Genomic DNA, 72,089 nt, shown 5'->3' on the forward strand with positions numbered 1-72,089 from the left:
ATAAAAGGGTATAATAGTAGAGTGAAGGGGTTTTCTAATATAACTTGTTGATATATTCTTTTTGCTAAGAAAAAGGTAGTTGAAAAGTGTAAACCCCGTTAAATTAGTAAGTAAGATAAATTAGTTTTTAATAAAGAAAATTAGAAATGTGAATATTATATTAAATTAGGATAGAACTCATCGAAACGAGAATTTTGACACTAATTTAAAAAAAAACGGTCCAAGAATAGACCGAACGGGCCGAACTGATTGAACCGAAGCCAAACCGGGCCCGCGATCCCAACCGGCCCAGCAATTAAAGAGAGCCACAGGCTCTTCTTTCTCCCCACTTTCACAACGAAGCAGGGAGCTTTTCAGGGGAGGAAAGGAGAGAAACCCAAACGTTGATGGTAAATCCAATTTGTCGTAACTTCTCCGTCTGAGCTCTGATCGCTGTACCGTTTGCGGCCACGCGTCCACCGTGTTGAGCTCTACATTTCTACCAGAATAATTTCATAGGTAAGTCATTAAATACTCCCAGCCACTCCTTTCCCCCAATTTTTGAAAGTATGGTACGGATATTGAATTTCTTTACTTTTTGATGTTTTAGGATCCAATTAGCTTGAGAAAAACATTCACTCTTGCTTATGTGAAGCTTGGGTAAGGTGAAGAAACCATAATTTCATTTTAATTTCATTGAATTTGAACTTTGAGTATTAAATTGGGTATATATGTGTTATAAATGTGTTTTAGGTTGTGAATAAATAATTGGAGTTTGAAATTGTGAATACTGGAACTTGGAGGAAGCTGAGCCTAGTGTTTATTGAATTTTGAGTGGCTGTGTCTGTGTTGGGTAAATTGCTTTGGTCGCTACGTAAAAATCGGCCAAGGTATGATTTAGGTTTCTTGCATTTAATATGTAAGGTTCTGTAAAAACTTAGGCTAGATGACCATAGGATAAGCTGAAACGTATGGAAATGTACAATGCTTAGTGTTCTTGATATTTATGATGTGATTTGGTTATGTGATGGAGGTTGTTATTATATTGAGGTAACAATGAAGCATGAGTAAGTTGGTGGTTATGAGATTGCAAATATATCGAATAAAGCCATGATGAATTTGTTAGAATGTACAATGTTGATGAATGGTGATTGAAAGCATGGTGTAGAATTGTGTTGAGTCTTGTTACTGGTATATAATGTTGGAATGGTAAGTTTAGTAAGGAAGGGAATGGAAATTTTGGATGTAAATAAGGTTTAAAGGGGTTTTGCAAAAAGTTGGTTTTCGACCGAACTTCGGTGAGGCATAACCTGACTTCCGGATCCTCAATTTCCTTCCAATTTATTTTAAAATGAAAATTGGGTTTATAAAGTTTATGTCATTCGAAGAACGGGTGAAAAGTATTTCAAATTGAAGAAGTTATGAGTGTTGGAAGATTGGAGTTTAAAACTGGTTTTTGGTTGCAATTCTACAGCTTTGCTACTTATTCTGTTTTTTTAAAGAACGCACGCCCACGCGTACGCGTGGTCCACGCGTACGCATGGCATGGGATTTTGGCGATGCGTACACGACTGATGCCATGCGCACGCATAAGGGGTAGTAAGTATGTCCACGCATATGCATGACAAGGGACGCGCGCGCGAGCTGCACTTTTATATTCCCACGCGTACGCGTGGCCCCTATTTCAGCAAATATGGTTTTCAACATTTTTAAACTGTAGTTCAAACCTCTAAAGTTGAAAAGTGATGAATTGATTATGAAATATTACGGATGATCATGTATGATGTTTGACTTGATAATCAAATGAATGATCATGTATGAAACTTGGCATGAATGATTAAATGATCTGAGATACGAGATTTCCTAGATAAAGTGTCGTGGCTTGCCACCACGTGTACCAGGTTGAAAACTCGATACTTTGTTGACCCTACGACGTAAGGGTGACTGGACACTTATAAATTACCGGGAATGTTAACCCCATTGAGCAATATTGATTATTTGAGAAAAAGCTATGCATAGACTCTTGGGGATGCACGTCGAGGGACAGTCTAAGGTTTTTGGTCTTGTCGAGTTGGCTGGATAACCAACAGATGAGCCTCATCAGCCATAGGACAGGCATGCATCATATGCATATTACTTGAATTACTTGCTTGTGCATTAACTGGGTGTGCCTAAGTATACTTGCCATGCTAAATGTATATTTGTTACCTACAGTATTTGAAACCTTCTTGTGCTTGCCTTTATTTCTTTATCTATCTGTGAAATGCTGACGGAGATGGAGGTATGGAGGAATGGCAGTATGGGACTTAGAATTAAGGATAAGTTAAGTTAGGCTTAGATACTCTTATAAAACCACCTTTTATGGCTTCTATTTAATACTTTAAGCTCTATAATATGAATTTCGGCGTTCTAGGATTGCCTCTAGCATTCCCAGGACCTTATATATTATGTGTGTGGCACCTTTACCATACTGAGAACCTCCAGTTCTCATTCCATACTATGTTGTTGTTTTTCAGATGCAGGTCGAGAGGCATCTCGTTAGTTGTCTGGACCCCTGAGGCGAAGTGGTTACTGGGTTATTTTGTTGTACAGTGATGTATATATATGTACTTAGCTTTCTCTTCGCATAACTTATTCTTTTGATCCTCTTAGTGGTTTATGGAGAGGCAGGATTTTGTTTATATACATTTGGGTTTTGGATATGTATATATATATAGGGTTAAGTATTGAAATCGTCCCTAAGGTCTAGAGTGAAAATCAAAATCGTCCCTGACCTTTTTTTGTTATTAAAATCATCCTCAACGTTACAAAACGTTATAAAATCGTCTTTTTCCACTTCAATTTTATTTTTTTACCATATTACCCTTCATTATTAATAAAAATAATAATAAAAATATTAAAAAACTAAAACAAAACCCACCCCCCAACACCCCTCCCCTCCCCTCGCGTAACTCTCTCACCCCCTCACCTCACCCCACTCCCTCACTCACCCTCCTGTAACCCCCTCACCCACTCACCCCCTCACACCTACGCATCATGTTCTGCATTATCTTCGTCATCCTTATCACCTTTTGTCCATAACTTCTGCATCATCTTCATCATCCTTAGGCAACTCTCTTCCTCTCCCTCTTCTTTTTCTCATGGCCATCACCACTGCCTCCATAACTATCACACTTTCCTTCTCTCTAAATCACTATCACCCACCCACAAACTAAATTCAGCAACAGCAACAACAAAGTAACCAATAAATTAACCAACAAATTCAGCAACATTAACACACATTTAGCAACAGCAACAACAAAATGAACAACATCAACAACAATTCAGATTCAGATCCAAATTCAACAGCAATCAACAAAAATTTTAAATTTAACAACAATTCAGCAATCATCAACTGCAAGTTTAGATCCAAATTCAACAGCAACAGAAATTAAAAAAATTAAAAAAATTGATATTTATCACTTTATGTTCTTCAGAAAAAGAAAGGGAAGAATCAGAGAAACATCGATCCCCATGGAAAGTGGTGAGCTCCAGGAAGCAAAACAGAGAATCAGAAAAGCAGAACAGGAAGAAGAATAAATCTGAATCTAGAAGGAGGAGCGATACGGCAAGAAGGCAGAACGGAGGCACAACACTGCAGGAGGCAGAACGGAGGCGTGGCGCTGTGAGAGGAAGAACGCATGCCTGCACTGCGAGAGAAAGAGTGCGACGGAGAAGGAGTCGGCGCCGAAGAAGAGTCAGAGGACATGGTTGTCATTGAGGGGTAAGGAGAGGCCGAGATCACTGAGAAAGTGGTCGTCGTGGGAGATGAGGAAGGTGAGGCCAACGTTAATGGAGGAAGGGTTGAGGTTGGTGATGGAAAGGGAGAAGAAGGTGGAGAAGGAGGTGGGGGCGGAGATGATACAGTGGCGGAAAGAGAGAGAGAGAGAGAGAGGAAGAATTAGGGTTGTGGTTGGGAGGGAGGGTTCTGAAGAGGGGTAGGAAGAAGGAGATGAAAGGGAAGAGAAGGAGAGATACGGAGACAGGATGGGGATTTGGGGGGGGTGTTGGGGTTTTTTTTTTTAATTTTTATTTTTATTAATTTTAAGGGTAATTTGGTCAAGAAAATGAAATTAAAGTAAAAAATGACGATTTAATAACGTTTTGTAACATTAGGGATGATTTTAATAACAAAAAAAGGTCGGGGACGATTTTGATTTTCACCTCAGACTTTAGGGACGATTTCAGTACTTAACCCATATATATATGTGTGTCTGTGTGTAAATATTCTCCGGCCAGTCTTGACTTCGCAGGCTGAGTTAGGAGCTTGTTATCTTGTATGTTTGGCACTCTATTCCTACTTTTATAATCTTATGTTTGATGGTTAAAGCTCTCTTAGCACGCAAGTTAACTCGTTTCTTGAGCGTTTCGCTTTTATTTCGCGATTTTTATTTCCCCTATCCTTCAAGGCTCCTAGTATATCACATTCTTTCTGCTATTACATGTACAAATTTTATTTTAGAGGTCGTAATACCGCACCACCTCTGTTTTATGACTTAAGCATAAAGCTCAGTATGGTAGAGTGTTACAAAAAGCATACATTTCCCTTACAAATTTTTGCTTTAGAAGTCTTATAGTTTATAGTCATTTTTTCATTTTCTACTTTAACAATAGTTTTAGTTATTTTTTCATAGTATTTGATTTGTATTAATCCTTCTTGGATACAATTTACATCCGCCCCTGAGTCTATCATAGCCATAAACTCAAATTTCTCTTTTTTGAGCGATTATTATGAGTATAGGGGTATACTATTTTTGGTTAATTAATTGGATTTATAATTTCTTCTTCTTCTATTGATTCTAATTTTTCTTTTCCTTTTTTATAATTTTACTATGTTTTCGTCTTCTAATTTTAGTATTCTATAATCAAGAGACATATTTTGTTGTTTCAATTCAGAAATTTCGAATTTTAACACTTTTATCTCTTCTTGTAAATGTTTTAAAGAAGTTTCTTCTTTAGGTGTTCTAAACCTATTATATATTTTCTTAATTTCTACGAGCCTTATTTTTTCTTTAAATTTTTCTTCTTTCCTGATCAGATCATTTAATTGAAATAAGAATTCATCTTTTAAGGGAGAATCTCCTAATTTATCTATTATAAAAATTAAAGTGTTTGTTTGTTCTCTGGTTAAGGTATTGATTGACTTTTGAGTTCTCGTAATTACATTTAAAGATTTTATACAACTATCACAATTACATATTCTTGGTCCTAGACACGAATCTTCCTCTATTTCAGAAGACTCTCAAGAAGATAGTATATCTAATTGTTGTATAAAATTTTCTGAATCATCAGAAGAATATTCTTTTTCCGTTTCACTTTCTGATTCATTGTCAATTAGTATAGCCGCTAAAGCTTTTCTTACTTCTTCATTACTAATTTTGTTTATTTTTTCCTTCTGTTTTGCAGTTATTGGCATAATGACCTGGTTTTTTACACTTCCAACAAACTATTTGTTTCTTGTTGCTTTTCTTTTGATTATTCCACTTTTGTTTTTTCCTGTAATTTTTTTTTGGCTTATTTTCTGTTGTATAAGGTTCTTTCGATTGATACATATACATATTCCCAAAAGTTTTTGTATTTCTTCTCTTAATGACTCTATTTTGATTGTTAGGTGCTTTTTCAGTTGTAATACCATATTGTTGACAAAAGTTTTCTAATTCTCGTTTATTGCTCATATTTTTTTTTGCATTTTCTCTTGTAATCTAGTGTCAGTGCATATTTCTACTCCAGTTTATACTACTATATTATGTATTTGGCCAAAAATTAGGCCTTCATATGGTATTTGAGTACCGAATAAAGATTGTAATTTTTGTAAAACCTTTTCTGAAAAGAGTTTAGGTAGGGTAGCTATGGATCTTTCTTTCCAAAAAGGGGCTGCTGCATCATCTCTCATCATAACTTTAGAAATAAAAACATCTTTATACCATCAATAGTTAGACATTGTAGGGCATCATAAGTTCATTAGTTGGGTTCCTATTTCTATCTTTAAAAATATTTGGGTTTCCTAGAAAATTTTTTATAATTGTAAAAATTAAGGTTGCTGTGGCGTCTTGTGATTGGTCTTCTGGTTTTATACTACTTAGGATTAATTCTCTTTCTGGTATAGTTAAAAAGTTATCCCACCATCTTTTTAATTGTCCTGTGAACCCTTGTATGATCATGACTGCTGCTTCTCTATCAGTAGCTCGTTTTGTCTTATAAGCAGTTGCTGCCATAGTTATACTACACAATAGATTTAAAATGGCTTGTTCACTTAAACCATCTAAATTCTATTCTACTAATTCGGATCTGGTAAAACTATTTTGTACTAGCTGTGTTCTTTCTTCAAGGCTTACGTCAGCCGGGGTTGGTCTCGGATAATAATTTCTTAGTTTTGGATAATACTGATTCTTATGTGTCATTTTGTTAATTTCTATTGTATTAACAGCTATTTTTTTTAGACTTATGGACTTAAGTTTTTCTTTTAACTCATCAATGTCTGCTTCCACATTTGTTCTAAGTTTGATTACATAAGGATTTTGAAACTTATATATAGGTTTTTCTATGAGCTTAAGTTGTTCATGTTTATGTTCAATTCTTTCTAACTGGTTTTTCATAATATCTAGGACTGTGTTGGTGTAGTTAAGTTGTTGATGTACCTTTTTAATGTCTCTTTTATCTACACTTCCTTCTATTCCACTATTTTTATACGGGGTGGTTTCTAGTTTTAAATTGTGTGCTACCTGTAGTTTTATGGTTTCTTTTGGTGGATATTGGGAATCTACGGTTTACCCTATACTCGTTTTTTAAGTAGTGGTTGTCTTAGTTAAAGGACAAAATTCTTTTTTAAAATTATGAAAGTAATTTTTTAACCAGTAGAAAAAGTATAAATTGATTTTATTTTTTATTAAGTAATCATAATTTTTTTTATTTCTATAGTTTTTTTTTTCAGAATATGTAGCACAATACCATTTTCTTAATCCTGTATCATATTCTGCATAAAAATCTTTACTAATCTAATTTTTATCAATCTCAAAAAGTTCTTCTTTCATTATAACTCCTAGGATTTGAGAGGTAGTTGGCGAATAATTATTTTCTGTTCCATATAAAAGAGTTGCTATATGTGGTCTATTATTATTTATTCCTATAACTCCATCGTTTATGACGGAATTATCTATAGAATGTCTTGGTGAAATTTCTTCTTTATTCTGATAATTTGGTATTGTAACTGAATGAGACCTATTCATTCTTAGTCTAATATTTGGACCTTTTTTTAATAATATTCCTAATTTCTGTATTTTCTATTTTTTCTTCTTCTACTATGGCTGGGTTTGGTAAACCTTTTTGAAGAAGTGCTTGTGCTTTTTAAAAGCACAAATACCTCATTTTGCATTTGGTAAATTAAAAAGTCCAAGTGCTTGTACTTGCAACTTTTCAAAGTTAGCTTGTTTATCAAAATTAAAAAAATCTAATATAATAAATATTCAAAATTACCATTAATAATTACTAACACCAGATTTCATTTATTTTCCCACACATATTTTTCGCCATTATATTGCCATTGAAATACTCATATATTTCTAATTTCTCAACCTAACCTTCACAAATTCTAACACAATCTTCATATATTTTTTATTTTTCAACCTAATCTTCACAATTTCAACACAAATACATCTCTATCACGTATTAGGTATGAACTTCTATCTATTTATATTATTTTTTGTGCGTTATTTTTGTATTTTTTAGTAGATATTTGTTTTTCTCTGTTCTTTAAAACGTGAAGAAGGAGACCTGATTTATGGAAACCAATCATAAAATTTTCGTACACCAACTTTATGAACATTAGTCAAAATTATAATAACAACATATATATACATATGTAAATATAGATATATAATTTTTCTTGAGATATGTGTCCCATTTTCTGTGATTTGTAAAAGTGAGTCAATATATATAGATGGTTAATTGACGTATCAGTACTAACATTGGATTACATATAAGTTTTATTATTGACTAACGATAACTCTATTTATATTAATATAGAGAGTAAATCAAATAAATATTTAAATTATTGGTCTCTAAAATTTGAAAAAAAAATTATTATTCGTTATAAATATGTTTATTATAATTTTTTTAATTTTTAAAAGCTGTTTTATCAAATACAATTGTAGTGCTTGTGCTTATTAAAAGCTATTTTTAACGTGATTTTACCAAATGCAAGTGCTGCCGCTTTCAAAAAGCTGTCTTTTAAAATATAGTTTTCATAAGCTACTCTCGAAAAGTAAAAGTTTTACCAAATCAATTCTATATCTTCTAAAATCCATTCTTGAGGGATATTCTCCATTAGTTCTTCATGTTGAAATTTTTTAGGTGTTTGAACAAAAGATCTTCGTAAATTAGCATGAATAATAATAGTTTTGTCTTTTGATGATTTTCTTTTAACCCTAAAGTTATAATTTATCCTTGTAATTTTATAATATATTCTATAAATTACTTCAAAAGGATAATATTTTTCATCAATGATGTCTTTAGGTGTTTTAATATATAATTTGAGAGCTTTAAAGGTGTATTCATTTTGAAGGCTTATGAAACAATTTGGATAACAATTAAAAAATATTGGGCCATCATGACAATTACTTTTTAATATAGCTATTAGTGAGTCTCTAAATTTTTTAAACTTTGTGTCTCGTAATACCATTAAGATAGGTATGTTAATTCCTAGTCTAAAGTTAGGTTTGGTTGCTACTTGGATAAGTCCTATATGAATAAAATTATAACCTTTTTGTTGATGCACTTGTAGTTTTTCTTCCTCTAGTATGTTTATGATGTGATTATTACTAGTTCCTAGGTAACTGTTCTCTAACATGTGTATTTCATTATCTTTTTGTTCCCAAAATACTTGTCTTTTATAAACTTTATTTTTGCTTATAAGAGATACAAACCAGTTTATGAAATTTTTCTTCTAATTTTACTACTTATAATTTTGAGGATGAACTTGAGACTTCAGTATCATTATTCTTTATTATTATTGAATTGTTCTTTTCTTTATTTAATTCAGCTAAAGATCTTAAAATTCCAGCATTATCTGTTTAAAGATTTATGCTACAGGACCACCCTAACTTGCCAATGGTTTTATTATTGCCTTCAAAGAGGACTTATCACCAGGTATGCTCACTGGGTTGACCAACGTATAGACGGCTCTCACCGCTACACTTATCTTTAATAGATTATGGAATGGAGTTCTACAAGGTCTTTAGTTGTCTAACAAAGTTCAGAATAATAATAAAGGTATAAGGATACGAATATAATAAAGAAGTAAGATATAACGAATTTTAGAAATTGTAATAAAGCCTAGTATAATAACGTAAAAATTTAATCGCAAGTAATTGATTATAAAGGATCTCCTCATCTCGGATAATATAGTTTGTTTCATATGGATAACAATAAGGACAGAATTTAATTGATCTTCTCAAGATATTATGTTTATATGGTGGTCTCATGAGAAGATACCATCACCTGATTCTGATACCAATTATTGAGATTATCATATTAATAATAAAAATATTTAAATTAATAAGAAACAGAGTACTAAAAAGTACTGTCAATAGGATAATAAAATCTAATAAAACAATAATGAACTAAATATTAATACTCACTTGATGATGGAGTAATATGAACTTGTATTATAATTCAGAGGCTTGAACCAAAATACAAATGATGAAACTTTTTAATACAAAGATTGCAATAAAAGCTTAAAAGTGTTTCAGAGTATGAGAGAATGTGTGTAAAATTGCGGATGATCCATATACACTTTATTTTTTGGTTTCTCATGACATACCTAATCTAGCATGTTAATGATTAATTTGTCCCCTTTTAACACTTATTTAGGTTAACTAGTAAGACCAACTCAGATTGATATAGTTATAATAATGTATATTTTTTTTTTGTTTTTCATGGTATATCCCAACTTGGTAGATCAAAGACTAATTTGCTGTGGTACTGAATTTCATTGAATGATTTGTTGTTAGCTAATGGGTTGCTGCATCTGCCTGCATGCATAAGGCGAGATTTCAACCTCCGACATTTACTTAAGTGAACTAGAAAGCTAATCATTAGATCAACCCAACTTGATTAGTTATAATAATGTATATACTATTGCAAAGGACACAATTGAGAAGGGGAGAACATTTTTTGGGGTCATGACTCATGAGTACTTATAAAACACACCACATCTCGCACACACTCTAGAGTGTAAACTAAAGTGTTTCTTTTGGTCATGTAGACTATGGGTTTTCCATTACCTCAATTGAAATACCAACCAAGAGATATATAACAAAGGAACAATTAACGAGGGATCAAAACCCAGACCCACTACTAGACTTCCAATAATTCTACCTTATTAAATAGGCTTTCTGTTTACCCAAAAGGAGAAGAGGGCTTCTTTGCCACAAAAGAAAAGAGACATACCTGTGGCGCTTCAATCTATCCCTCTCTTCTCAAGGAGGAGATTGAGGTCCACCCCCCCAAAAAAAAAAAAAAAAAAAACGGAGAAGAGGTTGGGATGTTGAGTAAGTTACATAAAAAAAATAATTTTTTAAAAGCTAATCTACATTTTTTAAAAATTCAGTTATTAAGAATATATTTGATGCAAAGATTTTTTTAATAAAATTAAAATAAAATAATATTTAAATTTTTTTTCATAAACTTCAGGAGTAAAAAGATACTTTACCCAAAAAATAAACAAATTAAAATGGTTTTTTTTAAAGGATTAAAATAATTAATCTTGTATTCTTGTTGACAACGTCTCTAAAGATATTTTTATCTAAATGACATCAGACTTGAGCAATTATAATATAATTTTTCGTATTGTATACTTCATGCAAAATAACATAGAAATGATGTGTTGTGTTCTGAATTGAGTTGTAATTATGTAATTAGTAAGTACATGAATCTATATTTTATTACTGTTATGGTTCTTCGGTTGTTTTTATATGACGGTCACGATATGATGATTTGATGACATTTATGTGGTTTACATAGTAAGACTTTCGTTTTCTCTTAATTAAAGTATTGGATTTAGATATGCTTCAGGAAAAAGAAAGTTTAGAGCTTAACAAGATTTTTCTTATGTTACGAAAAAACTTGATTTGTATTTGTATTTTTTATTTTTAATATTTTATATTTTTAAAATTTTGAGAAAAATAATAAGTGAATAAATAAATTTATTATTTTAAAATTAAAATTTATATATAAAAATAAAGTATTAAATTAATTATATGTATAAAATATATACTAAATACAAAATATACATTTAAATATATAAAATAATACATATATAAATAATAATTAATAGTTTTTTTTTATAGTACACATGATATTTTTCATAAGCTAATTAAAAAATCAAAAGATCTTTGACATTTTATTTTTTCTACCAAGAAAAAATCCTTATGTTTTATTTCCGGACAAACAATAAATGTTATTTTTAAGACAAAAAATCTTAAATAGTTATTGACAATTATGATAAAATTTTTAATAAAAAAATATTTTTAGTCTCTAATTTTTATTTTTATGAGATTAATTAATTTATTTATTAATATTTTTTTTATATTAATGGAATAAACCTACATATTTTTTTTAACAAAAAATAGGAGACTCGAACCCGCAATCTTTTAGATGAACTATAACTCATTGGCATAAACTAGGGGTGTGCATGGCCCGGTCCGGCCCGAAGACCCGGCCCGACCTCGAACACTTTAGGGGCTATTTTGGTGTGATTTCATCGAGTCTAGGGCCGGGTAAGGGTCTCAAAAATAGACCCGGTCATTATTTCGGGTCGGGTTCGGGCCATGGCTCGGGTCACCCGAAGTCGGCCCGGTGGCCCGGTCATCATACACAATTAATATTTTGTGTTATTAGTGATAGATGATGGCTATTCTTATGAGGAATTTAAGTATTGTAAACCTTAATATTTTGTTATTAGTTATTATAAGACTATAAGTTAATATTTTATGTTTAAAATGCATAAGAATGCATAATATTGTGTTATTTATATTGATTTAAATATTTAGTGTTATTAGACAATATTAGTATTGATTATGGTTATGCTTTAATTTTAGAGAAGAGTTGGTTCTTATTATATTTTTCTAAGTGAATTTTACCATGCCAAATAATGGTTGGAGTTTTGGAAATTTGGATATTTTCACATGCTAGCTTATAAGAAGGTATTAAGGTAATGTAATGTTAACGGCCCGGTTTTCACCAAGTTTTTATGCGGTATAATCGTGACCCGAAAGTGTATAGGTTTCATCGGGTTTAGGGCCGGATTCGGGTCTAATAAATAGGCCCGGTATATATTTCGAGTCGGGTCTGGGTCACATCAAACCCGGTTTCACTCGACCCATGCACACCCCTAGCATAAACCTACATAATTTATTCATTAAAAATTAATTAAAATTAATAAATTTTTTTTATTAAGAATTTTGTTATCTTTAATAAAAATTATTAAAACTGTTTAATTTTTATTTTTATTACATTTTTTAAATATATTAACTAAATTTACTCTATAAAACAAAAAAATTTAATATTTTTTTTGTTCGAGACCTCATTTGGTTCGAAAAATTTAGGCCGGCCGGATATTCACTCTATCTTTAATTAATTACAGTCAGTGAATTAAAAGAAAAGGACAATAAAAGATTAAAAGTGAGAAAATTAATTAGAAAAAGGGAGAAAAAATGAAAATGGTGAAACGAAAAAGCTGTTAAGTGAGTGGGATCGAGCAGCGAAGGAAGAAAAAGAATAGCAGAGACAGAAAGAGAGAGAGAGAGCAAGAAGCCAAGAACGCACGCACCTCTTTTCTTGTTCTCAGTTACTCTTCTCTATCATCATCGTCGTCGTCAACCCTCTCTATCGGAGCGTGCACACACGCGCACACACACGATACCTCTCACTCTGTATCCATGCATCCATCTTCTTAATCGTCGCCCCAATCCAGGTTCTCTATCCATTCTTCTTATTTTCATTTCCTTTGTGCAAATTCGAATTTCACTGCTGCTCTTCAATTCTCATGTTCAGTTCTCTCTGATTATACTTTATTTATATTTTCTTTTGGATTTTTTAAAGATTATAATCGTTTAGTTTCAATTGATTGAATCCTGACTGGTTTCGAGGTTCCGCATGTACCAGATTGCACTGCTCGATTCAACTTGCGATTTTGGTTATTTGCATGAATAAATTAAATAAAATTGAAAACAGACTTAGATAGTTAAGTCTTAACACCATCTTGCGTGTTATAGAGAATTGGAAAAAAATAACTTAATTTACGCTTATCGAAGTTTCTTGGCGTTGCAAGTCTTGTTAGATCATTATGATGGTCTTAGGAATACTGATGTTGACCGTGAAAACTGTTTGCAGTTTTATTTAAGTGTAGTTATCAGTTATCGTTACTTCTTAACTTTTGTTTTTGTTTAATTGTGATTCTTTTCCCCTTTTATTGAATCGTGTTTGGTTGAATCAGGAGCAGAATGGGTATGCCCATGGGCAGTGATGATCCTGCTATACTTAAGTTACATAAGTGGGAACCTTCCGATATTCCACTTGCGCTTTCGGAATTTCGTGAGGCTTTTCTTTCTCCCACAAGAGAGATACTGCTTTTGCATTCTTATGAAAAAGAAGCTCTTTTGCTTCCGCTGATAAAAGGTGATTGCTATTTTCGTTTTTGTTGATTTAAGTTCTGTAGTGGTCACACAGATGTTTCTGATTTGTGTTGTTAAGCTGTTGCGGTATATGCATTTGCTTTCCTTTTTATGCAGGAGAATTACATTCTAGTGCTCCGGAAAGTGGCCATGACAATGATAATCACAGTCCAGGTTCATCGACTCTTTCCTCCCAGGCATTCACTAGGCCTAGTATATCAGATTTGGTGAATGATTTACCTTGCACTTCAGGATCAGAAATCAACATTGATACTGATCCTGCTCAATTTAAGTGTCCAAGGTCCAAAAGTTACCCATTTATTAGTGATGTGAGCTCGTTGGCATGGGCACGTTGTGGAGACAGCTATGATCAGCACAGTGATGCTTCATTTAGAGAATTTCTATTTGTGTCCGGAAGACGTGGGGTGTCCATCCATGCTTTTCCCAAACTGAACAAAACCAGAGGAATTGCTCAAGCTGCAGTAGAGGGGAACTTTAGCCAAGGCAGGTGGGTGGAATGGGGGCCTGTTGCTACATTAGCTCAAAACATAGAAGTAGGAGAGTCTTCCAGACTGAGTGATGAAGGTCAGACTATAAATGGTATTGTTGGAGATAGTGGAGTTGAACTACCGAGAGGTCCTGCTGCTAAGAGATACTTGGAGTCGTTTTTCACTAAAGTTGATACTACTGGATTAGATGGTAGTATCTGGAGCAAGTTCCCTAAGAATACAGAATTTCCTTGCTCTGCAGAAGTGGTTTCATTTAACATATTTGATGGAGGTGATGTGTCTAACCAGTCAAGCTTGAGCTTGTGTGGAGATGATTCTAATTCTGATTGTTTTTCTAGTGTATTTGGTATTGAGGTTAATGGTTTCTATGAATGCCCAAGAGTGTTCTCAAGTGCTTCATATTGCTTGGTTGGGCTCTTTTTTACGTTACCGCATGATTTGTCTGGAAACATTAATGATGCAATTCAAGGAGGCAGGATAAGAAATTTACTTCTTGTAGCTAGGTTAGACTATTGGGGTATTCAGTGGGTTTCAATAGTGAAGCTAGATGAAAGAATAAACATAAGTCTGGCAAATAAGTGGATGGATTTTCAGTTTTCTGATGATCTCCTTGTTTGTCTTAGTTCTTCTGGCTTGATTGCTCTCTATGGTGCATTGTCTGGTGAACTTGTGACACAATTAAATGTTTCACATGCTTGTGGACTTAACCCTCATTTTGATATGAAAGGGTCAGAAAAGTTTTCCTTGAGTGATGGTACAGATATTAAGCAAGAGTGTGACATTAAGGCTAAGTTGTCTGATCAGCATAGTGGTTCTTTTAGGAGGTCATTCAAAAGGTTCGTTGTTGCTTCACATACCTCCCTTTTAGCTGTGGTTGATGAATGCGGTGTGATCTATGTGATTTCCTTGGGTGATTATGTGCCTGACAAGAACTATTCATATGAGAAGTTGCTTCCATATGGTCAGCAATTTGGGCTTGGAATGTTGGTTGGTTGGGGAGTTGGTGGGTATGATATAAATCGCAAAGTGGTATACTCTAATTCTTCTGGCAATGCTCGTTCTAGTGATTTGAACATGAAAAGTGAAGTGGTTTCTTTCCCAGACAAAGCTGTGGCGGCCAATGTGCTTCAGCAAATTCATGACTGCACATTTAAAGAAAAGACAGACTTGTTTGGCTCCTATTCAAGTGGATTTTCTGCTGCTGCTAAAAATGATAACAAGTTTCATGGTTCTGATTTGAATTCACTTGTTATGAGAACAATATTCCTTCCTGGTTTTAGAGTCTCTGGGGATGATTCCATTTGTTTTTCTCCTCTGGGATTTACGATTCTCTCTAGAAATAATTATGCACAAAATCAAAGAGGTTCTCTGCTTGTCCATTTTAATCTGCAAGTGAAGTTAGATGTTCATGATGACAACTTCATAGGTAGTAAATATGATGTGTGCCACTTTAATGGAAAAGAAGAAGCTATTATTGGAGAAGCACTTGGATGCATTTTCCAAGGTTCTTTATATATAGTGAAGGAAGCTGGTCTATCAGTGTATCTTCCCTCCATTTCAATTTCAACAAATTTTCTTCCTACTGAGCACATTGGTTATTGCCCATCAAGTAAGGGTTTAGGGATTTCAGACATAATAAAGGACAATGTGGAAACAAAAGAAACAATGAATAGGTTTTCTCCTTGGAAAGTTGAAATTTTGGACAGAGTTCTTCTGTATGAAGGCACTGAAGAGGCACATCGATTGTGTTCAGAAAATGGTGAGTGTTACGAAAACCAAAAAGAAAAGGATAATTCATTTTAGCCTCCCATGATGCTTTGCATGTAAAAGAGAGAGAGAGAGAGTAAGGGGGGATGTATCTGTGTGTTCTTTTACTGTTGAAACCATATGGTTTTCTGTTAAATTAGAATAACCCTGATTAGAGTAAAATAAACTTTGGATGGGATATTTATTTCTTTTATTTTTCGAAGTTTGGATAAGGTTTGTATAATAGGGTGGTGGTTAGAATTTCTTAAACATAGTTTTAGCTTCATTATTATTTATTTCCTTCTTTTTCAGGATGGGATGTCAAAGTTTCTCGCATTCGTCAGTTACAAATAGCACTGGACTACTTGAAATTTGATGAAATAGAAAGGTAAGTAGGCGAAAGTTTAGACATTGATCTAATAGGCATAGTATATTTTGAATTTGTAGTTTTGAGTTATGATATGTTGCATGTGTTCATGGATGCTTTGCGCAGCACTATTTCAAGGTGGGATAGTGCTTTGCAGAAATGTAGGAAATATTCTAGGGTGGACATTTATGCTATTTCAGTGCCTGCATTATAATTTAGTATTTTATCTGTGGTGGCAATTCACATGGACAGATGATGGGTCAAAAGGTTGGTCAGGTGCGGGGCGGCACAGTGGATTAGATGTCATTTTGTTTTTCAGGTGGTTTGACGTTGACCAAAGGCATGAAGGTTGTGTTACTTGGGAATGTAGTGTGCATAAACTTGGTCTGGGAAGCTAAATGGCTATGGAGCTTTCCTCTAGAGAGGACTTAATTATAGCACTGGGTTTTTTCAGACTTTAGAATTAGTATGGATGGATAACCAAATGGGTGGGGTACAATGGTGTGACCACTGCTGTTTGAAAATATGATTTGTTTTTTTGTTTTAGGTACAATATAATATGTATTTTTAACTCGTACATAAACACGGAATATAAAGTCCTCTCTCGGTAAGGAGCTAGCTTACTTATAATAAATATCTACATGTTCTTGAAGCATTTTTCGAATCTTTCAACATCTTGATTCTCACCTTTTGTTACACTAAGAGGGTTTGGACTATAGACGAGGCTATCTGGAAATTTAGAAGTCGAAGGATGGTCAGGTCTGCTGCCTGGACAGAAGTACTGAGTAGGATGAATTATAAGTAATATGCTGGATATTTGTAGGCTTCTTGGTGCAGCTATTTCTTGTAATTGTGCTATATGCAGCTTGGGTTCAGAAATATAATGCTTTTTGGTGCAAAATACAATTTTCATTGACAAGCAAGGTTTGTAGGATAAGATTAGCTGTTTGACTTCTTTTGGTGTAAAGCACATGATCTTTACAAAGGAATTTTCTCCTCCAATATGTTGAGAGATTTAAAAGCTTTGCTTCATTGGTATACTCTTGTTTGGTCTCGTTTAGTCTCGTTTCTTATCGTTATGTATACTTCTTTTCATGTTGATAAAATTCCTCTTTATTATAAAAGAAAACTTTGTTGTTGGAGTACATTGGTTTACATTGAATTATATTGTCGTGCATTAAACTGTTTCAGTAATAGTGAAGTTCGAGTTGAGATGGATTACATCGCTGTGCTTATGTAATATTAGCGTTTTTTAACAGCAAAAATTATCTAATGAAATTCACTTTCCAGTTTTATTGATGAACAGATCTTTGGAAATGCTTGTGGATGTGAATCTAGCAGAAGAGGGGATTTTGAGGTTGCTCTTTGCTGCAGTTTTTCTCATTGTTAACAAAAATGGAAATGATAGCGAAACTTCTGCTGCTTCAAGGTAAATTTATTTGCATGTTGCAACTCTTAGCTTTGTTATGAATCATTCATAATTTATTATATAAACCTATTTGCTAATTGTAAGACATGATGTCATCTGTGTTAAATATATAGAGTAGAGGTCTATTCTGGCATTCTAATTATATATGTGACATCACATTGGTCTTTTAGCTTTTGTTTAGTTTCCTTCAGATGGCTATCTTTACGGATTTTTTGTATAAAAAAGTTGTAAGAGTGTTTCAGAATTTTGGAACTACTTGAATTTCCTTATGGCTAGTTTGTTTAGGACAGCTACATTGGATGAGAAAACTGAAATTAGGTGAGTTTTGAAGGTCCCTTTAGGAATTAACCAAGTTCTTTTTCTTATTCATATTCTTTCAGATTTGTTGTGCTTTCTCCTTTAGTACAGTACATTTGAAAGGAGAAAATAAATTGTTAGAAAAATTAGTGGATATTACTCAACCTTTTTGAGTTATAGGTTTTTTCATCTGATTTATGATATCTCGTTTCTTGTGGTGAACATTTAGGCTTCTTGCACTGGCTACTTCCTTTGCAACCAGGATGCTTCGTAAATATGGAATGATACAACATAAAAGAGATATGATCATTGCAGAGGGCTTTAACAAAACAGAATTACTCTCTCTTCCCCCTATTGAACCAGTTAAACTGCAAGCAGAAGTGGATTTTGCTCGAAAACTTCGTGAGATGGCTCATTTCTTGGAGATCATACGCAACCTGCAATGTAGGCTTAGATCGAAATTCCAAAGGGCCAGTCAAGGATTGGTATGGTTTTGAATGATTCTGTTTCTTGGATTACTATTTAAATTGATTGCATTGTTTCTCCTGAAAATTAGTACTATCTTGTTGCTAATTACAGGCTACTATCGGAGAAGAGTCATCTTTAATTTGTACTGATATGTTGCAGGAAGAATCCCAACTTTCAGTTCATGCTTCAGATTTAGTGTCATTGGACATGTTGAACCAAAATGAGCTTTCCTTACCTCTACCTGCTCCTGGTAGTGACAACAACGAAAACCTTGCACTAGTGCCTGTTGATTCAAAATCTCCTTTGGTCTCGGAAGAGTTTGGTGAAGTATCCCCTTTAGGAGGAAATTCTGAAAAGAAAGTTTTGCCTGTGGAAAATCCGAAAGAGATGATGGCACGCTGGAATGTAGATAATCTGGACCTTAAAAATGTGGTTAAAGATGCTCTGCTCTCTGGTCGTCTGCCTTTGGCAGTACTTAAACTGCATCTTCATCAATCGGAAAATTTTGTTGCTGGCAAAGAGCCTCATGATACTTTCACTGAAGTCCGTGATATTGGCAGAGCTGTTGCTTATGACTTATTTTTGAAGGTAGTTATTTTACTCTCGTTAGCTTTCATAAAAAAATAATGTGACTAATACTATGATTACACAGGGTGAAACTGAGCTTGCTGTTTCAACACTTCAAAGACTTGGAGAGAACATCGAATCCTGTCTCAAGCAACTTTTGTTTGGCACTGTAAGGAGATCTTTGCGGGCCCAGATTGCTGAGGAATTGAAAAGATATGGTTATCTAGGACCATATGAGTGGAAGATATTGGAAGATATGTCATTGATTGAGGTATGTGGAATTTATGCCTTATTTTGTGCTCAAGTGTAGTTAACTAATCGATAGAGGAATTTGCATTATCTAAGACTTGCAATCTTATTCGTTCCTTCCCGTGCATGTGTGTGAGAAGAGTCTTTATCCTAGCAGCAGTTTCTGGAAAACATATCATGGGCGGCTAAGAGAGAATGGTACTTCATCAGAGTCTGTTTTGCCGATGGAAAATAGACTACAGCTCTTGCATAACCATTCATTTGATAGCCTTGTCATTGAATGTGGGGAGATTGATGGAATTGTCTTGGACTCATGGATGAATATCAATGGAAGTACATCTTCTGTAGAAGTTGATGAAGATGAGGCTCATGTTGGATATTGGGCTGCTGCTGCTATCTGGTTTGATACCTGGGAGCAAAGAACCATTGATCGTGTAAGTTGATTCTGTGCGTTCATGTCTGTATTGATGATATATATTTTTACACTGAATTTTGATGACACCAAAGATGATGGTCACATGTTCCCCCTTGAATACACTTTTTTGTTGGGTTCTAAACCAATTTTCTTGTCAATTTACATTTACTTATTGAAAGAAAGACTGGGGTGAATGTCTCATACAAGTTCTTAGAAATTGGACTCTTATGCCTAGTTGGAAGTTTGCTATGATATACTGCATCACATAGAACTTCTCATTTGTCCATTTGTCTCTTCAAGTTTGAGTACTCAACTCCAACCTGTACATTGTAAGATTTCCTTTCGAATTCTTGAAAGTTGCTTTGGTTTGAACTTCTCATAAAAAATATTTCTTGATCCATTCACTAGCTTTGCCCTAGGTATTTTGGGTTATTAACCTAATGTTGGGGATATTGGCTTTGGTTTGTAGCTTAGCTAATGAGTGTTGAAGGGGATTGCTGTTACTGATTTACAGAGGGACTAGGCTGCTATTGCTCACTGCTTGCTGCTAGTCTTTCTTAATATTTTGTTTTTTCGTTAGAAGTGAAATAAATCTGTATACCTTCTAAACACGAAAACTCTTCCTTTTCAGTTACTCTTGCATTATTTATTCATCTTTGTGTTTACAGATGATATTGAATCAATCATCTCCTTCGGGAATATCTTTACTGTGGGAATCACAACTTGAATATCATGGGGGTCGCAATAATTGGAAAGAAGTATCTGAACTGTTGGACATGATACCGGCATATGCCATATCTGCTGGAAGCCTTCAACTCAATTTGGATGTTTTGCAAACTACTTCGTCTTTAGGATGCAATATGAAGGCTTCTAATTACGGAAGTTTCTTAGGCTCTCTTGAAGAATTGGATTCTGTATGCATGGAAGTGCCAGATATCCAAATATATCAGTTTTCACCTGATATTTGCTCTGGGTGGTTGAGAATGCTCATGCAGGAAAAGCTTGCAAAAAGATTTATATTTTTGAAAGAATATTGGGAAGGAACAATGGAGATGGTTGCTCTTTTGGCTCGGGCAGGTTTCGTATCTGATCAAGATAAGATTTTGTTGGACAATGATCTTATTGAGACCTTATCAGATAGAGATGGAACTGTACATGCTATGCATAAAATATTTGTGCATCACTGTGCACAATATAATTTGCCAAGTCTTTTGGACCTTTACCTTGATTGTCATAGTTTGGTCCTTGATCGTGATTCCCTTCTTGCATTACAGGAAACTGCAGTAAGTTTCGTAGTTTCCATTGAGTGTTATTGTAATTTGGTTTGATCAATTCTAATTGTTTGTTCTCTCATTCTTTCTTCAAATTACTACGCTAGTATGAGCTAGGTTCTGTTGTTTTACACTATAGTGAACTCATTCAGATGTGGTGTAAAATGTTTACAAGGAATATGGAGGATAAGGCATGCTTAGTAACAGAAAAGTAAAATAAAACCCAAGACAATAAGTCTCTATCTCAATTAATATCCTTACATTTAAGAGGCTTTATTATGGAGATTTCTGTGGAAGTTTTCTGCAATATCCCTTATTCACTATTATTTTCTTCATTAAGTTAAGCATCTTTAAAACTTCTAGAAGTATGTAATTCTGTTCCATGTTTACTCTTTTCTTCCTATTCATGAGAGGTAATCTCTAGTGTGTGCAATACCAAGAGATCTCTTGCTAGCACTACCTCTCAAATCCTTATACTTTTCTTCATTTGCCGAGCTGTTATTTGCATAGAGATTTGCATTTCAAGCCTTTTGTAGCGTCTGTTATTCTTTTTATCAATATGCCTTTCATGTAATTATGCTTCTTGTTTCCCCCTTGTGGCTACGATGCATACATTGTTCTTATACTTAAAGGTTTGTCCTTTGTGGTGAAGTGTCTTATAACGTTCTTTTATCTATTGCTTGTTGATGCTTAATACATTGCATCTAAAAACAGGTTGATTGTCAATGGGCAAAATGGCTGCTCTTATCAAGAGTTAAGGGGTGTGAGTACGAGGCTTCACTTGCTAATGCTCGCTCAATTATGTCACAAAATTTGGTTCCTGGAAGTGGCCTCAGTGTTATGGATTTAGATGAAATAATTCGAACTGTTGATGACATTGCTGAAGGAGGGGGAGAAATGGCAGCTCTAGCAACCCTGATGCATGCTGCTTTGCCAATTCAAAGCTGTTTGAATAGTGGTGGTGTAAATATGCATATCAATTCCTCTGCCCAGTGCACATTGGAGAATCTTAGGCCAACTTTGCTACGGTTCCCAACATTGTGGCGCACGCTTGTAGGAGCATGTCTTGGACAAGATACAATGAGCTTGTTGGTTCCTAAAGCAAAAACTGGTTAGCCATTAACCTCATTTGTTGGGTAACTCCTGCCCCAACCCCTTATCCTCAGTTTCATTGGCACTTAAGCTAACTTTTTTCTCTTTTGCATCAATTTGCCTATCACAATTTTGTAATACAGCTTTATCAGATTATCTTAGTTGGCGTGATGACAATTTTTTCTCTACTGGACGTGATACTTCACTTCTACAAATGCTTCCATGCTGGTTTCCTAAGCCCATTCGGAGATTAATACAACTTTATGTGCAGGTAAATTTTGCTTTCCTTTTTGAATGACTGAATTCCTTTGCAATCTTCTCTACAATATTTTGTCTTAATTCAATTCATGTTATACCTGTCTGGTGTTGTTTCCTTTAAGAATACCGTTTGTTTTACATGTCCTTTCAGTGATTGGCAGACAGCTTCATTACTGATCTTCTGTTCTCTCTTAGTTTGTTTATTCATGTGTCGTATGGTGAAAGAGAAAAACAGAGAACTATATTTATTTGAGGAGTAAATTTTCACTGTCGAACCATGTATAGACAGTCAATATTAGAAGTTATTAAATTAAAGGTCGCATGATGTGGCAAAAAATCTCATGGCTCTATATTTTAAATATTAATTTTGAACATTCATGTCAAGTCTAATAGTCAAGATTTACTCCTTTGACGGTCAGTTAACTCCTCTTCATGTAGTTTGAACTTTGAATGTTCTTGTATACAAACACAGTTATGGAACCCAAGTTATCTAGGTTTGGTTATATTACAGGGTCCTATTGGATGCCAATCCTTTTCAGGGTTTCCTACTGGGGAAACTTTGCTACACAGAGACATTGATTTATTCATAAATGCTGATGTACATGCTGAGATAAGTGCAATTTCTTGGGAGGCAACTATCCAAAGACACATTGAGGAAGAACTACATGGCCCTTTACTCGAGGTATGTACATTGATTGCTTCTTTTTCTACTTTGTATATCTTCTAGTTGTTCTTTTTTCTCGAATTACCTTTCCCAATATTATGTGCTATTATCCTCCTATATTTCTTGCTACAAGAATGTTAACAGCTTCCAACAACGCTCCTCTTCACCATTATCATTCAGTAATTGGATAATGTTGTTTTGTATATCAAGAATTCTGATCAAATTTTCAGGAAAATGGCCTTGGACTTGAGCACCATTTGCACCGTGGACGTGCTTTGGCAGCTTTCAACCAGATCCTTGGCCATAGAGTTCAAAATATGAAGTCTGAAGAGGAGGCCGGTGCTTCAGCTCATGGACAAGCAAGCATTCAATTAGATGTCCAGACTATTCTTTCACCACTTGAGCAAAGTGAAGAGACTCTGCTTTCATCTGTATGTTTTTCTCCTTGCTTTCTTCTTTTGAAAAAAACAAATTGGGTTATGTACTTTACCTGAGGCAAAATTGAAATAAATCAGTGCATTGAGCATTGTTGAAAAAAAAAAAATTAATACAAAAAACTTCACTTGATAAGTAGAAATTTGATTGACATCACTCCGAAGTCATGCTTCAAATGAATTTATTTGTCTAAATCCAGTTCAATCTAAAAGCTTAAAGCAGCTATTACATGAAAAACATCCTTCTGCAAGTGTCCTTTGAGCTTTAAGCATGGGTAGGATAATCCACTTTACCTTGTGCCAACATTTGATTTGATTATGAAGAATGGGGATTGGAAAGATTTTTCACCTTAGAGTTTTCTCGTGATTTATGTTTGACAACCTGCAAAACAGTCTTAATATATTTTGCACTAGATCATATAAACTGCTTTTTATATGATTTTACCAAAAAGATGGTTCTCATAGAAATTTTAAATGATAAACTTAAAATTGTGCTGCTTGAATTGTCAGGTTTTGCCAATTGCTATTATGCATTTTGAGGATTCTATGCTTGTTGCCTCATGCACTTTTCTTCTGGAGCTATGTGGTCTGTCAGCCAGCATGTTGCGCACTGATATTGCTGTGCTAAAGCGAATTTCTTCTTTCTACACATTAAGTGAAGATAATGAAAATCTCAGGCAATTATCACCCAAGGGATCTATGTTTCATGCAAGATCCCATGAAGGTGACTTGACTGAGTCTCTTGCTCGAGCCTTAGCTGATGAATATTTGCACAAGGATTCTGCAGTAAATTCTACTGGGAATGGAGCTTCAGGTAGACAACCTTCTCGGGCTCTTATGCTTGTCTTGAACCATTTGGAAAAAGCAAGCCTTCCGCTGATTATAGATGGAAATACATATGGGTCTTGGCTGCTAACTGGAAATGGTGATGGAGCACAGTTAAGGTCTGAACGAAAGGCTGCTAGCCAGCGCTGGAGTTTGGTAACAAATTTTTGTAGGATGCATCAGCTTCCCCTAAGTACAAAGTATCTTGCTTTATTAGCTAGAGATAATGACTGGGTATGTAGCTACTTCTCTTCCCCCCACCCTGAAAATACATTTTTCCTTTTTTTTTTTAATTTTACTTGAACTGTAATGGTATGGTATGATTTATCTTTTGCTCTTGTCAGGTTGAATTTTTGTCTGAAGGTCAGATTGGGGGATATTCTTTTGATACAGTGGTCCAAGTGGTGAGTCTTGCTTCCTGCTCTAGTTCATGTCAAAAAGTTTGAATGGATAAGTTATGTTATAGTGAAGATTTCAACCTCTGTTCTTGTTTCAATGCTAGGCATCAAAGGAGTTTAGTGATCCACGTCTGAGACTTCATATGATGACAGTTTTGAGAGCAATGCAATCAAAGAAAAAGGCAACCTCACCAGAGAAAGGTGATGAAACAACCTTTCCTAATGAAAACATGTGTGTTCCAGTTGAACTCTTCCAGATATTAGCAGAATGTGAAAAACACAAAGGTCCTGGAGAAGCTCTCTTGACAAAAGCAAAAGAGTTGTCCTGGTCAATTTTGGCAATGGTGGCTTCATGTTTCCCTGATGTCTCACCATTGTCATGCCTGACAGTTTGGTTGGAAATTACTGCAGCAAGGTGACTGGAATTGTCTTTTAAGTAATTAATGTTTTCACGTTCATAATTATATTCATGTGATTTTCATCATGATGTATTTTTATAATGTTCTGCATTTCTTCTGTGAGTAGGTTGCAGTCCTGCACTATTTAGTCCTACTCTGACTAATCTGAAATTGTTTATTTTGAATACATATATGATGAAATCGATGCTCTATATGTTTTCGATCTTTAAAGAGAAAAATCATGCCTATGCTTATTGACATTGTGTCCATTTTTTGAAATACCTGATAAAGCAATAACATTTTTTAGCCAGCTCCACCTAGTGGAATATCCATGTGCAGCACATGCATACTCAAACATGTGCTGAAACTAGAAACTAATTCAATGATTCAAACTCATTATCTATATCTATGGACAGAGAAACTTCATCGATCAAGGTGCATAATATTGCTTCCCAGATTGCAGATAATGTTGGAGCAGCTGTAAATGCAACCAATTCCTTGCCTGTAGGTGATAGAGTTCTTACGTTTCATTACAATAGGCAGAGTCCCAAGCGTCGACGGTTAATAACACCCATTACAGTCGACTCATCTACTTCTGTAATATCTGAGATCTCAAGTACTTCTATGGGTCCAAAAATATTTGATTCCCAAGGTAAGTCTATCGAGAATGAAAGAGATGTAGGACAGACGGGAGGTATAATTGTTGCAAGTGAATCCAATGAAAGGCCAGCTTCTCTTTCCAAGATGGTTGCAGTGCTTTGTGAACAACAATTGTTCTTGCCTTTGCTAAGGGCATTCGAGATGTTCCTTCCATCATGTCCATTGCTGCCATTCATTCGTGCCCTTCAGGTAAGCTAGCTAATCCAAAATGCTTCTGATTCATGTAGTGATGTATAGTGGAGACTGGAGAATTCTATTCTGTCTGTGTGTGCTATCATTGGGCAAGTGCTATCAAAATTCTTGGTAATGATGATGCAGTTCTTTATACTTGTGGCTTGACCCTCTTTCTCTCATGTTGTTCCTTTTGCCATATTTAATTTAAAAAAAAATGATTAAAGAGAAAGACTATCATACAAAGAAAGAGGGCAAGAAATCCTGTCTAGAAAGCATTGGATGCTTTGACTGGCATTTTGCATCTTAATTGGATTTGTGCATTGGATTAGGCCTTTTGTATCCGGCATTAGTTTTTTTTTTTCCTTTTGGATATCTTCCGTGCAATACTGATATCCCCTCTTTGGTCAGGCATTTTCACAAATGCGCCTCTCAGAAGCTTCTGCTCATTTGGGTTCCTTTTCAGCACGAATTAAAGAGGAACCGATGTACTCACAGGCAAATGTGGGACGAGAAGGACAGATTGGAACATCATGGATTAGTTCTACAGCTTCAAAAGCTGCTGATGCAGTGCTTTCAACTTGCCCCTCTCCGTATGAGAAAAGATGCTTAATGCAACTTCTTGCCTCCACTGACATTGGTGATGGTGGACTTGCTGCGGCGCACTACCGAAGGGCTTATTGGAAAATTAATTTAGCAGAACCTATGCTTCGTAAAGATAATGTGTTGCATTTTGATAATGAAACTGCAGATGATGCTTCACTGTTGTCTGCACTAGAAAATAATAGGCAGTGGGAGCAAGCAAGGAACTGGGCCAAGCAGTTGGAGGCCAGTGGAACCCCCTGGAAATCTTCATTGCATCATGTCACTGAGTCTCAGGTAGTATTTATAATTGAAAACCTGCTTGTGACATTCTACAGTTCTTACAAACTGTGACCTCAATTTTGGGGAAGTCTTGAACCAATCTTAAAATCTTCATGTTTATGTTTACAAATTTCACTATTTAATGACTACTTGAACAGCTATTTGGGTTCATAGATAATTTGTAGGCTGAATTAACTTAACATTTGCTCTAAGTATGAGCTCCAATGGAGCTTTATTATTATTATTATTATTATTATTATTATTATTATTATTATTATTATTATTGTTGTTGTTGTTGTTGTTGTTGTTGTTGTTACCGTGATGAATAGTGGCAATTTGTGTCATATTTTTGCAAATATGTCTCACCTCTTTTCCTCAACTTTCTTTGCCCCTTATACAAATTCTAGGCTGAATCTATGGTAGCCGAGTGGAAGGAGTTTCTTTGGGACGTGCCAGAAGAGAGGGTTGCTTTATGGAGCCACTGTCACACACTATTCATCAGATACTCCTTCCCTTCTCTTCAAGTGTGTTTGGTTTCTAGTACCTGTTGTAAAGTTCAATTAAACATATATGCTACGTTTTTTCTTAATGTTTATATCCATTTAATGATTGTAGGCTGGGTTATTTTTCCTTAAACATGCTGAAGCTGTTGAGAAAGATCTGCCTGCAAGGGAGCTTCATGAAATTTTATTGCTTTCTCTGCAATGGTTGAGTGGGATGATAAGCCTTTCCAGCCCGTATGGAACATATCAGATTTACTTTTTGAACTTCTGTTAATATCTTTACTTATCTTGTTGCTCAATTTTTCAGTGTCTGCCCATTGCATCTTCTGCGTGAAATTGAAACCAAAGTATGGCTTTTAGCGGTTGAATCTGAGAGCCAGGTAAAGAGTGAAGGAGACTTCAATTTTACCTTTTCCGTCAGGGAGAATGCTATCAAGAATGAATCCAGTATTATTGACCGAACTGCAACCATAATAGCAAAGATGGACAACCATATAAATTCAATGAGGAATAGAATTGATAACCAAATCCCTTACAAGAATCAAGTAGTGGATGCTGGCCTCTCAACTACTTTTGGTGGTGGTTCAAAGACAAAAAGAAGGGGCAAAGGATACATGCAATCAAGACGCCCACCTCTTGAAACAGCAGATAAAAGTGCTGATAGTGATGATGGATCTAGTGCCCACTGTTTCAAAAATGAGTTGCAGTTGAATGAAGAGAACCTAAAACTGGAAATGTCATTTTCTAGGTGGGACGAAAGGGTTGGAGCAGCAGAGCTGGAAAGAGCTGTACTATCTTTATTGGAATTTGGGCAAATTACTGCAGCCAAGCAACTGCAATTTAAGTTCTCTCCTGAAGAAATACCATCTGAATTTAAACTTGTAGATGCGGCCTTGAAGCTTGCTGCTATTTCAACTCCTCCCAGCAATGTATCTTTGTCAATGCTTGACGAAGAAGTGCGTTCAGTTATACAAACACATGGTCTACTGAAGGGCAAGCACCATGTGGACCCACTGCAGGTTCTTATCTAACCACCCTCCTCTACCTAAAAATACACACACATACGTGTACGCGCACACGCGTGCACTATTTTTCCTGCTGTATTTTGCCAATTAGTTTCCTTTGAAAAATTTTTAAAGATGTTGACATGATATGTGTATTGATAAAATATTGTGGACATACAATGATGCTAGGTTCTGGAGTCTTTGGTGGCCATTTTTACAGAAGGCAGTGGGCGCGGGTTATGTAAGAGAATAATAGCAGTTATAAAAGCTGCAAACACCTTGGGACTCTCATTTTTTGAGGCGTTCAACAAGCAACCAATTGAACTGCTACAGCTCCTTTCTCTTAAAGCACAGGAGTCATTTGAGGAGGCAAACATGCTGGTGCAGACTCATCCAATGCCAGCGTCAAGCATTGCTCAAATACTTGCAGAATCTTTCCTAAAGGTTTGGTTCTTTATTATCTTCAATTGTGTGCGTGTTTTTCCCCTTTTATGGGTATATTGTCAATGTTGAATATGTTAAAATCTGCTTATTGCCTGTCCCAATGAAGTAAAGAAATTAACCAGGATTTTTGAACTGGCATCATTTTTGGTTGTAGGTTTATTCATATGTCAATGTTGGGTTAAAAAACTGTTTATATATACAATTTGTGTAGATTCTAAGAGTTCATAATACAATATTTCTGTATACAATTTATATTGTTCAGGGTGTGTTGGCTGCACATCGTGGAGGGTATATGGATTCACAAAAGGAAGAAGGACCTGCTCCATTGCTGTGGAGATTTTCAGATTTCTTGAAGTGGGCAGAGCTTTGTCCCTCTGAACCAGAAATTGGGCATGCTTTAATGCGTTTGGTGATTACTGGACAGGAGATACCACATGCTTGTGAGGTATCACAATGATAGTTGTCAGTTGTACATATTTTTACCAGAAACTTGGTACCATTATCAGATGATCGTGTTTTCAACTTTCTGTCCTCTTTCTCCAATAAAATTGTAATTTCCATTAATATCTTTTCAATGCCCCCTTCTTTTACATTGCTATTGTGCTCAGCCTTATTCTTTAAGCAGATAATCATTTTGAAGCTGTAACATGAAGTAAAAATAAAGATTCATTGTTGCAAAGTCACTCCATTATTTTGAAGCTGGCTAACTCGTTCTGCCTGATGAAATTGACATTTTTCAGGTTGAGCTTCTTATTCTGTCCCACCATTTCTACAAGTCATCTGCATGCCTTGATGGAGTTGATGTCCTCGTAGCTCTTGCTGCAACTAGGGTTGATGCTTATGTATTGGAGGGTGATTTTTCATGTTTGGCTCGATTAATAACCGGGGTTGGAAACTTTTATGCTCTCAATTTCATTCTTGGCATTCTCATAGAAAACGGTCAGTTGGATCTTCTGCTCCAGAAGTATTCTGCTGCTGCAGACACCAACACAGGCACTGCTGAGGCTGTCAGAGGATTTCGAATGGCTGTTCTTACATCTTTGAAGCATTTCAACCCTAATGACCTTGATGCATTTGCTATGGTCAGTATTTCCTTCTGTTGGTAAAATGGCAACTGTTACAATGTTGTCAGTGTAGCATATAAATATATATTAATTAATGATTGTATGCTGTAAAGTGCTAACATATAAACTTATATCAAAAGTTGTATAATTGATAACCTTTTGCCTTAGAGGATATTTCCTCTAATGCCTGCCACTTGTATATCCATGATCAAGTTATAAAGCTGGAATACCCTTCTTTTTCTTTTGGTATTCGTCCTGCTTTGTAAGATATGAATACATTTTTGGTCTTGGCATATTCTATAGGTTTAATTACTCTGTTGGTCCCTATAGTTTCGCGAAATTTTCAATTAGCTCCCTATATTTTTTTTCCTTTTAATTGGGTCGTTGCACCAATTTTTTTTTTCAATTGGGTCCCTCTTGGTAGTAATTGGCTTAATTGTATAGGGACCCAATTAAAAAAAAAATTGGTACATGGACTCAAATAAAAGGAAAAAAAAAAGTGTAGAGACTCAATTAAAAAAAAATTTGGTGCAAGGACTCAATTAAAATGAAAAAAAGTATAGGGACTCGATTAAAAAAAGTGCAGCGACTTGAAAGGTGGACAAGTTGCTTTTTTGCAGTTGCTCAGATTCTTTTCTTGTTTCTCTCTTTCTCAAAGTCTGATTTAACATCTTTCAAAGCTCAAGCTAACTTTTGATTAAAAAATGTGTTAATTTATTGATTATGGTTTTGTGCTCTTTATAGGTCTACAGTCATTTTGATATGAAACATGAGACAGCTGCTCTTTTAGAGTCACGAGCACAGCAATCGTGTGAACAGTGGTTCCGCCGCTATGACATGGACCAGAATGAGGATTTATTGGATTCCATGCGCTACTTCATTGAAGCTGCTGAAGTTCACTCTTCCATTGATGCTGGCAACAAAACACGAAGCAATTGTGCACAGGCTTCCCTTCTGTCCTTGCAAATTCGAATGCCTGATTTCCAGTGGCTTAATCTATCAGAAACCAATGCTAGACGAGCTTTGGTTGAGCAATCTCGTTTTCAAGAGGCTTTAATTGTAGCTGAAGCTTATAACCTAAACCAACCAAGTGAGTGGGCTTTAGTACTCTGGAACCAGATGCTCAAACCTGAAGTGATGGAGGAATTTGTGGCAGAGTTCGTTGCAGTTCTACCTCTTCAGCCGTCAATGCTGATTGATTTAGCTAGATTCTATAGAGCTGAAGTGGCTGCCAGAGGGGACCAATCTCATTTCTCTGTCTGGCTTACAGGTGGAGGCTTGCCAGCCGAGTGGGCTAAATATTTAGGAAGATCATTCAGGTGCCTATTGAAACGAACAAGGGACTTGAAGTTGCGGATGCAATTGGCTACACTGGCAACTGGATTTGGTGATGTAATTGATGCATGCAAGGAGGAATTGGATAACGTCCCTGACAATGCGGCACCACTAGTGTTGAGGAAGGGTCATGGGGGAGCTTACCTCCCTTTAATGTAAAACTTTATACTGTTTGGACAAACCACATTGAGCAGGAAGGTGGTTCGACCATGGGCTTCTGCCGATATGAAGTCAGTTAGTGTATTGCTGAAAACATTGAAGGATGCTGAACAGAACAAACCAGAAAAAGCAAAAAAAGGCTGGACAAAATGGAAATTGGATGGTTAGTTGATTGATCAGGCTGAGGTCCTTATACATATCTTTTGGGGTTGAGAATATGATTGATGGTTGTATATTAGGCCAACTGTATCTGTAGCTCATTCTTGTAAGAACCATTCTAGTTTTGTTTTCTCCATTTTTTTAAAAAAGTTGGTTGGGGTCTTAGTGCTCAGGGGGTTTACAGGGTGGAGAGGTAGTTTATTGTCTGTTTTGAGGCCTGTAGAATAGAATGTTCCATTGGTTACCATTTCTCTTCATTTTGGCTCTAAAAGTGTATAGTTGTCATTCTTGTACATCGACATAGAATTCCAGTTAGTGGTTTATTTGGAAAGGAATATTTCGAATTTTCGATCCAACAACCCGTTGGACAAAATTTGTTGGTGAACAGAGCACTGTTTCTTTGTCTTCCCTATCACGACAAAGATATCACCTGTAGGGGGTCACTGCACCGCCTGATCAGTGGTTCGTTACTCATTAAAGTGCTGTATAATACTAGAAAAACTTAAAACCCTAGATTATAAATAGATAACTACTATAAAGATATTTTTATATGGAAAAAAAATTAATTTTGATGCTCTGGTCGTGAGCGCCGTTGTTGGCGCGATCGTGATTGGAGCATGCCCCCTATGCGCGAGCAGGTTACACTGCTTCGAGATGGTGCTGTTTGTCGTCTCATTCTTACGCCTGCAATTAAATGCATTTATGACTGATTTGAAAGTGGGAAGGGAAAGGTCTGTTTTGCCCCTGACTTTTGTGCTTCTCCAAGGTAGTTACTCATTCGTTTTTGTTTTTCTTCCCTTTTCCTACCGTTTCCTTTCATTGCTGCCAAACTATCCTTGCCCTGTATCTTCTGCTTCCCTTCGAACTTTCTGGATTGCATTGGTCTGCTTCCTGCAATCGCCTTCCTTTCAATTTTCCTGCTACTCCTTTGCAAGCAATTTCTCTGGTAAGTACGTCCTTTTTTGCTGAACATTTTCGTTTATTCGGATTAGATATCAGATGATTTCCATTGCTTCTGCTTCTTGCGTGTTGAGTAGTGCTTAGGCTTGTGCGTGTAGCTTTTCATACTGTCATTAGCTAGGTTTTAGAGGGGGTTGCCATTTAGGTTTCTGGTAGTTTGGGCTTCATTTTGACTGCAGATAGGCCTTACTGTGGGGCTTAGCGTTAGTTCTAGCTTTCCCGACTTCCCGACTTGGTAGTCTGACTGTGTGGTTCTCCCACTGTAGGTATGGCGCAACTTCCCCTTCCGAGATCCCCCCATTGACAGATATGACTGGGTTGTTTCGGACGTGAAGAGTACGCCTTCGCAAATGACACTAGAGGAGTTAACGGACTTCCGCCTCCGTGACCAGCTATGCGGGGGTGGTGACGAGGAGGGACGCTACGAAGTATTCGTCCCTGCCGACCACGAACGCCTCTGCCAGCTCAACCTCAACACCCCCCGAATTGCCGACTGGTTGTGGGTGTACAAAGCGATGTTCACCGTCTTGGGGGTCCACCTGCCCTTCTCTCCTTTTCAAATGGCCCTTTTAAACCGATGCGACGTGACTCCATCGCAGCTGTATCCGAATAGTTGGGCTACTATTCGGTGCTTCGAAATGGTTTGCGAGTACCTCGAGTTGCCGGCCTCCGTTGAGGTGTTCTTGTGGTTGTTTGCTTTGACGAACCCTTCAAGGAGGGTAGGCACAAGAAGGGATTCATGTCTTTCCGGACTGCTCAAGGGAGACGAATCTTCGGCACTTTCGAGGATTCGTTTCATGGCTTTAAAGATAAGTTCTTCAAAGTCCGACCTGCCGAGGGAGTGCATCTTTTTTGGTTAACCTTGGAGGGTGAGCGGCAGATCCCGACCTACTGGAGCTTCGGGGCCGGATCCAATGCTTTTACAAAAATAACCTATAAGGGTCTGACTTGGCGGGACAAGAACATTGCTGACGTGTTGCTGACCATTTTTAACAAGAACAATATTAACCCTCACCTTCTAATGGGTGATTGGGAGATGGGCAGAGGATATATAGGTGAGTGGTCGTCTGGGTTTGTTGTCGTGCTGCCGCTTCTCTACTCTTCTTCTCCCCTTTTTTCTTTTTTTTTTACATATATATATATATATATATATATATATATATATATATATATATATATATATATATATATATTATTGAGCTAACGGGTTGTTGTGTATTGCAGTGGACATGGCTGCCGGACATACTGGACTGGAAGATTTGATGTCCCAGTTCCTCCCTAGTCATAGTGAGGATAGTTCTGCCACTCCATCTGCCGAGCAACCGTCCTCCCCTACTGCTGAAGCAGAATCAGCCTCCCCACCACCGAAATCTGCCGGGGCAATTGTTACAACTAGTCAAAGTAGCAGTGCAGTGGTGCCTCCTGAGGTGGAGCCGGCTAACGAGGGTCCAAATGTCGTGGTAGTCGACAACCCTCGTAAGCGGAAGCCGTCCCCAGTCCTGAGGGATCCCTTACTGTTATGGAGAAGAACTTTGACATTGGGGGTTTCATTGATTCGTAGCTCATGCCCGGCACTGAGGAGTTTTTCCATGACGGGAACCTGGGCGCTCAGGCCAGGTGGATCTACCGATGCATGCTAAGGGCCGCCATTATTGCTAGGAGGGCAGAACCTATCTTGACTCAGGCCGGAGCTTTGGACGGAAGGTATCGTCAGTCCCTTCGAGAGGTTGAGCAGTTGAAGTCAGAGGTTGGGATCTTAAAGCAGAAGCTTGCTGACTCAGAAGGGAAGCTAAAGACCTCCGATGAAGCAGTTGCCCGTCTTACCAAACGAGAAATGAAGTTGGAGTCCGAGCTCAACTCTGCTCGTGGCGAGACCTCTGCAGCCCAGACCAAGATTACTACCTTGGAGGCCAAGCTTGAGGAGGCAGCTAAGTCGATTAAGAGTGCCAGGGATGAGGTAGCTGGACTGAAAGGAAAGGTCGCCGGCCTGGAGAAGAAAAACAAGGATACAGTGAAGAAGGCTAGGGAGGTGATTAATGGGACCGAGGAGGCGATTAAAGCCCATGTCAAATTGCTTTCTGCCGACTTCGACACTTCTGCCATTGGAGCCTTCAAGACTATCCGGGACAGTCAGATCGTCAACATCTCGAAGAAATGATATTCCTTTATGCTATCTTGTTTTGACTTATAATAGTTTGCGTAGACTTTTGAACTTTGTAGTAAGTTTAATGAACTTGTGTAGTTTCTAATGAACTTGTTGACCATTTTGTCAGTAGCTAATGAATCCTTTCCTTACCGTTTATTGGTAATTAACAACTCGCTTACTTTAACGTGTTTGCTTATCGTTTTGTTGGTAATTAATGACTTATTTACCACCTTGGTTTGGTAATTTAGCTAATTGCTTACCGTTTGCTTTGTCGATAATAATTGGGAGTAATTACCCGTGGTTGAATGGCCCTCACGGGGTGATCAATCCCGTAAGGCCGCGAACGTAGTAGACCAGTGTGTTGGCAAGTAAGTAAAGTAAAGAGAGAGTAGTGAAGAAGGAGGAATTTGTTAAGCAGATAGCAAAAATTAACAACTTGCAATGATTTACTGGCAATATCTTTACATAAAGTAAAATGGCAATAATTTCAGGGCGAGATATTACTGAATCGGCAGGACTAGTGGTCGCTCTGGTCTCTATGGGTAGAACCTTGTTAAATTTTCCGCGTTCCACGTTCGGAGTACCTCCTTCCCATCTAGACGTTCTAACTTGTATGCTCCGTCGCCGAGCACTTCTTTCACTCTGTACGGCCTTTCCCAGTTAGCCGCCAACTTCCCTTTCCACGGGGTGGGGAGCCCTACGTCGTTACGTCGTAACACCAGGTCGTCTGGCTCAAATCTCCTTCTTAGTACCTTGGCGTTGTAGCGAAGTGCCACTCTTTGCTTCAGCGCCGTTTTCGACAAGTGTGCCATTTTCCTGGTTTCATCGACCAGGTCTTTTTCCACAGCCTCTTCTACTCCACCCAGGAGTAGCCATGGGCTCGGCTCTCCGATCTCCACGGGGATTACTGCCTCGACCCCGTAGGTAAGTCGGAAAGGTGTTTCCCCGGTAGAGGATTGAGGCGTTGTTCTATACGACCATAGGGCCGATGCCAGTTTGTCTGCCCACGCTCCCTTCCTTTGGTCGAGTCGCTTTTTCAAACCTTGGAGGATGACTTTATTTGCAGCTTCGGCTTGGTCGTTGGTCTGGGGGTGTTCTACCGACGAGAACCTTTGTTTTACTCCCAAACCGGCAAGGAACTCCTTGAATTTCTTGTCCACAAACTGTGTCCCGTTGTCTGATATCACGGACTCTGGGATTCCAAACCTGGAAATTATTTGTCTCCTTACGAATTTTCGGTAGTTAGCTTATGAGATGCTGGCCAATGGTTCTGCTTCAATCCACTTGTGTAATAATCAATAGCCACAATTAGGTATTTGACCTGTCCAGGGCCAACTGGGAAGGGACTCAGGAGGTCGATCTCCCATTGGCTGAAAGGCCGGGAAGCCGTTAGCACGCTGAGTTCGGATGCTGGCGCCTTGTGAAAATTTGCGTTTTCTTGGAACTTCTTGCATCTCTTGATGAATTCCTGGGCGTCAGCCATCATCGTGGGCAATTAATAACCGGATCTGACGAGCTTTCGAGCCAGAGCCTTCCCTCCTATGTGATGGCCGCAACAACCCTCGTGGACCTCCCTGAGGACGTAGTCCGTCTGGTCGGATCGTAAGCACTTCAATAGGGGTTGACTCAACCCTCTCTTAAACAATTGGCCTTGCACTATTGTGTATTTGGTTGCTTCCCTTCTCAATTCCTTTGATTTCCTATGGTCGCCAGGGAGTTTTCCACTTTCCAGGAATTCGGTGATGGGATCGATCCACGAAGGATCGACGTCTACACGAGTCGCGCACAGGGCGACTGTTGGTTCTTTTACCAAGCCTTGAATTAAGAAACAGTTTCCCGTTCCCGGCTTTGTGCTTGCCAATTTAGATAGGAGGTCGGCGCCCGTGTTCCTTTTCCTTGGGACATGCTGCACCACGACTGCTTCGAAGTCCTTACTCAAGTTTTAAACCTTTTTCAGGTATTTTTTCAGCAGGGGTCCTTGGCCTGATACATCTCGTTGATCTGGGAGGTGACGACCTGAGAGTCACTGTTTACTTCCACCCTTGTCACCCCCACTTCCTTTGACAATAGCAGGCCGCCGACAAGGGCCTCGTATTCCACCTGGTTATTGGAGACCGGAAACTCAAACTTGATAGATTGTTCGTACACCATCCCGACGGGCTCTCGAGAATTATCCCTCCTCCTCCAGACGTTTGGTTAGAGGCTCCGTCAACGTGGAGCTTCCACCGTGTTCATGGGGCTTCGTGAGGATCTCCCGTGACCTCCATGAGGAAGTCGGCCATGGCTTGGGCCTTGATCGCATGTCTCGGCTCGTACTGCAAGTCGTACTGGGATAGCTCAATTGCCCAGGTCATCATCCGCCCCGCCAGGTCGGGTTTTTGCAAGACTTGACGTATTGATTGGTCCGTCCTAACGACGATACGATGACTATGGAAGTACTGTCGTAACCTTCTGGATGAGGTTAGCAGCACATACGCCAACTTCTCCAACTTACTATATCTTAGCTCCGCACCCTGAAGTGTTTTGCTAATAAAATACACTGGCTGTTGGGTCCTCCCTTCTTCTCGTATCAAGACGGCCGCCAAGGCCTCATCGGTTACGGCTAGGTACAGATATAGTGCTTCAGAGTCCTTGGGTTTCCCGAAAACAGGAGGTGCCGGCATTATTCTCTTGAAATGGTGAAAAGCCTCCTCACATGCTGGGGTCCATTCTCAGGTTGAAGAATGGGAGTGCCTTTGCTGCCGATGCACCGAGAAAATGTGACAGGGCAGTAAGCCTTCCGGCTAAATTTTGTACGTCCTTGACGCAACCCGGGCTATTCATTTGCAGGATTGCTTTACATTTCTCTGGGTTGGCTTCCACTCCTCTTTGGGTTATCATGAAGCCCAAGAACTTCCCGGCTTCCATGGCGAAGGCGCACTTGAGAGGGTTAAGCCTCATGTTGTGCCGCCGAAAAGATGCGAACACGGTCTTCAGATCACTGATGAGGTCTTCGGCCTGAGTGGTCTTCACCAAGATGTCGTCTATGTACACTTCCACCGTCTTGCCGATAAGACTGCTAAATACCTTGTCCATCAACCTTTGATATGTAGCTCCTGCGTTTTTCAGTCCGAAAGGCATCACCTTATAGCAGTATGTACCCCTTGGCGTTATGAACGCCATTTTCTCCTCGTCTGGCCGGTGCATCGGAATCTGGTTGTAGCCAGAGTATGCGTCCATGAAACTCAGAAACCGATACCCCGCAGCCGCGTCTACAAGAGCATCAATATTAGGGAGGGAGAAAGAATCCTTGGGGCATGCCTTGTTGAGATCAGAATAGTCCACGCACATCCTCCACTTTTCATTGGCTTTCTTGACTAGAACTACGTTCGACAGCCAGGTCGAGTAGTCCAGTTCTCGGATGAACCCTGCTTCTACCAAGCTGGCGGTTTGTCTGGCCACCTCGTCAACCCTTTCTTGGGACATTTTCCTCCTTCTCTGTGCCACCGGTTTAGTTTCTGCCTTCACGGCCAGATGGTATGACATGAATTGGGGGTCAATTCCTGCCATGTCGGCTGGTGTCCAGGCAAACAGATCGCCGTTTGCTCAAATCATTTCCACCAGTGGTTCTTTCAAGTCATGAGGGAGGTTTCTGTTCACGAAGGTGAACTTTTCTTCCGAGTCGCTGACCCTGAACTTCTCGAGGTCTCCTTCAGGTTCTGGCCTGGGCTTGTCGTCGACCCTAGCGTCTAGATCAGCTAGGAAGACCCCAGATGCCTCTTTGAACTTCTTTCTTAGGGAGAGACTGGCGTTGTCGCATGTGACCGCCGTTTCCAAATCTCCCCTGATGGATCCAATCGACCCATCATCAGCAACAAACTTCATCATCAGTAGTTTGGTACAAATCACTGCTCCGAACTCATTGATGGTTTTCCTTCCCAAGATGAGGTTGTAGGCCGTGGAGTCCCTTAGAACAACGAACTCCGCCATTACCGACCTCTTCCCTCGACCTCCTCCTATGGAAACTGGTAGGGAGACTATTCCATCAGGCTTGATAAAGTTATCACCTAAGCCGACCACACCGTGTTGGTGGGTTCTTAGGTCGGTGTCTCGAAGGCCCAGAGCATCAAACGATGTTCGAATCGGCTCTGGTGTCTACGAGGATTCGCCTGACCAGATCAGTTCTCACCCTTGCTGTGATCACCATAGGAGGGTTCTCCGGCAAGTCGTCGAACCATTGGTCCTCTGGTCCGAATGACATTGACGAGACTCTCCTGAAGGAAGGCGCGGGACTAGACGATGACACAACCAAGACTTTGGCATCTTTCCTGCATGCCGACTTCGACCTGGGAGCGATGTCTCTCCCGACTACGACGTTCAAAATGGTGAGGCCGCGCTCATTGTCCTCCTCGTGCTCTTGCCTTGGTCTCATGGCGCGGCTCCAGTCGTCGCCAGATCGGTCACGATCCCGCCTCATGGGTTCTCTTATAAGGTGAGAGAACTCTGCCAGCTTACCTTCCCAAATCACCTGCTCCAGAGCATCCTTCAAATCGAAACAATCTTGGGTCTTGTGGCCGAAGTCCTTGTGGTAATCGCAGTAAAGGTTTTTGTTCCCTCTAGTTCTGTCCTTAAATTGTCGGGGATTCGACAGGATGCCTTTGTCGGCTATTTGCTGGTACATCTCGATGATCGGGGCTGTCAGAGGAGTGTAGTTAGTAAACTTCCCTACTCGGGAGAACGGCTTGAAGGCTTTAGCTGGCCCTCCATCCTTTGAGTGTTCCTTAGACCTTTTCCCGTTACCGGGATGACGAGCAGGGTTATAGGCGGGCTGCCGCTTGTTGGCTGCCACGACTTGGCTAACCTCTTCGTCATTGCTATACTCCCTAGCCACATTTTGGATTTCTTGCATCGTCCACACGGGCTTGGTGGTAAGGTGCTTCCTGAAATTCTCGTTCAGCAACCCGTTCGTCAAGCATAAACTGGCCACCAAGTCGGTTAGGTCGTCAATCTCCAAGCATTCATCATTGAACCTATCCAGGTACTTCCTGATTAGTTCCCCGCTTCTCTGCGTCACCCCTAGCAAGTTGATCGGGTGCTTAGCTTTAGCAATACGCGTGGTAAACTGAGCTAGGAATGCGTGGGTTATGTCCACAAAAGTTGTCACGGAGCTTTGGAGGAGAGTGTTGAACCAGTGGATTGCCGGCCCTGCTAAGCTCACGGGGAAGGCTCGACACCTCACTTCATCACCCACACCTTTCAGATTCATCCTGGCCTCAAAGGCCGTTAGATGTTCTTGGGTATCTTGGGTGCCGTCATATCACATGTTCGTTGGCTTATCGAAATGCTTCGGAAGCCGGACCTCAAGAATAGAGTGGTGGAACGGGGTTGCCCCCATGATCACAGGGCGTCGTGGCGTTCTCCTTGGTCTCTCTCTGCTATTCTCTCGGTTTTCCTTCTCAGTGTGTCTCGCCAGAGGCCGGGTGTAGATTATAGGGTCTTGCCATCTCCTTGGCACCTCTCTACTTTCCCCTTGGCTTTCTGGATCGGACCAGTAGGTCGGTGTGCCTCTAGAGCAGTCTCTTCGGGGGCTTCTCCCTCTGGTATCCCTCCTCCCTTGAGGGGATGGGGAACGATGTTGTCTCGGGGCAGGCTGGTAGTGCTCTCTGCTCGCTAGCTCCCGTTCCAGGTTCTGCACCCTGTGGCACAGCTCCTGCATTATTCGAGGGTAGTCGCTCCCTGTCCTTCCGAAGGGACGCCTTTCTCGAAAGCGGGAGGGAGGCTCTCCTCGCCAAGGGGGGATCTTGTGCGCTCACGAGAGGAAGCCAAAGAGGCTACCCCACTGGCTCGGGGAACCACTTCCTCCCTGTGTGGCTCGCCTCCATCATCTCCTTCCATAGGACCTAATAGGAAATCCATTTACGCCAGGTCCCCACAGACGGTGCCAAATGTTCGGAGACTCGGGTACCAAATGGGTCGGATGGACGAAGAGGGTGAGCGAGGGGGAGCCTGGTCTACATTGATGGTGAACGGATGTATCTCCCGGACTGTGGTATAGGAGAGTGGAATGCTAGACCTCGCGACCTCACGAGCAGTTGTGTTGGAGAAGGGGGAGCCACCTGCAAAAAGGACTCCGACGCCAAGTCAAAGACCGTACAGATGGCAATAAAGTAAAAGGGGTTATGACGTACCGTGGGGGAGGGGTAGGACCCTCCCCATATATACCCTGTCAGTAGGGTGGGTACCACAAGGACAGATCCACCTTCCAGGAAGCTTCCTTGCCCCAGTTGTCATATGGCTGGCTGTTGGGGAGTAGGTGGCCGGGTCGGTTTCCCGGTTCGGGTCCGACGGCCTTGCTAGGCCGACCGCCCGGGTCGGGGCGTTGTGCCCATTGGACCGGACCGAAACATTATTTTATGATTCATTTATCATGTTCATTAATAATAAAAAACAAAAACAATAACGAATTAGATCTTTTATTAATCGTAATAATTTTTTTGACGATCCTAATTGATTAAAATTTTATCTTTGATCCGTTACATCTGTATAGGGTTGTGAAATCATGTTTCTTAGAAAATCAATCGATTGGATTCACAAAACAATCGATTGAATTTAAGGTTTCTCATAATTCAATCGATTGGAATTGACACGCAATCGATTGAATTTTGCAAGACATGTGGGCTTTTTCTTATTCAATTGATTGTTCGTGTTACCCAATCGATTGAAGTCTTCAAAGCAATATGAGGTCTCACAATTCAATCGATTGGTTGTGTTACCCAATCGATTGACTTACGCTATTAGAATGATATATCAAAATTTAATCGATTGGTATGATAATATAATCGATTGAAATTTTTACGTGATTAATGGTATTTTCGAATTCAATGATATGGTAATACAATCGATTGAAATGTGTCGTGAATAAGGTTTTTTCTGCATTCAATCGATTGATATCCCTTGTTTTTTTAAATATAATAATTCCATCTCTACATAACCTCTCTTCTCTCTTTAAATCCAGAAAACTTCTCTCTTCATCTTTTTCAATCTCATCAACACCCACTCCAAATTACATACGTATTATTAATCCTCGTTCAAATCCCTACAAAATCCACTGAACCATGGCCAGACTAGTTGTTAATCCGACTACATACATATTATTAATCTATCTTAATAATTTTTGGAATATGATTGAAATGATTTATGGCGGATATTGGTTCGGTGGATTTTGTAGGAATTTGAACGAGGATTAATAATATGTAGTTTGGAGTGGATGTTGATGAGATTGGGGAAGATGAAGAGAGAAGTTTTCTAGATTTAGAGAGAAGAGAGGTTATGCAGAAATGGAGTTGTTATATTTATAAAAAAAAAGGAGGGATCGATTGAATGCAGAAAAAACCTTATTCACGACATATTTCAATCGATTGTATTATCAGATCAATCGATTGAATTCGAAAATACCACTAATCATGTAAAAACTTCAATTGATTATATTATCATACTAATCGATTAAATTTTGATATATCATTCTAATAGCGTAAGTCAATCGATTGGGTAACACAACCAATCGATTGAATTGTGAGACCTCATATTGTTTGAAAACTTCAATCGATTGGGTAACACAAATAATCGATTGAATAAGAAAAAGCCCACATGTCTTGCAAACTTCAATCGATTGAATAAAAAAAGCCCACATGTCTTGCAAAATTTAATTTATGAATCCAATCGACTGATTTTCTAAAAAACATGATTTCAACCTTATACAGATGTAACAAATCAAAGATAAAATTTTATAAGATTAGGATAGCCAAAAAGATTATTACAATTAATGGAAGATCTAATTCGTTATTGTTTTTGTTTTTTATTATTAATGAACATGATAAATGAATGATAAAATAATAATTTATAAAATAAAAAATAGATTTTATAATTAAATAATATATAAAGGATTAATTTGTAACTAAAATTAGATAAGAAGTATTTAATAGTTATTAAAAAATTTAAAAAATATATTTTGTTGTGGGACCATTTAATGGTCCAAACGTTATGTGACTATCGAATTCTTTATCCTGTATCCAAGAATTGATTATATGACTATAAAACACTTTACATAGTCGGTGTATCAAAATTAAACAGGGACAACTTAATATCAGTTAAACTCCTTAACTAAAGTACTTAATATCATTTATGTCAACGCCTTTATTTGTAAACAGTGACAATTGCGACCGGCATCCAGCAGGGTAGCAACTAGCACCAAACAAATGGCGACCCACACCGTGTTGCCACCTTAACGTTCTCCCAAGTTTTGAAACCATCATCTCCCTCCTTTCCCTGCCCCAAAGCCCTATTCCTTCCAAATCATTGTCTACCCATTCCTTCCAGAGACATCTACCTCTTCGGTGACTAGCATTGATGGCACGTGACTAAGGTTTACGGTTTGGTTGGTACTAGTGGCTGGTTTGAGTATGATCCAAGAACTGGGGTATAGGAAAAAGATGAGAATGAATTGGGGCTGGTAATGATGCAGTATTTGCTGGGTGGGCTTTTGTATTCTCTGAATGATGGGAAAGCCGGAAAGGTGACAAAGGGAGGCAAGTGTGAGTGGAAGCAAGTTAAAGGATTGGACAAGATTTCGTTTTGGGAAATGGCGGTCACCCCCATAGCTTGTAGTTACAGCGATGCGAAGTTGTTTCTAGTTCTGAGAAAACACGCCTGAGAATGAGAGAGATGCGATCACGTTCCCAAGAACAACGAAGTTGGTGAATTTTAGGGTACGCTTTGTTGGTCACACACCAGAGCCTCACCTTCCCACAGGATATTTTTCACTTTTCAGTTAAATTGTGTAGTTTACTCCTTCCTCCTGCTTAAGATTGAAAAACACCCAAATCTTTTTTGAACGATATCATACTGCAGTATTGTACCTCGTTGGCTAGTTTTCTTAATTTTGATACTCCCGTAAACAAGTTACTTGTTACACAAGACTTTGTTATAAGTTTCTTTCAGTGGAGGCCTTACACTAACTATCCAAACGAAACTGTAATCTTATTCCTATGGCTTAAAATTGAGAGGGAATATAACAAAAATTATATCAAATTACACATGAAAAATGGCACCGAGAAAAGTGGAGCTGCGACAATCTCTTATTCAACCTTTTCTGGCTGAGACTCTGAAGGTGTAGGACGCCTCTCAGCCAGAAAACGTTTTGTACCCTCAAGAACACCAAAGAATATCGAACCACCGATCCCTATCCACAGTACTCGAGGCCCAACACCCTGTAGTGAATCAGGTTAAAATTAATAAGAAAAAAAAACAACTTGAAAGCACATTACAAAGCATTGAAAATTGAAGATTTTTCCATTGCAATATGGCAATAGCTTTCTGAACCTGCTCTGAGCAGTTAAGGTACAGTTCATAATTTGGTGAGAATTTGGACCATGCTAAAAGTTACCACTCAAGCTGGTGTGTCCAAGAAAGCAAAAATCCATACCTTCAAAAGTGCACTAGGTCCTTCTTCCTTGATAATTGTTTGAACACAATCTACGATTCCATTATATTGGTTTGTAGATCCCTTTAGGAGGAAAATGAGAACTTTGTTAATGGATTGATAATTGAAACTGGATATTCTTACTGATTTGCATGCGGATTACAGTACATAACATGGAATCTTCTGCATATGGCGTTATACGAGTCTCATGTGAAAACGAGATTGAAAAGGAAGAATACAGCAAAAGAAAAGTAGTAGGAAATAGGATTATTTAACCTGAACCATTAATCTTGTCTTGATGACATCAAGGGGAGTTGTTATAGCTCCAGTTAGTGCACCTAGAAAAACAAGATTGTTAATCACATTTTAACACTGGCATAATGCTTTAAGTGCTACTGTGCTAGCAGCAATCACACACCTTAAGAGGTTAATTAAGAGAGTGGGGATCTATGTTGTGCTACAAGCCTACAACTTAGTATGTGTACACGTGTGTGTGTGTATATATATATATATAGGAGTAGTCTTCTGATGTCATATAAATATTTAATTACCTGCAAATGCACCAATAATTGCATTTTCTGGATCATTCAAATTTCTTCGGGCCTAAAAATGGAGTGGCAGTCACATCCTCCATCAAGAAATACAGTGCAACAAAACATATAACTATAGAGCTTGAGAAATTTACCGCAGCCATATAACCCATCCTAATCTGCTCATAGATGCAAAACTGAATAGCATCAAAGGGCAAATCCCGCAATAAAAAAGATCCATACCCCTGGGTTTCAAAGATCAATGTCAAAGAAAGATTTTAGCATACAATCACACATGGAAAATAGGATTGTCAAATGTTTCTCAAAAGGAAGACATAGTGAGGAGTTTCATACAGCATAAAGTCCTTTAAAACCTTCCTTAGCAGCAATGAAGCGGACAGCACCAGCAGCTGAAGTAAACTGTCCAGTTTGCATTCGTTGCTTAACAACCTGAGAAGCATTAAAGAAGATGAAATCGTTCAGATAAAAAGTCTTACAAGTTGTCCAGCAAAACAGTTTTCAACCATGAAATATCATTCTTACAAATTAGAACTAATTTACCTCTGTTGGAACGCGAATCAGTGAAGCAGCAATGCCCCCTATGGCACCTGCAGTCTAATAAAATTTAAAAGCCCTGTGAGAGTTTTGTTTTACCTCGACAAAAGAAACATATCACAAAGAACTTATCATCAAGAAATGCATGTTCCAGCAATATTGCCCCTAATGGAACCTGCAGTCTAATGAAATTTACGAGTATCTTGAAAGATTTTTTACCCCCTATCCAAGGACTTTACATCAAGAAAAGTATGTCCCCACAACAAAAAAATGATACCATAGCATCAACTGTTGTACATAAGTCAATCACAACTGGCCAAATTTCAAACTTGAAGTTAATGTACTTGGTACTTGGCTTGTTTTAAAGCTAGCTTAACATATTTATTGAAACATTTTGAGCATGATACTTAAAAAATTGGTAACGTGTTTAAACAACGTAAATCTTCATATGCCTATATTTTCAGATCAAGGTTTATGTAGGTAATATCTTACCAGATGAGCAAAAGCACTCAGGTTTTCAGGAAACATCCTCAACAGTTTCTGCTTCATAGGCTCATAAACTCCAACAAATAAAGCTGATGCCCTAAAACATTTAAAAGCAACACCAAGGTGTTAAAGAAAAAATTTATGAATTCATACCTTGATAAGTAGACAACAAAAAATCTTGAAAGCTAAGTGAAAAATTGAATGATATCACAGTTTACTGGCAATGCTTATTTGAATCCATGTCTCTACTAAAAGGACTCTTATATGCAACTGAGTCATAAAAAGAATTGTAGAGAAAGACATAACTGAAAATGAGCTTCTGCAGTTAGAATTTAGAATTTACAAACTTCCCTTGTTTTTGTAGCTTATATAGAAAGCACCTTCATGAAAAATGCCAGTGTATTAAGCTAGGCCACTAAGCACTAATTGGTTGAATCATCATCAATGGAAATGAACATAAGCACCCAATGACTATCCAAGTGTTTTCAAAGATGATTAGAATTCTAAGATTGTCTAGTCAACATAGAAAACCTATAATGTTTGAAACATCATGCTATCCATGAGGTTCTCACGGTAAGACACCAGCAAGGTTCCCTGCCAATCCAGAATAAAGTCCCTTCAGTATTAGTTTTTCTCCTCCCCGAGCGGCCTGGATTGGAGGAGAGCATCATCAGTATGGTAATGTCAAATGGGAATATTCTGTTTGCTATTAAAAAAAGAATCATTATTTGTTGGCAATATATTTCTGTGGTCACTAACTTAAAGGATCACATTATAAAAAGAAACATAAAAATGGCATCAGGAGCATACATAGGTCACACATATTAAGAATAGATGATTGGATATCGATCATTGCGACTAGATCAATTGCATCCTAGGAAAAACTTATTACAGCGTTGCCTTTTTCTTTTTTTCTATCTTTAATAAATAGATAAATAATTGCAATGCTTTACAGAAGAATCTAGCGTAGCTGGTACTATAGGGATATTTTATGGTTGGATCAGTATTGCACATTGTAAAAATCAACACACAAGCCACGATCTTTGTTGTAAATTGTTTCACCATGGAAACCTACCTGCAAACGTGTTTTTATAGTGTCAATTGGGTATAAAGCTGTTTCAACTACGACTCCGGCTGTACCTCCTGCTATAACGCCCTCTGCAAAATATATTAGGCTCATCAAATAGATTCAATTTTAATAAACTCACCTGGATCATACATTGCCTGCCAACTTAAAAGATAAAACACTACTCCTTACTCCAGTCCTTCACGTCATATATATAGATCAGGGGATATCATATCAACCTTCTATGTAAAGTCGGTCTAATGGTAATCAACAATTGTGAAGTTTTGGCACTCCCTTAACAAGTTAATAATGCTCCCTCACTCGTACGAACAAGAAGAAGCGGCAGTGTTTATCAATGCAATAAAATCATTTTTGTTCCCCAGTTGTCTATGTTTCACACTCTTTCTATAATATGTGGCATTTATGGTGCTAAATTAAATTTTTCTATCTAAATCACCCAGATATGTGAATAAAACTTAACTATTGGAAGTTTAACTTCTCAGAGTTCAAGCCACCACGTATAAATGGTGGACAATAAATAAAGTTGACGTATCCATTTTGTGCAAACTTACAGTTGCACTTACACATAAAATTAGGACATGAAATACCAGTAGTGTTGCAAACAATGCCCAATTATACTTTGCTAAAATCAAACGATAAAACGGATATGATTTATTTGCTAGGAACAACAAAGGAGGCCTTCATTTATTAACTCTTTTTGATAATACCAAAGGAGGTATTGTAGTTACCAAATAAAGTGCGTAAGAAATCAAATGGCTTCTCCTCTCCCATGCTAACTGAAGCAAAAGGATTTCTCAGCTGCACGTTCTGTTTTCTCTTAGTGCAACCACCTGGAAAACCAAATTAGCGGTTCAAACAAGAAAGCAGAGCGAACTATGCAACACAACTATATAAGCAGAGCGCACTATGCAACACCACTATGTCAATATTGCATCACATTTTTCTTTTCTAAAGAAAGAACCCTTCTACACCAAGTGACCCATAAGAAATATGAATTTCAATCAGCATGAACCTATAATCGCATAAGCGCAATTAGGCATGCCCCTTGTTAGATTCACATCCAGACAGATACAAAATTGTAAATTACGGCAAAATGTGCTGTTGTTACCTGATGATGATGTGAAAGAGTGTTGCACCATAAGAAGAGAGACGGTAGAAGGACCCATCATCAAGGTCCAACGACTAAGCAATTAGCAAAACTAAACGTAATTAGCTTACCAAACAAATTAACGATTGTGTAAACTGTTTGAAGCTTATAGTAAATTGAAAGAAATTATACACTCCAATTATGCAGAGAGAGAGAGAGAGAGAGAGAGAGAGAGAGAGAGAGAGAGAGAGAGAGAGAGAGGTTTACCAGTGCAATAGAATGCAGGTGAAGTGAAGTGATGAAGGTAACGGATAAACGGAGGAAGAAGCGTGGAAAATAGGAGGTTTATGAGTTTTTACCAAGTTGCCCTCGTAAACTTAGAGCTGTCATGCCGAATTAAGTTGTAAGTGGCATGAAATATTAGGTACACAAATTTTAAGATTTGTAAGTTGCTAATCTTGGTTGCTTTTGGAGGGTGCTAGTTAGACTGCCATCGTTAGAGAGATTGAGATTGAGATTGAGATTGAGATTGAGAGTTAGCATAAGATGTATAGAATTAAGTTGTGTCTCAATATTTTATTTAATTTAAAATAAAGATAGAGATTCAAATAAATAAAATAATTAAATAATCCTACTAATTAAAAAGGAAAAAATTAAAATAAAATTTTAATTCCTAACTCAATCCAATTCCGATATCCCTTTTTCCAAAATTAGTCTCTGCTTGCTTTTTGTTTAAATTTATACTGAACACAAAATTTCAAATCACAACCAATTTTATTAATTTCATCTTGAAAATTTAACATAGAAACACTAAATATTCAACATTGACAGCAACGCTTGTGCTAAAGTTTTAGACTTGTGTTAGAAATCATAATTAGACCTTTTGAATATATTATTATGCATTTCCGAAAACAAAAATGCTCCAATGGAGGAAGAGTCAATCGCCGACCTTTACGTTTAGCCTCACTTTTTTCTATGCCTCCACTAAGCTTGAATCTTCTACGGTAGATTTGTTGAAAATTGATCTCGCAAGGTCGAAGAGAGAAAGCAAGTGTACTGTTCGAGTGATGGCAGGAGAAGAGGGCGTCGTCGCAAGCAGAGAGAGCGAGAGGTAGTCGCGGTTGGAGGAAGGAGGAGAAAAGGGAGGTGACGACGTCGCCCGTGAGAAAAGGAGGAGTCGTGCTCACCACCTTCGTTGCTGTGCTCGCCGGAAAAAACGATGCTAGAAGAGAAGAAGGCTGCAAGCCTGCAACAGATAACATGAGAGAGTAGGTGCAGGATGAGGTGAGGAAAGGTTAGAGATGGGAAAATGGTGGAAGGGGTAGATTGGGAATAATAAAAATTGAATGAGAATATTTTAAGAATAAAATATGGATTAACGTTTAAATTCGTCCCTAAAAGATTACGCGATCTTCATTTTCGTCTTTGAATGATTTTTTTAATCAAATTAGTTCCTGAAAGATAAATTGTTAGTCAAATTAGTCCTTCCGTCAATTGGATGATGACGTGTCACGTTAAGTGTCATGTGGCATGATGACGTGACACGCCACATGATAGGTCAGTAATACGTGGCACGTCATGTGATAGGTCAGTGACACGTGGCATCACTTGACATATAAAAAAGTTTTTTATTAGTCAAACGGGCCTGCTACACATACAAGCTTACAAGTTTACAAGTTGGCCCAGCCCAAATACAACTCACGCGCATGATGAGAGATTGAATGGAGCGTAACATTCACGCGCTCGCCACTCAAACGGTTACGTACGCTACGAGCCTACGAGTAATGGCAGACTCTTCCACTTCTTCCACTTCTCAAAGAAATTCGAAGACAAAGCAACCCTTCCATTTTTGAGCGAAAATCGAAAATCAAAATATAGAACTCGTCGCTAACCTTCGAAACCTCCATCAACACACCATCAAAATCTCCATAAAGAATCTCCAGCGAAAACAAAGCAAGAATACTCAAGGTGCGTTACATTACGAACTAGGTTTTACTTTTCTTCTACGTTGTTGTTCTAGGGTTTACTGTTATTCTTCCTTCTTTGTTACACTGTTCTTCTACGTTGTTGTTCTAGGTTCTCCTGTTATTCTTGTTGTTCTAGATCTTCTGGTAACTGATTTTTGGGGGTATATTCCGTAGATTGGGGGTGTATATTGCTTGACCTTGTAATGTTGCTTGATATTGAAGCATGTTTGAGTGATACCTGACTGATATATATGGATGTATCTGAATCATATCTATGGGTGTATCTCACTGTTATCAATGGGTGTATCTGACTCATATATATGGGTGTATCTTACTGATGTCTTTGGGTGTATTTTTCATTTCAGAGAAAATGACAGCAAGAAACCAAACAAAAGACCTTAAGTGTGCTACACATCTCCTAAGTGATAAATTCAGAAACATGACTGAGGAGAAGAAGACGATTGTGAGGGATCTAGGATTCGGTGGGTTGATGCACATCCCACCACTAAGGGTGCATCACCAACTATTAAGGGAGCTGGCAAACAACTTCAAACTTGGGGAGAACAGATTGGAAACAGGATATGGTTCTTTCAAAATAACCCCAAGAAAGATAGGTCATGCGCTTGGCATCAATGCAACAGGTAACTAGCTCAAAATTATAGGTGTATATTAAGTTGATGCTTGAGTGTATTTAAGGTTGATGCTTGGGTGTATTTGAACCGACTTTGATACTTTGTTGTTTTACTTTTTGTAGGAAAACTGTTTCCTCAGAAAGTCGAGTATAAGAAACTTTCTGAGGATGACAAAATAATTTTTAGAAGATTCCAGGGTAAGACCCTCAAAAGTTTTACCGATGAGATGATGGATATCGGCGTTGGTAACGAAGAGGAACGCCTAATGTTCAAGAGGATTTTCATCCTCTATATACAGATGGCGTTCCTTTTGCCAACGACAATAAACAAAATCTCGCCTGTGCACCTGGCCCCAATTTTTGAGATGGACGACATCTCGGAGCGAAACTGGGGGGCCATGTTTTGACCTTCATCGTCAAGGGCATCACAGACTACAAGGAGAAAAAGAAGAAGGCAATTGATGGCTGCCTCTTTGCCCTGATGATAATATACTTTCATCTTTCAGAAAACAAAGGCAAGAAGAGGGCTGAAAGACCACCAAAACCATGGATTGCCAACTGGAGTAAGGAGCAGTTGGTCGAAAGAATGAATGCAGAAACAGAGGAAATTTTGGTAAGTTGAACATAATATGTTGGGTGTATATTTATTTATCTGAATGCTGCTAAATAAATTATCTGATGTTTCAGGGGATTGTAAACATGGCGCAAACAAAAAAATAGAGAAAATGAAAAAAAAAAAGAGAAAAAGAAAAAAAACAAGAAATAAAAAAAACAAAAAAAAGAAATGCAAATTCAACATCCTCTTTGGAGAAAGAAACAACTACTAACAGTGACAGTTCTACCTCTGAGTCTGAGACTCAAGAAGACTCAGAGGATTCAGCAAAAAAACACCCCAGCAAAAAGGGGAAAAAGTAAGTACCATACTTGTGTGTAATTTCTTTTTCGAGTTGGGTGTATTTTTTGAAAACATTTGGGTGTATTTTGTTGATCAAGTTGGGTGTATGTAGTTTATTATGTTGGGTGTATTTCGTTTGCTGCGTTGGGTGTATATTGTCCATTTAGTTGGGTGTGTCTTGTGCATTCATTTGGGTGTATTTTATATCTTTAGTATATTCTAAATAATGATTGTTTGCCTTACAGAATGGACTCCAGAAAAAGAAAGAAGAGTCAAGAGGAGTCAGATTCTGATTCAGAATCTAAATCTGAATCAAGTGATGAGTAATATTCTGAAATTATTACTCCTTTCTTTTGGCTTCATTATAAAGATTTCATGTATTAACTGAAGTGTCTCTTATTAACTTATAGAAGCGAAAAATCATCACCGGCGGAGAAGGAAAAGAAAAAGAAAAAGACAAAAACAACACCAAAAAAGTAAGCACTTCTTTGGATAAATATTCTGTGATAAAATTACTTTTTTATTTCTGATTCATACTTTTTTTTCCACCCAGAACACAATCAAAAAAGAAAAAAGTTGTTGTTGAGCATTCATCCCTGAAGAAGATCAATACTTTGATGGGTATAGTACCTCGTTAGCTATATTACCGTCTATCATCGTAATTATTTTTGTTAACATCTTCTTTTATGAATGTAGTGAGACATATAAAATATCAAGTGAAGAACTAGATGAATTGCTAAGGGGAAACGTTGAAAAATCTGCTGCAGAGGGGTATGTCTTGTTGGGGTGTCTATTTCAGATTTTGGTGTGTTTTCTTTGCTAATAATTGTTTCTTGTTTCGCAGGGAAAACCAAGCTGACCTGCGATCGACAGAAGGTCGCTATGTCTCCTCTGAAACGTAAGAAGCTTTATTTAATAAAATCTTGTTATCATGATTTGGGTGTATTTTGTGGAACTATTTGGGTGTATTTTGTTGATCAAGTTGGGTGTATGTTGTTTATTAAGTTGGGATATTTCGTTTGTTGTGTTGGGTGTATATTGTCCATTCGATTGGTTGTATCTTGTCCATTCATTTGGGTGTATTTTGTACCTGTATCTTATTTTGTCTGAATAACATGAAATCTGTTTAGAATACCGGCTGTGAACTTGGGAAGTGATGACCCTTCCTCTCAAGGACGCACAGAACAGAGTAGTGTAAACCAGCCGTCAGAGAGCATGTAATTTCTCTTTCAGATAACCGTTACTTTTGTTCTTCTATTAACTTCTACTTCTAATTCTATATATATATTTTTTTAGAAAAAAAAGCCCTTTATTATTTTATTCAAGAAAAAAAAAGGCAGGAAAAAAAAGCAAAAACTGCAAGTATGTAAGTTCTCAAAAAATAAAGTCTGTCTTCTTTTTGAATTGTTCGGGTGTATATTTTGACTTTCTTTGGGTGTATTTTAGGTTGAGTCCGACTGATTCGAATATGATGGTTGTGAGGGAACAGACACCGTCGGATGCGCTTGCAATGTGAGTTTTCCAAGAATATTTCAACCTTATAACCTTATTATTTTCAAAGGTGTTGTTAACCTTTCATTTTTCTTCTTGTTTAGAGTCTCGATTCAAGTTTTTGTGCCGGCGTCCCAAACAACCACTGTGCCGGAACTTCAAGAAACACCTGAGACAGATTTTGAACCAACCCCTCCGCTACAGATTGAAGGAACTACAGAAACGTAAGAAATAGTATTGGGTGTATATTTGTTTAGAGTTTGGGTGTATATTTGCTAACAGTTTGGGTGTATATTGTTCCTGGTTAGTTTTTTTTTACGCCATTATTAATTTTGTGTAACTGTGCAGCACTCCTGAACCCCACCAACAACTTCAAGAAACCACACCCACGCTTCCCCCAGCTCCATCTAAAATGTAAGTTCATCAGACTAAAATCAATTTTTAATTATCATCCGTATATTCTTACTCTTATAATACGTTATACATGATGACGCAGTCATCTAGCCGAAGAAGACGTTGCTGCCCTGATGATGATGGCACGGACAGCATCCTATGTTCCTAAAACAGATCCAGTGCCATCATTCAGCCTTGGCTTGACTGATTCAAGCCAGGAGGGAACGTCAACGCAGGAGACAGAAAGGGCAAAATCTCCAGAAACTGCAAATTTGCTAGAACAATTAGACGATTTGGTACAAAAAATAGCAAGCAGTGCGGCGAAAGAAAAAAGTAAAAGTCCACAAATTCAAAGGGAGACTGGGGGAGAAAGTTCTGGGAAGTTTGAAACTCCTGAGGGAATAAATCAGATTACGGATGATATAAAAGAAAAGTGCTACATCTGGGGAACACGACTGAAGACTTACGCAGATGGCAGTACTGACGAGTATGACCACATCTGCACTCTAATGGCGCAAGATAATTACATTTTATTTAGAATGCACCTTGCATCCCTCCAGGCAGAAAGTTATATAGAATCTGAGGTAATATTAGAATAACATTAATGTTTTACACCAAAGTTTACTACAATGTTTATTAACGTAAATTGATTTCGGCATATATTTCTAGATTGTATTTGCCATGTGCCACATCCTCAACCGGAAAAATGATAAAAAATTTCAAGAACAAGTATACTGTCTGCCTCCCGATATTGTGATAAGTTGTGTAGTCATTTGGGTGTATTTAAAGAATTCACTTGGGTGTATTTTCAGTATTTCATTTTTTGTTTCACAATTGTTGCAGAGCATGGCCCTTTCGAAGCACCCAAAGGGGGAATTCATATCGCCGAAAACCAATAAAGAATTCAGGGTGGAAGAATACCCGAGTTTTATTCCCTTCATAGATGCAAAAAAAATAACTTCTCATCCATATGTAAGTTTTCATTTGCTAAATTTGTTAGTACCGTTCTTTACTTATATGCTAAATAAAATAACACACTGTTGAAATGTGACAATCCTTCAGATTTTGGCACCTGTTTGCTACTCGGGCCATTGGTGGTTATGGGTGATTGATACAACAAAGCGGAGATGTCGTATACTTGACCCGCTACACAAGAAAGCTCCAAGCGATGAGAGAAAGCAGCTTAATAAATTTACTGTAAGTTGCCTTTGTGTTCTTTACTTTAATAGATAGGTCTATTTCAGTTCAATATCAGGTGTATGTATGTTTTGCTTTGGGTGTAATTATGTTCTCTTTTGGGTGTAATTTCTTTGTCGGGTTGGGTGTATTTTGTGGAACCATTTGCCTTTGTATCTTGTGCATTCATTTGGGTGTATGTTGTTGATCAAGTTGGGTGTATTTCGTTAGTTATGTTGGGTTTATATTATCCATTCAGTTGGTTGTATCTTGTGCATTCATTCGGGTGTATTACTGATTTGTTTTGGTATTTAAGGCATATGTATTTTCAAGATTGAGAGCATATGCTGGCGGGGAACCTCTGCAGAAAGACGAGAAGGAGAAGGAAATTAAAGCATCATATGTTAAAATATCAGACCAAAAATCAAGGTATAAATTTGTGACTCTGAACATTAAACTTTTCTAAATGAGATTTGTAATTTATTTTCTTCGTTTTTAGCTATGACTGAGGTATCTACGTTATGAAGTGGCTTGAGTTAATTGAGCCGGAAAACATTAAAAAGGGGAAGTATGAATGGGATAATTGGAAACAGGTAACTGTCTTTAGAACTATATAACTCTGTATTACTTTACTGAATTAATATTGCTGTTTAAACAGAATATACTTTTTAATTGTAGGAGGAGGTGGACTACTATAGAGTAGAGTATGCTTCGCAGATACTATTCAGTGAGATGAATAAAGAGAGAGATCAGGCAATTAGAGAGAGTAATGCTATAAGGCTATCGAAGCCATCCTCTGTATTATTGAGTCCGTTTTGTCAGATAAATTCTGCTGATATAGAAACTGCGTAATCCAACTGCTGGGTAGTTTGTAATTTGAACAAATGCTGTAAATATTTGCCATTTATCAACAACTTCTATTCCATGTATATTTTTTTTCCATAGTTAAACTATCTGTGCTGTTAAATTGTCTGTGTTGTATTACAGGTGGTAAAATATGAAGGAAAAAATCAAGGCGTATATAAACACAAATTATAAACTTTTACACCCAATGCAAGTGTAATAATACACCCAAGATTGCATAAAATATACACCCAAACTGTCTGTGCTGTTAAACTGTCTGTGCTGTATTCAAAATGTATGAATTACAGGTACTAAAATATGAAGAAAAACATCAAATCAAATATACACCCATAACCTGCGAATTTTTACACCCAAATAAAGTTGAACATATACCCTGAAATCTATCCCCCACCCCCCTGATGCTTTGAGACTAAAACCCTGAACCCTAAACACTTAAAACCTAAACCCTTACCCCTAACCTGTAAACCCTAAAACACAAATATTATATATATGTATCTATATGTAAATTGTGAATTAACAAAAATACACCCAAAAGCACAGTACTTCTACACCCATATTCTGAAAAACTATACACTCAAAGAGTTATCCACTGCTGCTGGTACCATGAACTGATAATTCATAACATGTCCTTGATATTGGCTGGAATTTGAATGCACCGCTGATGCAGCATCAAACAGGTTTATCTGAATATAACACTCACATATTAGCTAAACTATTAACGAGAAAAATAAACTCAATCGCCACAAATTTAAAGAACATTACTTTTACCTCGCTTAAAACTTTCGTCTTCTTCTTCTTTGTGGCATTTGCAATCTGTTTGTCCAACTTTGAACCTAGCCTGTTTTTTGGACGTCCTCTTGTTCGAATCCTTGGCGGGCTTTGAAGCTCGTTAACAGATTCCAAGTTGGCGTCTTCGTGGGATAAAGAAGATGTCCCCTTCCTTTTGGCTTTTAAAGATTCCATCTCAGCCATGACGTTATCGTACGCACAGTGCAGAATTGCAGTCAGCTCCTCCGATTCGGATGCAAATTCGCAAATATTTTGCGAACGAAAAACCAATTGGTCGAACCTCTTGCTTCTTGGCTCCATCAGTGGCTCGTCATGGCTGCTCTTGATGTGTGTGTGTCGCCTCTTTACCTTCTTGCTCCATCGTTCCAGTATATATCTAGGTGACACTTGGCTTACTTGTTCGAAGCTTAACACGCTTAGTGCGTGACGGCACAGTATCCCTCTCGACTCGAATAATAAGCATTGGCATTTTACCTCGGCTGCAACTGAGTCGTAAGTAATCACGAACTTGTTGAATATTGAGCTGGAAACTTGTTCTCCGACTTCGTATACTGAATAGCCTAGAGCGGAATTCGTTAATCTAGTGATGCAATTCGCCTTTCCTCTGAATTGCGCTTGGACTTCCCTAAACTTTTGATGAGTGTACGCATCTTGAAACTGAGCTTCAATGGAGGATTTAGTTGCACACGGTATGACCGTATGAAAATCTGCAGCATCTGATTCTCTCTCTGCTTGCTCCCTGCTTCTGAGGCAATTATCGTATTGTTTGACGAACTGAATAAGCGAGCTGTTCCGGGTGATATACTTGTTAAAAAATGAATGCATGCTCTCGCTCCTTTGTGTGCTTCTCATCCCTGCCCAGAAGTGGTGATCCAGATAGATAGGAACCCATATGTGACGGTCTTTGTACAGATCTGCAGAATACACCCAAACACAGACTATAAATACACCTGAGAGAACATGCAATTTACACCTCTGCTGCAGATTTTAAAAAGACATTACCTGAAAGCCACTTGTTGTCCGCAAGACCAAAATTCAGCAGAAAAGCATTCCAATTCCTATCGAATGAGTCTTTGCTATGAGAGTTCCAAACAACTTGGCTCATTTCTTGTTCGATATCGGCATGTCCCTTGTACCTGTTTAATTTGCTTGGAATCTTCTTCATGATGTGCCAAATACACCAACGGTGAATTGTTGTTGGCATACAGGCCTCTAAAGCCCTTTTCATTGATGCGCACTGATCGGTGAGAAACCCTTTCGGAGCGTTTCCTCCCATGCAACGAAGCTAGCATTGAAATAACTATTTGAATGATTCAATTTCTTCGTTCTTCATCAAAGAGCATCCGAGAAGTGTTGACTGACCGTGATGATTCACCCCGACAAAAGAACCACAGACCAAATTATACCTGAAACAAATTACCATAGTGCAAAATCATTAGGTACACCCCAACAAATGCTTCGTATACACCCAATGAAACAGCCAATATACACCTCTGCTGCGGATTCGTAAAAATACATTTATTTAGCATCATAAACAGGGGCAGTTTGTTACCTGTTTGTATTGTAGGTGGTGTCGAATGAAATAACGTCTCCGAAATACTCAAAGGCAGCTCTGCTTCTTGCATCGGCCCAAAAAGCCAGCTTAATCAATTGATCCTCCTCGAGTTGGAGCTCAAAAAAGAAATTCTGATTCTTCTCTTTCATTCTTAACAAATATTTCCCGAATTCCTTTGCATCTTCTTGTTTGGAAACATTCCGCACTTCCCTGGTAATGTAATTCCTCACGTCCTTTTCGATAAAATTTAACTCGCGATGACCCCCAGCAGCCGCAACAAATGATTGGTAGGTTTTGCTTGGTCTGATACCGGCCTCCTCGTTATTCTCTATTGCATGACGAATGGACATGCTTAGTTTCCTGTGCTGTTTGAGCATCTCTGCTTTACTTGGACAGCAGGGGTGTGAATGATCCAGCATAACCTTTGAAATGATCCAAGCACCGACATCCTTCAATGTGTGTATATAAATTCTTGCAGGACAGTTTAGACCGGCTGTTGGATTGGTCTTCTCGGTCGGAGATATTTTAGATTTCCATTTTCCCTCTCTGCTACATGTAATCAGTTGATTCTTAATCTCGTTTCCCTTCCTATTTGTGCACCGAACTCTTGTGGAGAAACCTGCAGCCTTGGCGTAGTTCCTGTAAAATTTTCCAGCATCTTCAAGGGTGGTAAAGGTCATTCCAACCTTCGGAACAAGCTCGTCATCAACAACCGAGAGAGGCTGCACATTACACCATGTCAAAAATTGTAAATACACCCATAGATATGATTCAAATACACCCATATATATGATTCAAATACACCCAATCATATCTAAAATGACAATAAAGCCATAAACTGTAAATACACATGCTGCAGAATACACCATGTCAAAAACTAAAAACACACCCAATCATGTCTGATATAATACACCTGAACAACAACAACTCAATTAAAATAACAAAAAACCAGTAAAGTGTAAATACACCCACACTTCTAGCAAAAATACACCCAAAAAAGACCTGATCTACACCCGAGCGTCTGCTATAAATTCCAGATAATTAATCAAAACTAATACATTGAATCGACAGATTCATGTTAACGTGTTATTTTCACAGTCGATGTTCAACAATTTTTCAACTACACAATGCTATACAAATTACTGCAAGAAAATTCATACTAATCCTATGTATATCAAACCTCAGGAACTTCGTTAGATTCAAATTCATAATCCACTTCGCCTGGATTCAGCTGACAATCTGAGGTTGAATGATCCATTATCTTCAAAACGAGTTCAAACTTTGATTTCAGAAAATAACAAATCAAAATAGAAAACGAAGCTCGAGTTGCACAGAGAGGGAAGTAACGTAAACGAAGAACATGCCAGTGAGAAAAGGAGAGAAAAAGAACGATGGAGAAGAAGGAGGGAAGACGCGCAAGAAGAAGAACAAGCAAATCTCCAAATAACGAAAACGAAGAAGGAAACAAATCTTTTAAATTTGGTAGTTAGATATACGCGGGATCTTATATAGCGCGTGTATACAACGTATGTGTAGCAGCGCGTTTTTTTGTTTTATTGCTTAATGAACTTGTAAAGCATACAAGCCCTAATGGCTTGTATGCAGAGCTTTTCCGTTAGTCAAAATAGTCCTTGAAAGTCAAGACGTAAGTCATTTTCATCCCTCAAATTTTAAAAATTAGTCAAACTAGTCCTTATATAATTTTTTTATTTTTCTTCATAAAATTATCTCTCTCCTTTACTTTCTCAAAATCTCTCTTATTCTTTTCTATTCTAAAACATTTTTCTTATATTAGTACATTTTGCTGGAATATATATATATATACTCAAAATTAAAATGTATGTATTTATTAACCTAAACAAAGTTATATGCTCAAAATCAAAATTTATGTATGTTAACCTAAACAAAGTTATACCACTATTTTTTTTCTACTGCATCTTTTTTTTTCCATTACGATATTACTTATATATAGGATGTAATGGTAGTGATATTTAGAGTCAAAATTCAAGAAGATCCACAAATTTTGCTTCAATTCCAAACTTTACAAAATATTAAAAATTTGTTGGTTAATTATTATTATTATTATTATTATTATTATTATTATTATTATTATTATTATTATTATTATTATTATTATTATTATTATAAACGAATTGCTTCTTAAGCGTAATACGTGCAAACATCATAATAAATTTTTGTGTGTTTCATATGTTTAAGATAGATTATATAATTTTTCTTTTAATTTCACAAATCAATGAGATAAAATGAAATAGGAAATATTATACCTATACATAACACAGGTTACTCCGTACTAGTAAATTATATAAATAGATATGCTTCGTATTAAAATAAAATTCTTTTTGTTTTAAATGAAATATTTAAAAAATTATATTAGAATATTAAGTTTCAAAAAGTGATTCCATAAACCAGTTTTTCAATTATTGAGTTTTACTATATAAATTAAATAATAATAAAAGTTATAATTTTAAAAAATTTAAAAGATTTAAAATTTAAAATAATTACTGTATTATTTAATAAAATTTAAAATATTAAAATTTTAAATATATAATCAACAATAATTTGATAAACTCATTTAAATAAAAAAATTCACATAAAAAAATTACAATTTGAAAATATAAAATTTTAAAATACAAATGACAAAATAACTTTATAAAAATTTAATTAATTTTATTATTTTATGTAAAGAGAATTTTGTTTATTAAGGTTTAAAAAATAATATTAAAATTAGTAGTATAAAAAAATATTATAAATTTAATATTATAAAAAAATTATATAAGGATTAGTTTGACTAATTTTTAAAATTTGAGGGATGAAAATGATTTACGTCTGGACTTTCAAAAACTATTTTGACTAATAAAAAACTTTTTTATATGTCAAGTGACACGTGACATGCCACGTGTCACTGACCTGTCACGTGGCGTGCCACGTGTTACTGACCTGCCACGTGGCGTGTCACGTCATCATGCCACATTGCACTTAACGTGACACGTCATCATCCAATTGATGGAAGGACTAATTTGACTAACAGTTTATCTTTCAGGGACTAATTTGATTAAAAAAATCATTCGGAGACGAAAATGAAGATCGCGTGATCTTTCAGGGACGAATTTGAACATTAACCCAATAAAATATTATTAAAATTTTAGTTTTATTCTAAAAATTTTTATCCTTGTATTCTCACTTTTTAAAAATATTAAAAAAAATAAAATTTTGAAGAGTCAAAATTAAAATTTTAATTTTAATTTCTAACTATTAAATATAATATTAAATTTCAATCTCCAATTTTAATTTCAGTATTCTTTATCAAACGATGCATAGATATTATTTAGATTTAGATTAGGCTATGATAATGCAACTTATACTACTAGAAATGATTGTTTTTTTAGTCTCATGCAACCAAAAGTAAATAAAAATATTACAAAACTACAACAATGTAACCAACAAATTCTGCACAATTAACAGGTAAAATGATTTCTTAATCACTTGGTCAAGGTCTAATTGGTAACTTGTCACGAGTTTTTGTTTTTTATGAATGTAGGGAGTATACTTCTAGGGGTTAGTTTTATTTTCTGCATTAGTATTTGGGTAAACATTCAACTTGATACTATTTATTTTTTGAAGAATAATGTGATTCTGGAAAAAAAAAAGACATTTCGATTCCTAATAAAATTATTTTGGAATAATATAATTTTTTTATAAAAAAATTTATTAAATAACAGAAATTAGTATTGTAGAGTTTTATTTATAATATATGGAGGTTTTAAATTTTTCATAAATTTTTTTTATAATAGAAATAACTATCATCAACGTTTTTAATGTCTTTCTGTCATCATCGTTATAATTTTTACTTTTACTATGTCAATTATAAAATCATATATTGCCATTATTATTATTTCTACTATCACCATAAATAAACATTGATACTAACACCATCAACAATTCGACTTTTTATTTTTTATTTTTTATGTTGGAACTTTAGTGGTGTTTTTAAATAATATGGAGAGTTAGTGTGTTTTTGTTTTGTGCAGATGCCCACAAATTTGAGGGTCAAATTTGTGGTTTTTATTTTTATTTTTTTAAATACAAATCTGAGGGTCATATTTATATTTTACGAATGAAAAAAATAATAATATACAAATCGGACTCTCCGATTTATTTAAAATTGAAAAAAAAAATTAGTTCACCACAAATTGGACCATCTGATTTATATACTATGAAAATCTAATCTTCAAATTTGTGTACTATAAAAATTTTAAATTTATATCAAAAAAATACACCAATTAACTATAATACTGAATTACACATTATTTTTTCTATTTTTAAAAAAATTAACCCAACAATTCAACATCATCATTCTCTTTTCTTTTTTTTTTGGTGCAACACTATTTTTTTATTTAAAAAGTTTTTGTATTGTAATTATATTTTTTTGTGATATTACTTTTGAAAATGGTCCTTTTTCATTTAATCACCACTAATAAAAAAAATTTTAAAAATAAACTTATTATTTTCAAATAATAAGCCAAATTGAATGTTTAATCTGAATATTTATGAGATGGTTTTAGATTTAGTATGGGACTGAGCAATGAATGTAAATATTATTGTTTTTAATAACTCATAGATGTTAATGCTATAAATAAAGGGTTTTTAAAACCACGAAAAAAAATAGTAATTTACTAATTTAAATACGAGCAATGCCGATAACTGGCACTTAACTACTATTTTATAGGACACTTTAAAGCGAACCACATACAACTTTTTAAATTTGGGTAAGTGCCTAAGAAATTATATATTTTTATTATACTAGTATTAAACCCGTACGATACACGGACTTATATTTAAATTTAACATGTTAAATTAAAAATAATATTTTATAATTATAAATTTTTTGAGTTTAGTATAATACGATCATCGTCATTATATAATAAACGTCCTAAATATGATGTTTTATCTTTATTCAAAGTAAATAGCAAATAGAAGAATTTAAAGTCTATAATATTCTTGAACCACGAGGAGGGAGACATGAAAAAAATAAGAACATATATAACTATAATAATAGCATGTCAATTTTACACTAAAATTTATATCAAAAGGCTAATAAAAATTTATCAACAACCTAGTATCTTACTAACTTCATTAGAAAAGCAATTGGCATATGATGTTGTGCTCTTTGTTACACATTTCATCTCAAATCTGAAAACAGAATTATAGATAAATTTATTATATCTATAGTAAATATTTATACAAAAGTATAAATCATAACATGCTATTAAAATGAAAATAATATTATTCTTACCTAAATATTATTAAAAACTTCTTTGAACACGACATTTGTTGTTGATGACTTTAAATTGCCGTCTTCGTTTAGAATTAAAACCCTGAGGCCACTGTGTCTCTTAACTCTTGACAAAGCAACATAAAGTTGTCCATGGGTGAACACTGATTTTGGCAAGTAAAGTCCTACATGTGATAATGATTGACCATGACTCTTGTTAATGGTCATTGCAAAGCATATTGTTAATGAAAATTGTCTCCGTAAAAACTTAAATGGCAACCCTGAATTTGAAGGGATCAAGTTCATTCTTGGAATGTACACTTTATCTCCAATATTTCTACCGGTCACTACCGTCACTCCAATTACATTACTGCCAAGTTCGTTAACTATTAATCTTGTCCCATTGCATAAACCTGAAGTCTAGTCTATGTTTCGCAGTAGCATTACAGCGACTCCTGTCTTCAAAGTCAAATTGTGATTGGGTAGTCCCAAACATTTGATGTCATTTAGGAACTCTGGTGTGAACCACTCTTGTTGTACATCTTCATGCTCATCAGCTTGACATGTTGTGTCAGAACTCAAATACTCCTTTTTCATGCCTGGAAAGATTATCAAGACAAAATCATTTACCTTCTCGATACTCTCAAGCGTGGGTGCAGGAATTTTCCTACTCTGAAAATATTTGTAATCTGACATATTTTGCAACAAATTTGGATATGCAAAGTCTACCAAATGAAAGAAAGAGTCATTAGTAGTTGTAATCAATAGATCATCTGGAATTTCAATTTCTGATTCATCACCAACAACAGAACCAATATTTTCATTTCCAACATCAAGTATCCAATTAGCAAATCTCTTCATTTCACCTTCATCTTGATTTGAAGAAGACATTAGAAGCCTCATGTTCGTATGCAGTTTCAGAATCTTACAAAACGACCACAGATGAAATGAGTTAATAGCTGATATCAATATATTGTGTTTACTCCCTTTCGGAATCACCATAAGTATATGTCTGAAATCACCTCCTAGAACAACAACCTTACCACCAAATGGTTGATGTGTCTTATGCTAATCGGTAACTGACATAAGATCCCTGAGCGTCCGATCAAGTGCTTCAAAGCACATTTTATTGAGCATTGGAGTTTCATCCCAAATTATTAAGCTACTTTGGATGAGCAGCTCAGCCTTCAAACTGCCATTCTTGATATTGTAAGTAGATTCATCAGTAATTATAATGGGTATTGAAAATTTAGAATGAGCCGTTCTGCCACCAGGTAGGAGTAAAGACGTAATTCCACTGGATGCGACATTTAAAACAATCTTTCCTCTAGACCGAATAGTAGAGAAAGTTTATTCCAAATAAATGTCTTACCACACCCACCATGCCCATAAAGGAAGTAAAAACCACCAGAATCTGTAATAACAGCATTAAGTATCTCATCGAATACTAACTTTGCCCATGAGTCATCTTTCGTTCCGTATATAAGTTTGTATGAGTCAACTCATTTGTGTCATATGCTAACTCCTCCTCTATTAGCTTATTCTGAAAAAGGCGAATATCAGACATCTCAAGATATGACATTGATTGATAGTCTCTTAAAGATCTCGCATTGCTGTTGAGTATCTTCTCAATCTCAATAAAACAGAGGTTTTTCAATTCGTCATCAGTCATGTTTAGTCCTAGCAAAAACACATGGTGGTTTTATGAAATACTTAATAAGTAATTCCAAAATAAAACTATTAATATTATTAACAAAAATAAAAATAATAAGAGAATACAATCTTGATATAAAAAAAGGGACATAGTAAAATATCTTGATTTTTCAAAGTTTTTCTCCTCTCATATAGTATTTCATCAGCTAATAATATCCAAGTTGCATTCCAAACACGCTCTGGGTTGCTAATACTATTAGATATCAGTAGCATCGCAAATAATTTTCTCAATTGATGACCAGATGCAAGTTCAGCTACCTCATTAATAGCTGTAATGAATTCCCTATCATCGCACAGTAGTCCCATGGAATAGCAAGTATCTTGGAAGCTAGAATATGTAATTCCATTAACTGTCCTAATAGACTCATACGTTGTGCAACCTCTCTTAACAGCTAACAAAATTCTCATATAATAAATATCACCTGTACCCGATGGAGGATGTCATTCCCTTGCTTCTCTATCATAAACAAATTGATTTGGAAACTCAGCATATGTCAAAATTTGACCTGATTCAAATTTTTTATTAGCTTCCATCCATGCTAAGAACATCGTACATTTTTCTTCCTCTTCTTCCACGATTTTCTCAAGATCATCATCGTCTTTAAAGATGATATTTTGCTCTCTAGGCAAATGAAAGGTTAATCTCATCACTAAAGGCTAATCTAATTCGATTTGTGTGCTCCAATGAATCTATAATAATTATATAGCATATATCAAAGATTGTTTTTAATAGACCAATTGAAAAATTAAATGTTTGGTCTTTAAATAATAAAAGCATATTAACATACGCTGGCTTTGTAATTGGTCGATATTGTTTGATGTTTGTTGAAATTGTTGTTGACTTGTCTGATGACATGGGCTATCATATGCTCCACGTGTGATACCCGAATTACTAATACTATTAATATTGGCACACTGTTCTTTTTCACCTACAGAGTGTGGATTAGTAGTTGAAGACCTTGGTCAATATGGTGTTGAGTTATTATCTAATAAGATAATTCGAGACATTAGTTTTGAACAAATTTTCTGTTAAAGTTTATAATTGAATAAATGGTAGAAAAATCAAAATACATAAAATGAATGCATATTCACATAAGCAAGTTTCAAAAAAATTCATCCAAAAATCAACCTGTATTGATGCTGCTATTTGTAATGTCCGACAACACTGATTTAAAATGCACACCATTGGAACTATCACTCAGATTTTCTGTAATTTTTTATAAACAAATTTAGTAAAATATTACGAAGACAATATAAACTAATAATTTATTACTCGTCAATAGCTAAATAATGTATAGATATTGTATTTTATGGGATTTTATTTTGCCAAAATACTCATGACCTACCACGCACATTTGCTCCTTCTTCTTTGTTCATATACCATCAAAAATTCTAAATCAATCATTATGTTTTGTTATATATTTATATCCATGTAGTTTTCATTTTCTCTCTATTTTTTTTTCAACCATTTCACCAACTATCCTGTTTGAATTCAACCTCCTCACTCCTCTGCATCTCTACTCAATAAATAAATAACTAAATGGTCAGTTTAACTTCAATGGCGGCTTTAATTTTCTTTTCATTTTCATTTATAGTAAATATATTTTACGAAAAATAATATATATTTTTTTCACAAAAGTTTCATTTTTCAAATAAATATAAGTTTAATCTCACAGTCAATAAATTCAACTAATAGTTAAAAATTTTTTTTATTTCTTTAAATAAAGAAATTGAAAATGAATAGCTTATAATTAAAAAGAGAGAAAAAGATGAAAGTACCTCTATTATTATACAGAGACAATCTAAAAAATAACAATGTAAATGAAGTAAAGAGAAAATTTATAAATGTGACAAATAAAAAAATTAAATTCAAAAATCAAAACGATTAAAAAGTCACTTAATTAGGAATTAGTATTAGAATTTTAAATTTCAAATTTTTAAATAAAGTTTACTAATTAGTTAGTGCAAATTTTAAATTTTTAAATAAAATTTTCTAATTAAACGTTCGTTGTTCATCGGGAATATAGGAACTTATTAATTTAAAAATAATTTTATTAGTTTCGTCATAAATAGTGTTAATCCTATTATTTGTCGATAAAAATAAATAAAATTAAATACAATCTAAAAATTAATAACCTTATAAATTACGTAAATTTAGAAAAAATATTTTAAAAGAAAAAAAATGAAAATACTTCTATTGTGCATAAACAATTTAAAAGATAACAATGTAAATTGAGTAAAGAGAAAATTTATAAATGTGGCAAGTAAAAAAATTTTAATTTAAAAATCGAAACGGTCAAAAAATCACTTAATTAGGAATTAGTATTAGAATTTCAAATTTTAAATTTGTAAATAGAATTTTCTAATTAGTTAGTACAAATTTTAAACTTTTAAATAAATTTTCCTAAATTATTTCAATTTTGTCGAAACAACATTAGAAACATAATTAAATATAGAAAAATGTCAAATTAATTTTTTTTAAAATAATATAAATAACCTCACATTTTAATAAGACTGGAAATTCTATTTACTTTAATATAATCTTTTGTAATTAGCATAGTAGCTTATAAATTATATAAAATTTTAAAAAATATTCTCAAACCCAATTGCTTATTTAAAAATTAAAAAAAAGTTTATTTGAATTTAAATTTAAAATTTTAAACATAATACTTTAATTAAAAATTATAATTAGATTTTCTTTTTAAAATAAGTACACATTAAAAATCAATAACTAACTTAATTGTATCAACAATAATTCATATGAGAAATTTATAACTTTATGACATTAAATACTAAATTAGAAATTAACAGAATATCAACAGTGTGAATCGAATTAAAAATAAAACCATAAGTAATAACCAAATAACTTCAATTTATATTTAAAAAAATTCTAAATTCCAAAAATAAAAATCCAAAAGAACCAAAAGAAAAATAACAACTCAAGAAAAGACAATGTTTTCTCCAAAACAAACATATGCTTGACATTATTCTATTAGATATACTCTAAAAGGGATTCTAAAATATGTGCATCCAAATTCTCAAGTTTCATTCTCAATCTTGATCTTCTTGCAAGTTGAGGTATCTCATTACACCTTCGAATCTTCCGACTCCGAGGATAGTCGCTTGGTTGGTGTAATAATATTTTCCAACACTTCGGATTCATCATTGTTCGCAACTTCATTGGAGAATTCAAGCAACAAATTCTGTACAAAATACTACGTTAAATTAAAGACTTCCTTCTTACCTTTGATTTTATGTCAATAATATTTTTTTAATAAAATAAAGATCTAACTTTGAGAAAACAAACAAACAAAAAAATTTATTTTCTGAACAAATACCTTAACACCTTCTACTTTCTCCCCTTCAATGATTGAGGAAGCCTTTGAAGTTGGAAACAAACCACCGGTGTAAAATTATAATTAGTTATTAATTATTATTTATAAATTAGATACTACTAATGACCAAGAAAGAGAAAAATAAAATGCTTTTTAATAGACAGTACACTTATAATTGTTCTCACAATTTGAATAGGGTGAGCTTTTTTGAATTTATTTATGAGGTCCACATTATCAGTCATCTTCTTAACTTTATAAAAAGGTGAAAAATGTGGATTATCAGATATTTAAACTTCAACGATGAAGAGGAAGGTCTTATCAATTAGGTTGAGTAAAAGTGTAGATGTATCCGATAGATCTCCTTTCTGCAGGGTATTACATAATATATTAATAATAAATAATATAAAATTAACATTAAAAATATCTTCACTAATGTTTTTAGAAATAAATATTGGTTAGAACTTACCAATAGGAGTGGATCAAGTATATCTACACAGCTCTTTTCCAAAACTTGTTTTGCCTCCTTATCACGAATCGAGACACAATAACTCTCTTAACCGAGGCGTGTATTTTTCCTCCCTAGAATTAATAAACAAAAATCAAAGAACAATTAGATGGGAATAAACAAACAAATTTAAAATATAAATAATATAAATAATATAAATTTAAAATAAAATAAAAAAATATTAGTAGAAAACTCACGTCTTCATCGAGCCAAACCATCTCAATTGAGTATGGCAATGAAGAATTACTGTAACTTGGTAGTGTCTATAACCATATCACTCGTATACGTACACACAAATTGTCGATTATAGGTTTGATTTCTGCGATTTTGTGAATACCATCCATTGGAATAAATAGAAAAATTTTAGATTTTGGATGTATGTAAAGAAAGGAGTTTGATGTACTTTGAATTGTGGTGTTACACATATCTCATAACTTATACTTTTATAGTTGACTCATAGCTAAAATTTTTTAAATTTGATTGACTTTAATTTAAATTTAAATTAAATTTACAAGATAAAGTAAATAAATATATTAACAATTTTTAAAATTCTAAATTAACGTAAATATATTTAAATTTACTATGTAAGTGTAATTTTTGAAAAAAATCTACAAAAATTTAAAAAATAGTGCTAAAAAGAATCAACAAATTTTAAAAAAATAGTGTTAAAATTTAAAAAATAAGAACATAAGTAAAACAATTTAAAAAATAATAACCCAAGTACAACAATCTAAGATTTAAAAAAAAATAACCTAAATAAAAAAAATTTAAATTTAAAAAATAACAACCTAAGTATAACAACTCAAATAAATAATTTAAAATTTGAAAATAACAACTTAAGCAAATAATAATTTATAATTTATAAATATAAATCTTAAAATTTCTAGTGACGACACCTAAGCAAATAAACTCCCAGACTCAACGTATGAGCGCCACGTCAGCAAATGGGCTCCCCATTTGTATTACTATAAAGATAAAGATAAAGATAAAAATTAATGTCAAAGTCTTTGTACATTAAATTTAAATTTTTTTTATTTTTTTAATGATGTTATGTTAGTACATTTATTTTTTTGGCAAATTTTAAAAATCAACCAATCAAATTAAATTTTAAAAAATTAAAAATAAAAAAATAAAATCATAATTTTCACAATAATTAATTAAATACAATAAACATCTACATTAAAAGTATCATAATAATATTATCACAACAAATTTTAAGTTATAAATTATTCAAATTTCATATTATTTGAGATACTTATCTATCGTATATAAGACTTTTACTGCTATTACTTCATTTCACAATTTGTGGTTCGTTTATGAAAAATATTTATACCAACAAATGAAGAAAAATCTATTTATTTAAAATGATTCTTTTAGATGATTAGATACAAAATAAAAATATTTATTATATTTTTAAAACAAATAAATAAAAAAAAATACTCTTATTACTTTTACTATTTATACTTTTTTTTATTATTTTGCAATACTTTACATATAATTATTTTTAATATAATTTTTTTTTCAAAGTGAATGTAATTGTATTACTTTAAGAAAGTGATACAAAATCTTATGTGGGACAAAAAAATAATAATAGAAGGGTTCTCCCAATTGAAACTATAAATGGCTATAGTAATAACCAATAAATTAAAGAAAGAAAAATACATTAGAAAATTAGAAAACTTGTCTTCTATTCATCTCTTGACAAATCTTTTTTGTTGAGTTCGAATCTGTTGGATAGGGGTCTTTTCATTTTCAAACACCTCTTTATTATGTGCTTTGCACAATACCCAACAAAAAGCAGCGAAAATGTTGAGGGTGTCGTCACCTTCTCTTTCACTTCTAGCACCTAATAGTACTTGGGTCCACCACTCCACAAAGGAGAAAACACTTTGCAATGGCGACACCAACTTCAAATCTACTGCTCCCTATACTTCCTAAGCAGGGCGGCACTATCGAAGACAGTGAATGATAATTTTCGGGGCTAATCTACATCTGGGACATAAAGGTGGGGTCGACTGGAAACGCTGGTCGATGAGGCTCAGTACAGGTAATTTTTCATGCACAGCTCTCCACAAATTTTTTTTTTATCTTTGTTGGTATCTGTAAGCTCCAAATATTTTTCCAGATTCTTGAATTTTGCATGATTGCAGGTAGTTGATTGATCGGCTCATGCGTAAAGCCATACGCCACCACATATCCAGACGCCACATCATATTGCTTCTTCGAGTTTAAGACTCAAATAAGAGAGTCCTTGCCGTTATTATTCAGCTTTATGGAGAGAATGTAGGTACTTACTTCAGGGGAAAAAATTAATTCGATAAGCTTTCTATTTCATCTTCTTCCTGTGGTCAATATGTCATTTACTCTATTAATTATTGAAAATATATTGTTGCTGGATTGATTGTTAAGACTGATATAATATGGGTATGGGGGCGGCATCCAGGATTCTTGTCAAACATTAACATCATCTTCTGACCCTATACTTCACAACAATCTTTTTTTCACCACTTTTCTATCATCTAAGAGATTTTGCCAGCCCCATGAAGGGTTAGTCCTTTTGTCTACAGTTAAAGAAGACTTATATCTAAAATACTTACCCTTTAATATTTTGCTAAGTAATGCATTAGGATTAACATCCAACCTCCAAAATTGTTTTTCAAGTAGAGCCAAATTTTAAACACGCAAGTCTTTGAAACCCAATCCTTCCTCTCTTTTGGGTCTTATTATTTTATCCCAACTAATCCATGACATTCTCCTTTCGGTGCTTCTTTGACTCCATCAAAATTGTGTTAAAATTCTGTGAATCTTATCTAAAAGTGAATCAGAAAACTTAAAACAGGATAGGATATACACAGGAATTACTTCTCCAACAGCCTTAATCAGGACATGTCTTCCACCTACTGACAATAGATTTCTCTTCTAAGATTGTACCTTCTTTTGTACTTTATTTTTTATGGCTCCAAATGTGGTATTTTTAAATCTTTGTACAGTTGATAGGAGTGTTTTGTCCACTAACCATCTCATAGTCATAGAGTAGAGTTAGGATATTAGTACATTATTCTTATGATGCTTTATAGAATAAAATGGAGTCATCTGCAAAGAAAATGTGGTTAATAGTCGGACTTCTTTTGTGAATCTGAATTCCTTGAATAATCATGTTTTGCTCTACCCTGTGTAACAGAAAAGAAAGTCTTTCTGTACAAAAGAAAAAAAGATACAATGATAGGGGCTCTCCTTGATGAATACTCCTAGTTGGCCTAAAAAAATCAAAAGATTGGCCCTTCATAAGTACAGAGTAAGAAATAATAGAAGCCAGTTCTTTGATTTATGCTATTCATCTAGCATCAAAACCCATCCTCTCCATAATGAACCATAGAAAATACTATTCCACTCTATCGTAGGCCTTGCTCATATCCAGCTTTAGAGCCATTTCATTCCCCAAATCTGATTTTTTTAACTTAAAATAATGCATGCACTCATGAGCTATTAGAATACTGTCAGATATTAACCTTCCTTTCAAGAAAGCAATTTGATTAGTACTTACAATGTTATTCACAAATAATTATAGTCTATGAACAAATACTTTTGACATAATCTTGTAAAAGACTGATGAAAGGCTAATAGGTCTGACCTATAACATATTTCTGGCATTCGAAATCTTGGGTATTAAATAGATCTAAGTGTAGTTGAAGCTTTTTAAAATTCTTCTACTTCCAAAGAAACTACAAACACCCCT

At 35.9% G+C, this 72,089-nt stretch overlaps 4 protein-coding genes across 13 annotated transcripts; 2 read left to right on the plus strand and 2 right to left on the minus strand.

Moving 5' to 3' along the window:
• Positions 1–12,698: 12,698 nt before the first annotated feature.
• Positions 12,699–31,811, plus strand: LOC112733211 (uncharacterized). Of its 8 annotated transcripts, none has more exons than XM_025782093.3 (26): positions 12,699–12,988; positions 13,511–13,692; positions 13,806–15,956; positions 16,256–16,331; positions 17,601–17,739; positions 18,266–18,521; positions 18,616–19,092; positions 19,157–19,342; positions 19,461–19,754; positions 20,404–21,018; positions 21,721–22,117; positions 22,242–22,369; positions 22,868–23,038; positions 23,251–23,451; positions 23,965–24,513; positions 24,624–24,683; positions 24,782–25,092; positions 25,492–25,924; positions 26,318–26,785; positions 27,178–27,294; positions 27,386–27,507; positions 27,581–28,292; positions 28,467–28,721; positions 28,984–29,166; positions 29,462–29,803; positions 30,530–31,811. In XM_025782093.3, exons 5-26 carry the CDS (start codon positions 17,609–17,611, stop codon positions 31,277–31,279), a joined length of 7,158 nt encoding a protein of 2,385 aa, XP_025637878.1. In that variant the 5' UTR covers positions 12,699–12,988; positions 13,511–13,692; positions 13,806–15,956; positions 16,256–16,331; positions 17,601–17,608; the 3' UTR covers positions 31,280–31,811. The 8 variants fall into 8 exon arrangements, with proteins under 8 accessions (XP_025637878.1, XP_072068549.1, XP_025637874.1 ...); XM_072212448.1 differs by having other exon boundaries at positions 18,664–19,092; XM_025782089.3 differs by having other exon boundaries at positions 12,736–12,988; positions 17,617–17,739.
• Positions 31,812–31,953: 142 nt separating this feature from the next.
• LOC112733212 (uncharacterized) lies at positions 31,954–34,740 on the plus strand. Of its 2 annotated transcripts, XM_072212450.1 has the most exons (3): positions 31,954–32,384; positions 32,665–33,453; positions 33,623–34,740. In XM_072212450.1, the coding sequence occupies exon 3, from the start codon at positions 33,963–33,965 to the stop codon at positions 34,554–34,556; it is 594 nt and encodes a 197-aa protein (XP_072068551.1). In that variant the 5' UTR covers positions 31,954–32,384; positions 32,665–33,453; positions 33,623–33,962; the 3' UTR covers positions 34,557–34,740. The 2 variants fall into 2 exon arrangements, with proteins under 2 accessions (XP_072068551.1, XP_025637879.2); XM_025782094.3 differs by lacking the exon at positions 31,954–32,384 and having other exon boundaries at positions 33,003–33,453.
• A 3,909-nt stretch (positions 34,741–38,649) lies between these two features.
• LOC112735370 (uncharacterized) lies at positions 38,650–39,789 on the minus strand. The gene has a single exon (XM_025784912.1). It carries the CDS (start codon positions 39,787–39,789, stop codon positions 38,650–38,652), a length of 1,140 nt encoding a protein of 379 aa, XP_025640697.1.
• Positions 39,790–43,534: 3,745 nt separating this feature from the next.
• Positions 43,535–49,052, minus strand: LOC112733213 (S-adenosylmethionine carrier 1, chloroplastic/mitochondrial). Of its 2 annotated transcripts, XM_025782096.2 has the most exons (14): positions 48,696–49,052; positions 48,014–48,129; positions 47,768–47,841; positions 47,388–47,489; positions 46,648–46,730; positions 46,145–46,221; positions 45,579–45,669; positions 45,093–45,146; positions 44,886–44,981; positions 44,687–44,776; positions 44,553–44,604; positions 44,278–44,339; positions 44,005–44,085; positions 43,535–43,789 (listed from the first exon to the last, which is right to left on the minus strand). In XM_025782096.2, the coding sequence occupies exons 3-14, from the start codon at positions 47,826–47,828 to the stop codon at positions 43,658–43,660; spliced, it is 981 nt and encodes a 326-aa protein (XP_025637881.1). In that variant the 5' UTR covers positions 47,829–47,841; positions 48,014–48,129; positions 48,696–49,052; the 3' UTR covers positions 43,535–43,657. The 2 variants fall into 2 exon arrangements, with proteins under 2 accessions (XP_025637881.1, XP_072068552.1); XM_072212451.1 differs by lacking the exon at positions 48,696–49,052 and having other exon boundaries at positions 48,014–48,304.
• Between the last annotated feature and the right edge of the window lie 23,037 nt (positions 49,053–72,089).

Source organism: Arachis hypogaea, chromosome 13, assembly GCF_003086295.3.
Source record: "Arachis hypogaea cultivar Tifrunner chromosome 13, arahy.Tifrunner.gnm2.J5K5, whole genome shotgun sequence".
Taxonomy (NCBI): domain Eukaryota; kingdom Viridiplantae; phylum Streptophyta; class Magnoliopsida; order Fabales; family Fabaceae; genus Arachis; species Arachis hypogaea.

Bases quoted from the DNA above. Each gene is read 5' to 3' on its own strand.
- LOC112733211 (XM_025782089.3), top strand. From the start codon at position 13,518: ATGGGTATGCCCATGGGCAGTGATGATCCTGCTATACTTAAGTTACAT. The intron at 13,693-13,805 runs GTGATTGCTATT...CTTTTTATGCAG, and splicing joins TTTGCTTCCGCTGATAAAAG to GAGAATTACATTCTAGTGCT. The intron at 24,514-24,623 runs GTATGTAGCTAC...TGCTCTTGTCAG, and splicing joins TAGCTAGAGATAATGACTGG to GTTGAATTTTTGTCTGAAGG.
- LOC112733212 (XM_025782094.3), top strand. From the start codon at position 33,138: ATGTCTTTCCGGACTGCTCAAGGGAGACGAATCTTCGGCACTTTCGAG. The intron at 33,454-33,622 runs GTGAGTGGTCGT...TGTGTATTGCAG, and splicing joins GATGGGCAGAGGATATATAG to TGGACATGGCTGCCGGACAT.
- LOC112735370 (XM_025784912.1), bottom strand. From the start codon at position 39,789: ATGAATCTGAAAGGTGTGGGTGATGAAGTGAGGTGTCGAGCCTTCCCC.
- LOC112733213 (XM_025782096.2), bottom strand. From the start codon at position 47,828: ATGATGGGTCCTTCTACCGTCTCTCTTCTTATGGTGCAACACTCTTTC. The intron at 45,670-46,144 runs GTGAGAACCTCA...TAAATGTTTTAG, and splicing joins AACCTTGCTGGTGTCTTACC to GGCATCAGCTTTATTTGTTG. The intron at 44,605-44,686 runs GTAAATTTCTCA...CTCCATTTTTAG, and splicing joins GGATGGGTTATATGGCTGCG to GCCCGAAGAAATTTGAATGA.